The 72,089-nt window shown below is 36.5% G+C and overlaps 1 protein-coding gene, 2 long non-coding RNA genes and 1 pseudogene across 5 annotated transcripts; 3 read left to right on the top strand and 1 right to left on the bottom strand.

Moving 5' to 3' along the window:
• The first annotated feature begins 7,472 nt into the window (after positions 1 to 7,472).
• On the top strand, positions 7,473 to 29,382 carry LOC149828539 (uncharacterized). Of its 3 annotated transcripts, XR_016434044.1 has the most exons (8): positions 7,473 to 7,534; positions 8,350 to 8,427; positions 8,858 to 9,188; positions 9,787 to 9,857; positions 10,049 to 10,150; positions 27,360 to 27,432; positions 28,096 to 28,221; positions 28,784 to 29,382. It is a non-coding gene; the product is annotated as an uncharacterized LOC149828539 (long non-coding RNA). The 3 variants fall into 3 exon arrangements; XR_016434042.1 differs by lacking the exons at positions 7,473 to 7,534; positions 8,350 to 8,427; positions 27,360 to 27,432; positions 28,096 to 28,221; positions 28,784 to 29,382 and adding exons at positions 10,252 to 10,323; positions 10,411 to 10,440 and having other exon boundaries at positions 9,056 to 9,188; XR_016434043.1 differs by lacking the exons at positions 7,473 to 7,534; positions 8,350 to 8,427; positions 27,360 to 27,432; positions 28,096 to 28,221; positions 28,784 to 29,382 and adding an exon at positions 10,252 to 10,449 and having other exon boundaries at positions 9,056 to 9,188.
• Positions 10,732 to 23,207, bottom strand: LOC149828540 (uncharacterized). The gene is made up of 3 exons (XR_016434046.1): positions 22,852 to 23,207; positions 22,548 to 22,704; positions 10,732 to 11,618 (listed from the first exon to the last, which is right to left on the bottom strand). It is a non-coding gene; the product is annotated as an uncharacterized LOC149828540 (long non-coding RNA).
• A 185-nt stretch (positions 29,383 to 29,567) lies between the features above and the next one.
• LOC149828541 (uncharacterized) lies at positions 29,568 to 37,681 on the top strand. The gene is made up of 4 exons (XM_090017077.1): positions 29,568 to 29,624; positions 30,647 to 30,980; positions 36,314 to 36,466; positions 37,441 to 37,681. The coding sequence occupies exons 1-4, from the start codon at positions 29,568 to 29,570 to the stop codon at positions 37,647 to 37,649; spliced, it is 753 nt and encodes a 250-aa protein (XP_089873203.1). The 3' UTR covers positions 37,650 to 37,681.
• A 1,864-nt stretch (positions 37,682 to 39,545) lies between these two features.
• On the top strand, positions 39,546 to 39,848 carry LOC149828542 (5-methyltetrahydropteroyltriglutamate--homocysteine methyltransferase 1 pseudogene; annotated as a pseudogene).
• The last annotated feature ends 32,241 nt before the right edge of the window (positions 39,849 to 72,089 follow it).

The raw sequence follows: 72,089 nt of genomic DNA on the forward strand, positions 1-72,089 counted from the left end.
CATGTACCATGGATGACAAGTCGATGTTATAGTTGCCTTAACACCAGTATTTAAGTTCAAAGAGAAAGATCATGGGGTGATCTTTTTTCGGTCCTTCATTGTGCACAAGATTGCTATGTTAATTGCAAAAAGATGATTGGGTGTTTGCCAAACAAAACCAAACTGACAGACCACTCGGCTGGTCACTTGGCACACAACTTCATTCATGTTGTGCAACAAAATGTCCCTCCTCGAGATGTCCTTCGCTTGCACAATCTTGTTTTATATAATTCTAAAGATCCATCACTTTTGGTCTTAACTTTAAATCTATCAGACAACAATCTGGTTTGCGGTCCCACCTAGGATGTCACTCCTCTTTATCGTCCCACTCCTGGATGACCCAACTGCTTTGTCATCTGATCTCGTCGAATGAATGGATAGGCCTTCGAAGAGGTATGTTCCAGTTGGACTGAACCTCCTCCTAGGAATTTTCGTGTGAGACTCTTCTGAATGAGCCTTATCCCCATTGAGGATAAGTTTGGATTCATTTGGGTTGGATTTTTATCCAGAAAACTCTCGATCCATATTTTATCTAGGACTTCTATAAATAAGGATTGACCCCTAGAATTAGGGGGTTAGGAGATTTGGATTTGGAAATCATATACATGAGTGTCTGCCTTAGAGAAGAAGCCTACCCCCTATAGTTTGCAAGCAGTCCCTCCATAAAGAGGGCCATTGAGGAGGAGGAACTTGGGGCTAGGAGTTCGAAGCATGTAAGGAATGAAAATGGAGTGGATGACCAGTTGTCTCATGCATTGGCTGAAAACCATATATTGAATGTGCTGCTTCAAGCAAAGGAATCCATTACACGGACTCAAGTTAACCTTATCACTAACAAGGACCGGCTCATTGAGGCCCTATGATCATATAACAATGATTCATTGTAAATTGATGTAATTATAAATATTTGAATATAATAGCGATTTATTTGTAAATCAATATAATTATAAACATTTGAATGTAACAATGATTCATTGTAAATCAAAGTAATTATAAATTTGACAATTTTTTTTATGTTTTTTAAGTTATTGATGTTCTTTCAATATTCTATATTTTGTACATTACGTTTTGTAAATTATGTTACTTACATTATGTTTTGTAAGTTCTTGATGTTCTTTAAACATGATTGTATGTTTAACCTTATTTAAGGTTTAATGTTCTATAACAAAGACATGCACAAAATATATTAGTCATTGTAAAATATTAGTCATTGAATTGTGTATCTACTATAAATTAAATTTGAATTAAGTAGGTGAACTTTAATATAACAGTTGAATTATGTAAATATTGTAAATTTGAATTGAGCAGGTGAATTTGAATGCAATAGGTAAATTATGTAAACGTCATAAATTTGAATAAAGCAAATAAATTTGAATGCAATAGGTGAATTATGTATATATTGTAAATTTGAATTGAGTAGGTAAAACTGCCAATTTGCGAGCATGAGGTACTTTATAAAAAAAATGAAAAAAATGACTAATTCTTGCAAGGATTAGGAAGTCCGCAAAAAATAATTTATGAACAGTAGGGCCAAGATTTGTGATGATGAGGAAATTCACAAAAAAGATTAGCAAAAAACGATCAATATTTGTGCGGATGAGGAAGTTCACAGATAATGAATGTGCAAATCTCACAAATATGGGTCATTTTTTTGCAAACCTTTTTTGTGGACTTTCTTATCCTTACAAATCTTGGCCCTACTGTTTACAAATTATTTTTTGTTGACTCCCTTATAGTAACAAGAATTGGTCATTTTTCAATTTTTTTTTACTAAGTAATAGGTTTGCACGTTCTTTATTTGCGGACTTCTTCATCCTTACAAATATTGGTTATTTTTTCGTAAATTCTTTTTGCAGACCTCTGCATCCTCACAAATATTGGTTATTTTTTGTAAATATTTTTTGTAGACTTCTTTATCCTTATTGGCCCTACTGTTTGTAAATTATATTTTACTGACTCCCTCTTCCTCACAAGAATTGGTCATTTTTTGCAAAATTTATATGCGGACTTCCTTATCCGTGCAAATTGAGAGTTTTACCTACTTAATTTAAATTTATAATATTTACGTAATTCACCTATTGCATTCAAATCCACAAAACATCTAGAACTTACAAAACATAATGTATAAAACATCAAATATTAAAAGAACGTCAATAATTTAAAAACATCAAAAAATCAATCAAATTTATATTTAATAATCTATCAAATTTACATTCAATGTTTTATAATAGTAATCAATGTATAATTCCTAGAATTTCCATACCTCAACTTTCAAAATCTCGGTGTTAAGCACCTCATTGTTTGATGTTTCGTCCTCTGGCACCTGATTGTTCGATGTCTCATTATCTGCCTTTTGGACAAATATATTGTCTCACCTATGCTCCTTTTTGGGTTTTTGTCTCTTCTTTAACTTTTTTTTGCATCTTCTGAAGTCTTTTCACTCATGAGTTTATAGAATTGAATTATACGCTATCTGTACTTTGTTACATCATTCTGAAAAAAAGTTATTAGCAAACAACTGACTATAATTTACATTATAAAAATATAATAAAACATAATATATAAACACCTATTTGCATGAAGTTCAATTCATTGTTTTTGCCCAAGTGTTGCATGTATAGCATGACAAATATACCACAATCATATACCAAGTCAAGCACATGTACACGTACATATATAAATTGAGTTAACAAATATATGCAAAGTAATTACCTATTTGCTTATTGAGAAATATCGTTCATATGACATGTCATCCAATCAGTGTAACAATCATAACCAAACTACTTTACAAAAAAATAAACCTATAACATCAATATTAAACCTACCGAGTACAAAAGAGTAATAAATACATTATTGAATAAGTAATGTTATTGTACTATGTTTTTGATGTTCTTATTTGTGTTAATTGTATTGCTCATGAAATTGTACAGCTTGAACTCCTTCACATTTATATTCACTTATCAAAGAACCCAATGTTGGTTGCCTCAGTTGACAAAAATTAAAGTTTGCAATATAAATTGAGTTTAAAGTTGTGCATGCTTAAATTTATGTTTTGTAAGTATGCAAAGTTGTCCAATAGATACCTTGTCAGATTCAAAGAACTAATACGACATTTTGGCGGTCTCCAAGCATCCACGAGCCTCATCTTGCATCCCTTTAGTTTCGATCATTTGTTGTGAACAATTAATGTTTACTAGTTAATTTCTATTAGTTGGTAGAAAAACATCAGAAACCTCGCTTTCAGGACTTATAGAGAAATATGGGGTAAGGTAAATGGTCTTTAGCAGTTCTTTTTTGTGTGCCATGTCCTTCTTGTGGGACGCAACAAGTCTTTCTATAAATCTTGTAAGATGCTACATAAGAGCAATGTGATACATTTTTGTTATATTCAAATGAGTGTTCATACAAGCATAACAAAGGAACAAACAAATAAACGTCCAAACCTAACACTTACCGTACTTGCCAACAAAGTTTATTCGTAAAGTTCATGCTCTTTTTGCTCTGATAGACTTTTGTTCTCTGTGTCAATAATATGTTCCCATCACCTATTGAAAAATGAATATAAACATATACATAAAATTGTATTGATTATATACACACATGACTAGGAACATTGAGTATACCTCATGCAACACAACTATATCATTGCTTAGGGGTGACGATGGGGGGTTTAGATCCCTTTCTGGTGTTATGTTTTCTTTTATATTTATAAGTATTCATCGCAAACTACCTAAGATATACATAGAAGACATAAGACATTGGAGCAATTCATTAAAAAACATTAGATAAAATATATGAAAACATCTAATATACATTTTGGAGCAGTTCTTAACAAATATACATTTTGCAAAGCATCTAACATACTATAAAAAACCTAGACATAGTTAATACTAAACAATAAATCTGATGGCAAATATTAAATAAAATACAGAAAAACATAAAAAAAAAACATCCATAGCAACAACCAAATACAAATATGCAAGGGGCTATTAAATGCTATATCTACAAACAAAATAAAAAGTTCAGAATGAAATAACACAAATACGCAAGGGGCTATGGAACTCACCTTTCGATCTAACATGGGAAGTCAATGTGAAGGATGCCGCAACCTCGTCTGAATGCAACAAATTTTTTTTACAAAAATCGTTGCAAGGGATGGGGGAAAATGTTGAGGGTTCTAGAAGAAAAATGATTAGAATTCTTTTTAGAAATAAGAGAAAAAAGCCGCAAAATAAATAAAATTGACTTTATATATGATTCAATGAACAATGTGAATTTTATGAAACTTTACAACGTATTATATACGCAGTTCGGTACTTTTTTGCATATTTTATCAGTTACTTAAATGAAATCTGCACGACCATATACGAACTTTGTAATATCTATGCAAATTTAGTGAAATATTTGTGAAGTTTTTAGGTTTGAATTTAACAAGAGGTTCACAAATTTAGTTATGCAAACTTCATGAGGTCCACAAAATAAAATTGTGTGAATCTACATTTAAGTGGGTGTTTGTGATACCTAGGGACCAATATATCGCGTGAACCTAAGAAGGTTTGCTATGCAAAGATTAAAATGATCATTTTAAAGCCGGACATTTGTGATTTTTGACATCGAGTGGATTTTGAAAAATTGTAGAAAGCACATTATTTTTTGCATATAGTACGATCATTTAAAAAAAAAAAAGTTGTCACGGGAAAACACCATTTGCTAGTGTATCCCTAGTGATACAAGTGGAGATGCTCGGACATGATGAGATGGATGGATATCAATTGAATAGTTTATTATTTTTTACTATTTTAGATAATATATTAAAATACCAAAATTAATTTTTATTTACTGAATTTTTCAAAAGTTTACTCATGTCCTTTTTTTTAGAAAAAAAGGAAATTGAGTTTTGTACTTGCATTGTGTGTTGGGTCATGCCGATATCTTTTATGATGAGGAACCTTGCTTACATATGTTTTTTTTATGACGAGGAACCGAAAATCTCGGGTGGGCCCCACTACCACGACCAACTTGCTTGCATATGTTGATCTTTTGATTTTTTATCTTCACTGGTTCATACCCACACGTGATGGTGTCGTTTGCCAGAAGGGCAAAGCTGGTGTAGTTCTTGTTGGCAAGAGGGACCTGGGTATGACGATGAACTTGGTGAGCAAGGCAGTTTTTCCTTGGTTATTCCAAAGAAAACTCTCGGCTACTCTTAAGAATCCAAAAATCGACAGTCCATCGCTGAGAACTAAATAGTCTTAACCCCAATTTTTTGCTCCACTTATTGAGAACTTGATGGAATATGGGGTGTTCGTGGGGAACAAATGTATCGTGTTTGGACAGACTTCCAACTCAAATTTGATGTCTTAGTCTCAAATGTGGATCTTAAATTAACATCCTAACGTGCAACCAAACTCTGATTCACCACTTATGAGGTCACACATTTTGGATTTGGATTCTGATTTTGAGTACCCCTTAGATTCAGTAGCAAAAAATTAAGGCCTTGTTTGTTTCATGAAATTTACATGATATATAGTGCTGAGCTGACAACCGTGGCTTAATCTTTTTCCACCAAGAATGAAAAAGTGTTATGCCGGCACAAGTGGCCCCACTTTTTCCGGTCACCCACCACTTTTCATGTGTAAATCCATTCATACCTCCTCCATGCGACATGGGCTGAGCTGGCAGATCTTTTTAAAAATCAGTGCCATTCCCTATATAATTTCACATGGAAAGCTTTCACCCAATTATAATTGTATATAATTTTGGCTTACCAATCCCGCTAAACAGAGTGAGTTGGATATTAGATAAAATCTAATCCTATAAATCACATGTTTGTAAATGCATGTGAAAATTTTTCTGTTATGGAATTCTTAAGATTATGAGAATCCAGTACACATTTGGGGCCAAGAAAATGTTCCCCAACCGTGACTCTCTAACAGACTTCTAAAGGCAAAGCCACCAATTTTTTTTTTTCATGGGCAAGCTGGGGTTAGGCAGACCCTTACCAGATATCTCTTACGCCCCCATGTGACACAGGGATTCAAACCTGGGCCTTCAGCTTGGCACAGGACCCCGCTTGAGAAAATTATTTACTGGATTCAGTTTAGAGGTCTGACCATCTCTGATCCATTTGCACCCCATCAGTGCAACCATGCCTGGATCCTCAACATTCTACAATGGTTTAAGTGGATCAGGATACGATTCTAGCTTATATGTGAAAACAAGCTAACTGGATCTACTACTTCCAGGCCGGGAACCATATTAAGGTTGGAATACCCGTTCTCAGATCTAAATCCAATTGGCTCCTCATCTTCATATCCACCGGCTTGTAGAAACTTAAGCGGTTGGATTCCACTTGGCTCTAGCAAATACCAGACCCCATAAATCAGATATTGGCTAAATCCGAGTTGGATTCAAATTGGGAAAGTCTAATGTTGACTCCAATTAAATACATGTAATTCGATTCAGATATCTGTTGAAATCGAATATCTATCGGATTCTGTTATGAAGTTTTAAACTGAATCTACATCTGATTATTAATTGGATTCTGTTTTCTTAACTGAATCCAACTAATCAAAGTTGGATCCGGGTCTGATGTCAGACAACATCCGACATTCTGTCATCCCTACCAGTACCAGCTTGTTCATCCAAAAGACAAAACAGAGGAAAGAGTAAAAGGAGGAGATTTGTATCGGATTCTGATCTCTATCTGGTTTGGAAATTTTTGAGTATTTATCCATCTATGGTTTCGAATAGCCTACCGGTTCGGATCATTTAACCGACCCGAAATTCAGATACCAACTACCAAGTACCAAGCCCCGAGTCAAACTGTAACGGTTGGAAATTCCTCACGAAGCCGGAGGGTGTTTTCGCGATAAATCTGATTGTGGCGCAAGTGTGAACACTTCTGAAAAATCCTCGCAGTTCAAAATCTTCTATGACACGGACACGGATAAACGACACTGAACACGCTGTTTTCATGCAATTTTCCATCGGAATCGTTACATAAAAGGAGACGACACGAGAACACTTTGGGAACGTCCCTTTTGCGTGAGTCTCCAAACAGAAGATCTGAAGACGAGAGACGTGGATCAAGACGGGACCTTTTCTTCGCTCTTCCCTCCTCGATCGATCTCAAAACCCTAACCCTAGATTGGGTTTCCTGGAGGGTTCTTCTTCTCAATCGTCGGTCCGAAGAGGAATTTCTTGGGCTTTGCTGATCCCTCCGACTTGAGTTGGCCATGGAGATGCAGGCGGGAGTCGGGCTCTCGAAGATTCTCATCCTCGTCGGAGCCGATAAATTTTCAGACCCTCTTCCTCTTTGCTTTCAGTGTGTTTCGTTTTTCTTTTTTTGTTGATTTTGTGTAAAGTAAGACACAGGATTGAGCTGAACATCGAACTATTGAGTTTTTGTTTTTCTTTTGCTATGGTTTTAGGGTATACTGGAGCGATCGTTATGAGGAACGGTAGGTTGTCGGATGTACTTTGGGATCTTCAGGTTAGATCTGAGTTTTTGTGTGTGATCTATTTGAAAATTTTGGTTTGGTTAATGATTCTACTTCTTGCGGCCAAGTGCAATTTTTGTGTATTTGGATGAAAGAGATTTATGATTGATTTTAACTTTTTAGATTATACACTCATGTATAGAATTTCGTCGTTGGAAGCTGGTTTTTCGTCTCCAATGGAATTACTGTGAATTGACTTTCTTTTGATAAAGTGGAAGTATCAGTGGGGAAACTCAAGATATATTCACATTACCAGGAAAATGTGCTTTTTACTATGCGTTTTCTAGTTTTGGGTAAAAGTAAAGAGTCATCTATGCTGAATTTTATGCCTTACTGCTTTTATATGTTGTGCCCGAAACATTCCTGGTTCTACCTTTTTTTAATATTTTCATTATTTCATGGGATTTTCAGTGAGAAACCTACTGAGTGCAACATTTCCTAAACTTGCTGTCAGATTTGATCCTTGTCTTTTCGTTTATTTTTTGCTTGGAGAGCATGTAACTTCACAATGTGTTTTTCCTCCATTGATTATCTGCAGTGAAGACCATCCATTCTATAGAAATTATTTATTGCTATTTTGTCATACGAAAACTTGCTTCGAGGATTTTGTTTTCTTTTTCCTGCTCATTTGGAACCTAGATGCGTGAATTCCTTCTTGTAAATATGAAAATTTGTTACTTAATGGTAAAACATGGTTTGTTTTGAAATTTGTTCATACCTTTTTTAGGTGTAGATACATATATAACTGTTTTTCCTGTGTTGTTTCTTTTGCTGTATCCTTTTTTTTTCATTCCTTTTGTTGTCACAGTCATTACTGAAGGGGTTGAATAAATCTGGTGAGCCATCCAATACCGAATCTGACTACTCAGAAGCCCTTTCTGCCCAGGTAACTGGGCCTTTTATTTTGTGTTTTAGAACATAATTTATTATCTTAGACAGAAAACCTAAAAGGTTGCTGAATTCTCTTCTTTTTTTTTGGAAAATGTTAGGTTTGAATCCGTAACTAAATTATGTACGATGCATGAATTCTAAGCCATCTTATTTTATTCTGTTTTTGTTAATTGGATTTTGAATGACCATGGTCAACTGGTCCTAAGTTGGATTAAGCATTTAGAAGTGATATTTTATGAGGGTTAGGTGGGTGATTTATGGGCTTTGGGCCATGCTCACAAGTGTTTGATGGGCTGGATGAAGGGCCGGGCTTGGCCCCTTTCTTAATTATGTGTGTGCATGCGGACATGCACATCACATACAAGGAAAGCTGAAGCCTGGGCCAATTTTTAATTACTCATGCATGTATACATGCATTCTTTCAGGGTTGCAAGCTCAGTCAAAGCATACGTGGGACCAGTTTTATAGGGCTTCTACCCAAAATATGTCCAAGCTTGGAGCGTAATAGGCCTGTCATCTGATCCTATTGTGCTGGATATTATTGGATGTCTTACTGACATCCTGTAATTATGTTTTTCCTTGCTAAGTTCTCAAAGTCTATACATGTGATTTTATTTAGCAGTGGTGAATGTTTTTCTGGCAGCAGTTACATACCTTTATTTGTGTTTATTTAGGTTCGACGGTTAGCAATGGAGGTTCAACAACTAGCCTCTACACGACAGATAACTGTTGTCAATGGAGATTCTGGTCAAACTGGTATCCCTCAGGCTCTGTCATGAAAGATCATGTTGTATTCCTATAGTAGGAGAACAAGTCTCTTTTTTGCCTATTTTCTATCAAATCTATGTGTTTTGCCTCTTCAATTATGGTCTCAGGGTTCTTTTCATGAAAAGCAGGCAGTTTTCAGATTACATTTTTTATGTGGCTTTCCTTTCAGCGGGATTTGTTTTTGGTGCATTCACTATGAAGCAATGTTGTCAGTATCAGAATCGGACCTGTATCGTTTGGCCAACGATTTAGGTGAATCGGCCAATACCAATTCTCAAGTGAATCGTTCTGAATCGGCCAAAAAACAATTAAAAAATATTACGTGTCAATTAGAACGTGACACATGTTAAAGCCATTAAAATAATATTAAAAAATTAATTTTAAGCTATTATTTACATTTATTAAAGAATAGCTGATTCAGATCAGTGTCGTATCGATTTTCTGGCGATATGGTGTATCAGCCGATTCAGGCCGATACGCTCCGATACTGACAACACTGCTATGAAGGGCTAGTAAGCCCGCTGAGAGACTTTTGTTTTTACTTGAGTGGATTGAATTTTAAGAATTTGCTGATTTTTTTCTCCAGGTAATATTACATCTTTTCTTGTGCCAGCTGCTGCCTTAGGGGCTTTGGGATATAGCTACATATGGTGGAAGGTATCAGTATTTAAGTAGTTTATATATCTTTCATCTCTATCTCTTTCTGCTTCAGTGGTACTACAGTTATATAATGTCCTGTTTTTCATTCTCTTATCATCCATTATACATTGATGAATTGGTATATTGTTTTTTACCTCAGAGCTATATTTGTAAACTATGATGAGTGACTGTTTCTCAAAACCATCCAGGGGTTGTCATTTTCTGATCTCATGTATGTAACCAAGCACAACATGGCAAATGCTGTTACAAGTATGACAAAACATTTAGAGCAAGTTTCTGCAGCTCTTGTGGTATGTGTTCTTCAACAAGCTCTATATGTTGGTTTTGTTTCGTTTTATAGGGATGTTTTTGGTCTGTATGGACTAGCTGCTGATTAAGTAGAAATTTCCAGTGGTACAAATAACAAGGGCTCTTGATTCCCATATTCTGTGAATTCTTGTTCATGTGCGATTGGAAAAGTAGTGTAAGTAATGTGGTGATTTTGATATTTTTACTTGTAATTCAGCTTTTCACATATTTAATAGTTTGAGATTCTATGGTCCTGTAACAGGAAACATGTAACTGAAGTTCATTTTCTCTACCAAGAAGTGTTTCCTTTGTATTAGAGTTAAAAATAACTCATGGAATATCATGCTTGTGATACTTTTTTTTCGGCTGTGTACAGGCCAGTGTTAGAGATACTGCAAATTCAACAGTTAAATTGAACTTCTGTTCATTATAATGCATATGGACTATTTTAGTGATTTAGTATGTTATAATTAAAGTTGGAGTTTTGATTGCATTGAGAAGCTCCTGTTCATTTCTGTAGGAGTTTCATAGTAGTGAAGTTTTATAGGTGAAAAACAGATGGATGATGGTGTTGGTTTTCTCTTTGTTTCATGTTATGTAAGTTTGAAAATCAAATGGCAACACATTCATGTTGCTACTAGTTGGATATGTTTTTGATGTTTAGAAAGTGCGTGTACAAAAATTGGTGAATTTGGGTACTGTGAGGAAATGCATAGGATAATCCAAAATCTGTGAGGAGAAATTAGACATTTTTATTTTTTTATATAGTGGCATACATCTTGTCATTTAGAGAATAGGTTGAGTCAACTCCTTTTGTATTTGATGGCTTACATTAAAAAGAGTTCCTTTTGTATTGGCACAAGGTGTTGGTAAAGCAGGGGCAGTATTGCTATGGGGCGAAGAGAGGTCAGGAACTGTTTATATGTCAAGAAGAAGACGATTCTCTTCTTGGAGTTGGGTTATGCACATCTTTGTTGAAAGTTGATCTGATCAAGGTGTTCTTATGTTTAAAATAAAATAAAATAATTGTTCAATTCAATATGTAAATTTTATTAATATTCTCCAAAATCAACGATGAAGAGAATTAAAATTGTAACGCCCCAAAATCCACTGCTTATAACTTTTAGCAGAATTTAGAAAGTTTTTGAAATCATTCGTTTATCAGAGTTTTTAAATAATAATTCAGCGGAAAACGGTGTTTGAAATAACAAGTCAATGGACCTTGGGCGCATTACAGCGCAAACTTTCGTTTACAAACAGATTTGCAACTCAATATATTTATAAGTTGAAGAATAAGAGCTTTGGTAACACAGTTTTAATAATTCAGAGTTTAATCAAAAAAGAGATTTTCATAGAAACTTTGTACCAAATTTACCAGAATGTTCTCACAAGCGAAACGTCAGGGAAAAAGTCTCATCTTGATCTCATCACGCCATCGTGCCATCGCAGCTGCATTTACTTGTACGTCACCTGCATATGAAATGGGTTAATTTCACAAAAAATGGTAGGTGCACAAGTGAGACAATATGGAACTGAAATAAGCAATTATAACAAGTAAAGAGTTATATCTAGCATGTGTAATAGAATATGCAAATAAACAAGTATTTCTAACATGAATAATTGAGTATATAAACAAATAAAGGTTTTCAATCTGAATAATTAATTATAAAGTCGAGTGAGCTATCGACTATCACAAGGTAAGCGTTCATTCAACACAACACATATACGATTTCACGGCAGGTAGATACATTAATCATAAAGTGCAAGCAATTGCACAATGAATAGTTCTATAAGTCAAAAAGCATAAGCAATTCGTAAAACACAAGTTATAAGCAATTGCACCACAAATAGATCATTTAATCATAAGATGTAAGCAACTTATTAGACAAACAATTACATTAGTCCTAGTTGTAAACTAGTTCGTAGATTACGAGCTGTAAGCAATTTGCACAGGAAGCAATTCTATCAATCATAAGAGATTTGAGCCAACAAGTGCTACATAAGCACGAATAATTTAAGCAAGTAGTAAAGCAAGTCACATGTATCATATTGCAACTAGCATAATGCTGTTATCATAAGTATTTAACTAGTATGAGCAGTTAGTTATTACTAGCAAAGAACTAGTGTAACACTACAACAGGCATGCATAGCTCAACGAGTAGTATACTGAACTATTGAGCAAACAAGCAAGTCATGTCACAATACGCACATCTCAAATAATGTTAATATGTTAACTTATGTTTTGATATTAGCTTGTCTTGCGGGCACGCACAAGGCACGAAACGTAGAAACAACCGAGATCGATTCCCGGGTTTATTATGCTATGTATTTTATAATACCCCGAATGACTGACTGAGTTCGCTCCTAAGGGGACGGTCAGTGACCAAGAGAGTAAATCCCCAAAGGCTACTTGTTCATACGATGCATCCAACTTCTGCAGAAGTGTTGAGCTAACTTTGTAGCCCCTTTCTCCTAACTCTGATGACTGAGAAAGCCGGGTCTTTTGCCTGTAATAGCCATTAATGGCCAGCCTATCGGAGTTTTTATACCATCCATCATTTCTCTTAATGAACCATGTCGAACGGGCACGACGAGGGTTTCTTAACCGCCGCCCCATTCTACATGCTCTGGTCCATTAGACCGACTCGAGCATCTTGCCTGTGAAGGCACATAGTTATCATTTAGTGAATTTTAACGGTTGTGCTCATTGCACACCATGAGGTTCATCAACCTCCTATGCTACTCATCGTAGTGTGCAGCATACCTGTTTAAAAGTACAACTACGATGAGGGGTATGGATTTTTCACAGAAAATTCCCAAAACAATGCTTTGCCAAAAATACATGGTGTAACCATTCAAGTTCAAACTTGCCATGCTCTGGCCCTTTAGACCATCACGAGCCTCTTACCTATTAGGCAATTAATAACATTACATGATTACAATAATGTGCCAAAAGCATATTTCGAGGTTACCAGAGACCTCTCATCCTATTCCTCATAGTCCAAACATATCGTACATATCTAAAAGTATAATTACGAAGAGAGGGGCATGGATTCTTTAAAAGAAATCCATCAACATCAACTCGCAAAAGAAGAGACAGGACGACCTAACAAAGTCTCGCAACAGAAGTGATGTAGCAACGATCTAGTGATGGTGCAAGTTTCTCAATAGAACCCTCGCCCAACCCATGCACATGCCGCCAAACAGGGTTATCCGAGTTGCATCGAATAGATGAATCTAAAACACTTCTCCCAAATATATCGATTTGGGAGATCCAGCCGCTATCTCACAAAAGACTTTCAAAATCTGCTTTACAAAACTATGCATTTCGAAAATATGTTTACGCCTAAGAATCATCCTTCTTGGAGAACCGAAGTACATGAGTGTGCGTCATGTCTTTTTAAAACAAATGAACGAAACGAAATACGCTCAAAGCTGCACTTAAGTGCAAGTCAACAAAAATCGAGCTCGTGCACAATACAGTGCGATGATAAGGTGTGATCGATCCCCAAAGTGCAAAACTGCGTGTCGAGCGCATAAACCTTATAAGCAGTGCACAAAGTACAAAATCGTACCTCGACTAAATAACCATGCTATCAAGTGAATACGCAAGACAGTGCACGAGGTACAAAACCGCACATCGGCTAAACAAATGTGCAAGCAAATAAATGCATAGGGCAGTGCACGAGGTACTAAACCGCGCCCCGACTAAACAAACATGCAAGTAAACATATAAGACAATGCACGAGGAGCATTGGCAAGGTAAAAATAGGAAAAAGACGACATAAAGAAAAGTGAAAGTAAAAGCCTAGGCACATAAAGCACAATGGCAAAATAAAGACAAGAAAGTAAAGACAGAAATGAAAGCGAAAGTAAAAGCCTAGGCACATAAAGCGTGACGACAAAATAAAGACAAGAAAGTAAAGACAAAGTAAATGCGGAAATAAAAGCCTAGGCACATAAAACGCGGCGGCAACAGAAAGTAAATGCAAGAAAAGTAAGCCTTGGCATATAGAACTAGACGACAATGAAAAGTAATAAAAAACGGAAAGAAAAAGGACAAGGATCGTGAAACCGCGTCCTTGAGTTAAATGTGTATATATATAGATATATGTATACATATGGTCCTTAGTTCTTTCTTTTTTCATTTAAGTTTTAATTGCTTAATTTAGGCTCGTTCATTGTCCTTTGTGCAACTTTCCTCTACCTTGGAGGGGTTGCGGTTCTGCATACGCTTGCGAGCGTAAGAGCTGATAGTCTCGACCCGCGGGGGCGCGTGCGGCTTCGTCGTGCAACCTGCGATGCGTAAAAAGGTTAGTATGCCAAAATCAAAACAAGAAGCGGGTCCGGTAAGACCTGCAGTGGTACCAGACCCCGATACGAGGGTAGGCGGGGAGCTCAACTCCCCGCAGAAGAGTAGCAGAGGCAGCAAAGGCAGGGAACCCTGGATTCCCTGCCTGCTGAAACAGCAAAGGCCCTTTGCCAGGGCCTTGCTGGCTACAGACGACAGACATAGGCAGAGGCAAGGAGCCTTGCTCCCTGCATGCCTGAGCAGCAAAGAGGGGTAGGGGCTCGCCCCCCTGCCAGCCCTGTGGAAGGTCGCATAGGCAAAAACAAGAGGGCAGAGGCAGGGGTGTAGCCCCTGCCTGCCTTTCTGCCAAAAGGAAAGGAAAAGAGGACACAGGGAGGTTCTCGCCCTCCACTGCCGAAACAGGGAAGGGTTGTGCCTAGGGGTGGCAAAACCTGACACGACCCACCAACCCGCTTCTTAGGCGGATTCGGGTTTGGCTTAAACGGGTTTGTGTCATAAACGGGTCGACCCGCCTAACCCGTTTATTAAACGGGTCGGGTTCGTGTCAGGGGCATGCCAACATGCAACTGGGCTGACCCGTTTAATAAACGGGTTAGGCGGGCGGGTCAACCTGTTTACCCGAACCCGACCCGTTTACTCGACCCGCCCGCCAACCCGACCCGCCCCACCTGCCCGCTAACCCGTTTACCCGACCTAACCCGTTTATTAAACGGGTTAACCGGGTCGTTTCGGGTTACCAGTTTAATAAATGGGTCGGGTTCGTGTTTGCCACAACCGACCCGTTTAATAAATGGGTCAGGTTCATGTTGAGGTATGCTGACCTGCCGACATGACCCGCCAACCCGACCCGATTGCCACCCCTAGTTGTGCCCCTCCCCTGTTGAAAGGGGAAGCAGGGAGGGCTTCACCCCCTATGTGGCTCCTTTGCTTTCTTATAAATAGGGGATTCCCCCTCTTGTATTCCTATGGCTTTGAGTCAAAGCCCAAGTGCTCAATAAAGTGATTCCAATATTTTTTATGCCGTTGTGCATTTGTGAGATTTTGTGAGTTGTGCTTTTGTGCACAAGTGTTCTAAAGTGTTCTTATTATGCATGTGTGCCAAGTTTATTATCAAGAATATTAAGGTCTTGATCTTAGTATCTTGTTGGAGATACTTTTACAGGCAGTAGTTGCCATTGCTCTATATTCCGCTTCTGTAGATGATAGTGACACCTTTTGTTGTTTCTTGCATTTCCATGAAATCAATGATTCACCAAGAAACACACAAAAACCAGTTGTTGAGTGCCTATTATTTGAATCTCTTCCCCAATCAGCATCAGAGTATGCAATAAGATCTAAGTAGGAAGAAGAAAATAGAAAAACTCCCTTATTTATTGTACTTCTGACATATTTAATGATTCTCTTGACTGCACTCATATGAGCTGATGTTGGAGCATGTTGAAATTGACTGACTATATGTACAACATGAGCTATGTCAGGTCTTGTAATACTTAGATACATAAGAGATCCCACGAGCTGTCTGAAAGGGGTTGGGTTGTCTAAGAGAACTCCATCATCGGCTCGTATCTTCATTCCAAGAGTCTCTGGGGTGTCAACAACTTTATCATCTGATAGTCCTGACTTGTCAATAATATCTAAAACCAACTTTGTTTATGACAATATGTATCCTCTGTTAGAGTAGGATACTTCTATACCAAGAAAGTATGTTAGAAACCCAAGATCTGTCATTTCAAAGAATTTTTTCAAAAAATGTTTTACTTTCTTGATTCCTTCTTTGTCACTACCTGTAATCAACATATCATCAACATATAAAATTAAAATTATAATACCTGTAGAAGAATTCTTGATAAATAAAGTTGTATCAGTATAGCATGGTTTAAAACCATATCTTGTAATAACATTGTTAAAAGTATCAAACCAAGCTATAGGTGCTTGTTTGAGGCCATACAATGCCTTTTTTAATTTAAGCACTTAAAGGGATTATCAATCCCGGTGGAACATCCATGTATATTTCCTCATTAAGATTCCCATTGAAAAAAGCATTTTTAGCATCCATTTGAAATATATTCAAAATTTTAATAGCTGAAATAGCTACAAGCTTCCGAACTGTGGTCATCCTAGCAACATGAGCAAAAGTTTCTTCGTAATTAACTCTGTATTCTTGAGAATATCCTTTGACAACTAGCCTGACTTTATGTCTTTCAAAGGATCCATCACTTTTGGTTTTTACCTTAAAAACCTATCTACAACCTATGGTCTTTTTTTCGATGGGTAAATTTAGAATTTTCCAAGTATTAGCTTCTTTAAGAGCATCTAATTCTATATGCATAGCTTTTATCCACTCGGGTAAATTTTTGGCTTCATTGTAACATGAGGGTTCAAAGTAAGAATGAATAGCTATAAGACAAGCTCTATGTTTAGGGGAGAATGAGTCATAAGGCTCAAATTTATTTGGGATCCTTGATGTTCGTTCAGATCTACGAATAATCGTTTGTTCTGACGATATTTCTAATGTTTCATGATTACTTTGATTTCCATCTTCATTGGTTGTATTTCGATTCCTTCTAGTGTATACTATTTGTAACGCCTCAAAATTTAACCCAAATTTTTAGAGGATTTTTTTTGTTTTTTTATAACAACGAAAACAACCATTTTATTGGGTTAAGCATTCAGGCGCATTACAGGAGTGATCAAGCAACAACATTTATTTTATTCCAAATAAATAATGACATCAGAGTTCCAAATGACATGAATACTAATAAATTGAAATTTAATCTGAGATGTCCCGAAAACACAATAAATCAATATCTCGATCAATGCCTTATCCCACAGTCGCTCATTATACCCTATACCTTACCTGCAAAACAGTAAGATAATTGGAATTATACTACAACTGTCTAAGTAGGAAAATACTGTGAATTTGACAAATATACTAAGTAACAAGTATGCAAAAGATTTGTTTAATTACAGGTAATAAGGCATGATACTAAGCATAGCATGAAAATCTAAACATGACTAAACTACTGCACATTGTCAATTTACGTTTCTAACTAGTATATATGAGCACTAACAGGATCAAATCAACAATCACAGAAGTAAAGAATTTAATTCATGCTAAGTTAACTAATGACAGATGAAAACGCAATGTAAATAATATGAACTGAAGTACTACATCAACAAATTCTAAGAATCTAACTAACATATGTGAACAATAGCAGGCTCAAATCAAACTAACAGATATACTGAATTTATTTTATATTAATTTAAATAATCACATGCTAAAAGTAACTATTAATATGTTAAAGAGCAAACTTGTCAACTCCCTACTCAACTGATCTACACAAGATATTTTTAAGTTAGTGTTTTTCTTTAATTATCCTGCGGGTACACGCGGGCCAAGGCAACCATTTCAGAAGAGATCATTCGGAGGGTTTATTATGCATTGATGTTTTATTAATCCAAATATTCTAACTGAAACTGTAAATCCTAAGGAAGTGGTCAGTGACCGAGAGAACCTCTCAAAGGCCCAACACAAACAGGATGCATCCCTAACTTCTGCAGAATAACGTGGAGCTACCGCTTAGGACAAATTTGGTAGTCCGGGTCTCCTAACTCTGATAACTGGGGACCAACGAGCCGCTGTTGCTTGAAGCCAGAAACACATGTCCTCGGAGTTTTGTACCACCTACCCTCTTCAAGGTAAGCCCGAATTTGAGTGAGTTGCTCTCTTATTAATTTGTATTTCTCGATATGTTAGGGTTTTCCCTGATTTGAACCCAGTACTCAAAGATACTAGAGTTCCCCAAAGCTTTGAATCATACCACATTAAGAGTAGATCTCCAATCATTCATACCTCAATTAGGTATGTTAACCAAACTTTGTTCATTTAATTGTGCAGACCCACTCAGAGTGCTCCAGTACATTTAAACTGTCAAGCACGAGTGCCCCGGTACCTTTAAACCAATCAGACTCGATTACCAGATCATCATTCATCATCATTATATTTTTTTTTCAATAGCAAACTGCCACAACCTACCATTAGGTTTTAAACTTACAACGTCCCAACACAGGGTGACGTGCACTGACAACTCTTGCCAAATAAACAAAGACCCGTTTGTTTCCTTTAGAGAGTATGCAATGTAATCTCAAAGATTTGGTAACACATTCTCATTTGAACATTCCACAAGGTATACAACTTAGTTGGCATTTGATAATTTCATAAAATATGTGGTTTATTAGGCATTTGCACTTCAAAAAAATATGCAACTTGACATGCATTTGAACAATAGAGAATAAGCAGCTTAGTAGGCATTTGATCCCCAACAAATATGCATCTAAATCACAACTGTAAGTCATAGTACATGCGTCTTGCATTCAATCGCAAGAAGTATGGTGCAAAGATGAAGATCATGTGTAATATCATGGTGATGTTCTAAAGAAAATACCAAACTCATTTTCAGTATAACACACAGAGTTCATGCAACAGCCTAACACCACTCACATTTTGCATAGATGAAGTGCATATGAACAACCATTCTTCACAATTCAAGTTATATAAACCCACCATAAAACAACCACCAATCTATGTAGAATCACAATATTTGTTGTTCATATTCATTTGTAAGAGTGAATCATGGCACATGCAACTTCCTTGCTTTTACAGAAGCTGAAACTAAGAGCTACGATTAAAGATCATTCATATAGTAGTAAACTGACTTTTCTCTTCCTTTCACATTCATATAGATGCTTGAGACTCATGACAACAACAACAACAACAACAACTACTACTACGCCTTCATCCCAAAACAATTGGGGTCGGCGATATGAACCAAAAAAGAAAATCATTCTGGGTCTTCCACATGAATCCTTCTCCTCCAATCATTTCTATCCAATGCCATGTCCTCGGTGAGGTTCAAAGCATTCATATCCTTTTCTATCATCTCCATCCAAGTCTTCTTAGGCCTACCCCAACCTCTTTTAACTAATATATTTTCTCATTTCTTCATCCTTCTAACTGGAGCATCATTAGGCCTTCACTGAATATGTCCAAACCACCGTAAACGATTCTCTCTCATCTTATTTTCAATGGATGCAACGCCTACCTTCTTACGTATCTCCTCGTTTCGAATCTTGTCTTTTATTGTATTTTCGCACATCCGTCTAAGCATACACATCTCAGCTACACTCATTTTTTGAATATGATGTCTCTTGGCAGCCCAACATTCTGTACCATATAGTAAAGCGGGCCTAATAGTCATCCTATAAAACTTTTCCTTCAACCGCAATGGCATTCTACGATCACACAACACTCCAGTTGCACTTTTTCATTTCATCCACCCAACCTTTATCCTATGATTTACATCTCCATCAATTTCTCCATACTTTTGAATGATAGATCCCAAATATTTGAAACAGTCATCCACCGGTATTTCTTGCTCACCAAGCTTCACTAGACTCCCATCACTAATTCGTTGTGTACTAAACCGACATTCCATATATTTTGTCTTACTCTTACTCAATTTAAAACCTCTTGCTTCCAATGTCTGTCTCCATAATTCTAACTTAGCATTAACTCCAGCTCTAGACTCATCACTCAAAACAATATCATCAATAAACAACATACACCACGACACATTTTCTTGAATTGATCTCGTAAGCTCATCCATCATTATAGCAAATAGGAAAGGGCTTAATGCAAATCCTTGATGTAACCCAACCGTTATAGGAAAATTGGTTGTCACCCCTCCACAAGTGTGGACGTTGGTTACTACTCCTTCGTACATATCTTTAATTATACTAATGCACTTGAGAGAAACACCTTTCTTCATCATTGTCCACCAGAGAACATCCCTAGGTACCCAATCTTTGTTCCTCTCTCTATATCTCTCAATAAGTTGTCTAAGAAGATGTATAGCTTCCATAGTCGATCTTTCAGGCATAAAACCAAATTGATTCTCTGATATCATGACAACCTTCCTCAACCTATACTTAATCACCCTCTCTCAAAGTTTCATAGTATGACTCATGAGTTTTATACCACGATAGTTTGTGCAATCTTGTATATCACCCTTATTCTTATATAGAAGCACCAAAGTACTCTTCCTCCACTCATTAGGCGTCTTATTTGTCCGCAAATCTTGTTAAAAAGATTTGCCAACCATTCTAAACCTTTCTCACCCAAGCATTTCCAAGCCTCGATAGGTATACCATCTGGGCCAACTGCCCTTCTTGATTTCATTTTCTTCAAGGCCTCTGCAATTTCTTTCTTTTGAATCTTGCACATGAAGTCACGATTCATCTCATGAAAAGGAATGGAGAAGTCTCCAAGATCCTGAGCATGACTTCCATTAAATAGTTTATCAAAATAATCTTTCCATCTCTGCTTGAGACTCATGACTGATCTTTTAATATTAAAATTGTCGATTTTCCAGTTGAGCACATAGTTGGGTTGGAAATATAGATAGGCAAACACATACTCTGGTATTTTTACATTATAGAAAATGCACAGATTCATATATGTGTTAAAATGCAGAAAATGCACAGGTTTATAGGTTTGTCATGGACTTTAATACACAAAAATGTAATTTCTATCATGGATCCTCACAGAAATTTAATTTCTATTAACAAACTTACTCCCTATGATCATTCAACCATTGTATTTAACCCATAAATGTCTAATGGAATTACATAGGGCACTACACCAAAGTTTAAAACCATTATTAAGATTAAAACAACAAAATACTGTCATTAAAATTAACCTATATCAATTTCAGTCAACCCCTATCACAGACAATCAACGTTGTTGTTGTGCTACCTCAACTAAGAGACTTTAATATTAGTTCCTACATAGTCAGAAGTATGTATGTATTATTGATTATTTATCTAATAGAATATGTCAAAAGGTTTTATGACACAACTCAGGAATATTTCTAAAAAGTCAGAACATGCTCATGAGAAATATTGAATAGTCCATGTTCACACATATTGGCATTAAAATTAACAATGAGATGTCAATTGAAAACCTATAACTATCGACTTTCAGTCATGGAACCAAAAGAAAACAGAATGTCCGACCTCTATTCCTGTAATCTATTTAACATAGCATAATGTGGACAATGTAAATGCACAACCTTTTTATCCCATACAGTTTCAGAACTCAGAATACCTCTATGAGAGTTTTGGATCAGTTTAAGTTGTGTATATTGATCATTTAGTTTAATGCTGAGTATCACATGGCATTACATCCAGTGCCACTACAAATTTTTCAGTTAGCTATCTCAGGAAATATCACATGCACCACAGGTTTTATTCATAAAACAACATATTGTTTTCCAAAATTAAGCAGTCATGCAGAATAGATTGAGTAAAAAAAAACATACAGATTCATTGCTGCAAAACACATACATTTTCAGGTTTAGGTTAAGATACACATACGCAGATTCATTAATGCAAACATGCAGTCATACATATCAGAAATCTTTCTGTGTATGTTACCCTGCTAAAACACGTATCACAACTACAGGCTAGGGTTTCGGTCCACAGACCTCACACCCAAATACGCGACAATCTCACAACTTGGAATCTAATCTCTCCTTGATTTCTCACATCGGATTTAGTATTTTATGTGAGTACACTGTTTATTGATATGGTAAACAGGGGATCAAACGAAGGGCTCCCATGTGTGCAACTCAAGTCAATCCATGTGCAAATACCAAAACTCATACCAACCGGAAATTCACATGATAGTACATCGGGTTCAAGGACTTATGCTAATGCTGAAAGAAAACAAGAACAGTGTTGAATCCCAGTGCAAACCCTTTAACCATTTTTTTTTCAATTTGGGGTTCACGGCCACCTATCCCCAAATTTTTCGATTTGGGGTTTACAGCAACTCTAAAACCCCTTTCTCTTCGATTTGGGATTTACAACCACCCTAAGTCCCCAAATTTGTTTCGATTTGGGACTTACGGTAGACCAAAATCCCAAATTCCTGATTTAGGTTTCACGGTATATGCTAAAATCACCGTAAAAACCTACATTGCATGCTTGAAACGTGGTACACTTGCCAAAACACAGTAAAATCCTACCTGTTTTGAGCTTTTTCCCCTCTTTCTTCGATTTACTCTTTCGACCGCCGTGAATCCAAGTGGTCCCCTTGCTGCCGTGCTCGTGTGAGCCCCTTTTTTTTTCTCTACGTTTTTCTTTCCTCCCTTGTAATGGCAGCATATTGATACGAGAGTTCTTCTGGTTGAACCGCGCAACAAGGGGAGAGAAGAAGATGAGGAAGAAGACAGAGGGCATGAGAGGGAGGAAGGTCTCAACAGGGGCCAACAACTAGAGGAAAAAGGAGAGGAAGAGGAAGACAGGGGGGAAGAGGTCGTGGAGGCTTACTTGCGAGGGAGCTGATGTCGATGGGTGACCGATGGCGTCGACTCAGTCACACGCAGGGAGGTGAGAGCGTGGAGGAGCTTGTAGGGGAGAGGGTCGGTTATCGTGCGAGGTCGCCGGCGGCATCGGCCGACGTCGGGCGGTCGTCGAGGTGCGCCGGACGGGAGGAAGCGAGGGAGAGGAGAGCGCCTGGCTCGCTGGGGTTTGCAGAGGGGAGGCCACCGAGAGTGGGAGCAAGGAGGGCACAACCGAGAGGGAGGCGAGAGGGGAGGAGCGCAAGGTCAAGAGGAGAGGAGGACCGGATAAATAGAGGGAGATGGGGAGAGGAGACGATTACGAAAACCGTGAGAGGAAGGGGATAAGCCTGATCGGCTATAGCGTGAAGGAGGGCTTCATGCAACCGCCCCTCTTCTCATAAGGGCAAACAAAAACCTTATTTAGTTTTTTTTTAACACACATACGGGTGTGGGTCTGGGTCGACCGGACTCGTGACCCGCGACCCCCCCTTCGTTGGGTCCACTTTTGCTCCTATCCGGATCCATCCGCGGATCCGTATCTCCTAAGATATTTATTTTTATGTATTAATATTGATTTTTTTTTTATATAAACCCAACTAAAACCATCCAGATCTAAGGATCCAAATCTTTTGATTTGGACCATGCCCTAATGGATGCTATGGTTCCAGGACCCCATGCATTTATGGGTCCAATAAGCAAAGGTGGGTACGCCCAAGGATCCGAAACATTATAAAATTTCTGGTACGATTTCAAATAAAGTATCATGGATCCACAAGTAAATTTTTATTTGGGCCTTATGGTTTCCAATGTGAAATCTCCATAATTTCAAAATATCTAATACTCAAGATCCAATTAAAGCAAAGTGGATCCAAACATAAAAATTTCACTTGGATCCTTGTCAAATCTAATCTCCGATGTTCGGGATCCAAAAAGAAATATTGTGGATCCAAACTTCGCATAAGCTACTATGGATCCCATGAAAGTGTTATAGATCCGATATAGAAATTTTCCTCATAAAAATCCGGTTTCAACATCGTGGATCAACTCCATTCATCCTGGATCCAATATCCAATATAACCCTGATATTGAGGATCCAATATCAGAGATTCGATCCATTTGCCTAAAATCCCTTATTGGTTATCCAATTAAAATATTCGTGATCCGTTATCTAAGATTCAAATGGAATATTGAAGATCCAAATAGGATATTCGAGATCCAAGTACGAATAAACAATTAAAACAATAAAATATCCTTGTATAAGCTTAATGACTTAAATTTTAAGTTTATTTATATGGTAAAATTCATGGGTATTACACTATTGGTTCAGCTGTTATATCCATCTGGAAATCTTGCTTTAAACTCTTCGCACCCAAATACGAGATGCTCCTTCTTTGCATTTATTGAGATGCTTTCTACACGAGCATCATAATTGGAATAGCCTTATTACTCCAAAGAAATCCATTTCCCAATAAGAGGTTCTACACAAATATTTTCATCATTAGACAACAATTTAAACAAGAATGAGTAATCAGAATTTATGTCTTGCGACATGTTTTCTTCAAATCCACTTTCATTTTCAACAAAATTAACATTCCTTGAGACGAGAAGTTTATCATTTTTTATATCATAACATTTAAATCATTTTTGTGTTTCAGAATAACCAATGAACACATAGGGAATAGCCTTAGAGGACAGTTTATCTCCTTTATCATTTAAAACATAACATTTGCAACCAAAGATTCTCAGTCTTTGATAGTCAGGTTCATATTTAAATAAATTTTTAAAGGGAATTTCATTGAACAATGTTTTTGAAGGCATCCTATTTATAAGATACACTGAAGTTAACGCAACTTCGGCCTAAAGATTTTTTGGAACATTTTTAGCAATAAGGAGAGTCCTTGTAGTTTCCATAATGTGTCTGTGTTTTCTTTCTGAAATTTCGTTTTGTTGTGGAGGTTTAGGACACGATCTTTGATATAAAATTCCTTCATTTTCTAAAAATTGTTTAAATTCATTTGACAAATATTCTCCTCGAGAGTCAGTTCAGAGGATTTTGAGTTTACTTTCAAATTGATTTTTAATCATGTTATGGAATGTAAGATTGCGAATATATCAGATTTAAATTTAAGAAAGTAAATCCAACAATATTTAGTGAAATAATCGATAAACACAACATAGTAGGAGAATCCTCCTTTAGATGCAGCGGGTGCAAGACCTTACACATTTGAATGAACTAATTTAAAAGGCATTGAAGAATAAAAAGTTCTTTGACCATAAGGAAATGCTGTCATTTTACCAAATAAACATTCTTTACATTCAAAATTTTCTTTACAAATATTCTTGGTAACAGGTACAAAATTTAATTTCTTTATATTTGGATGCCCAAGTCTTTTCTCGGACTGACGATCTTGTACCCAACATTTATTTGATGAGAAAATAACATCACATCCATGATCCGAGATTTGCGAAACTGAAAATAGGTTAAGAGGAAGTTTATGTATAAATATTATTTTTGAAATATAAAATTTGTTATGTTTTGACAAATCATTTTTAAAAGTTCTAATACCTTCTATTTCTAAGGCAGTACCATCAACAGTGGAAACAAATGATGTTTTTGAATTAGATTGACATTCAGATAATATAGACTTAAGGAGTCATATGAAAAGAAGCTCCTGAATCAAGGAACCAAGAGCACATGCCAGGAGTGAAAGATGATGCAATGACCGCTCCTGAGGTAGATCCTTTAAGCAATGGTTGTAATGCCTCCGTCAGTTGAGATAAGGATTTGGTGTGGTCCTTGAGATTTAAAGTCTCCTCATCTTGTTTTGATGGTACAACGAAAACACGTTTTTCTTGAGGCCTAATGTGACCGGGCTCATTATAGTTATGGCAAGTGATTTTTGATTCTCTTCTATTTCTATTAAAGTGAGGCGGTTTGTATGGCTTAATGTAATGTCCTGGTTTTGATGCGGCAAAAGCACATTCCTCTTCTTGACCATTGCTAGAGGTAGCAAGAACACTAACATTTTTACTCATGTTTAGCTTAGTTTCTTCTCCACTAAGTTTAGTGAGAATCTCATGAATAGAAGGAGGCGATGAAGATGATAGCAAAGAGGCCCTTGCTTGTTTAAATTTGGGTCTCAAACCATAGAGGAAAGCGAAGAGTCTATCTTCTTCAACTTGAATTCTTCGCATTTTTATACACTTACCTTCCCATTTGGGTTCAAATTGGGCAAGTTGGGTCCAAATGGAAGATAATTCCATAAAGTAGTCTTACATTTTTATCTCCTTGTTTGATATTTCTAACATTTTCTTAGAGATAATATTTGTGAGCCATATCTTTTTTAGTAAACATACCTTTAAGATATTTCCATGCTTCATTTGCCTTTTTGTAGCATAATAGATTTGAGGCAATTTTTGTCTCAACTCTACTTAGCATCCATGAAAGAATTTTTGCGTTTCTCATTTTTCATTCATTCAATTTCTTATAATATTCTTTCATGGCTTTGTTTCTTTCTTCAAGACTAGTCTCAACCCCATTTTCACCTAATGAAATTTTGGGAGTGGGTTCAAGAATAGTACTTTTTACGAATCCCCACAAACCTTGACCTTTGATGAACGTCTCCAAGTGTCCCGCTCAAATGTTATAGTTGCTTCCTTCAAGTTTGAATGACGGAATAAAATTAGAATTGCTTGTATTGTGTGGAAAAGACTCACCCATGATGAATTAGAGGAGAAAGAGAAATCACCACCACGAAGTAGAGTAAGCATGCTTTATGAGGTAGCCCACCAATGTACCGTTGATCATACATCACGCTCTGATACCATGTGAGGAGACTAACATCCAATCAAGTTTCCAACTAACTTGATATTTCAAATATTAACAAGCATATGCTAGTACAAAGTAGCATTCACGTATTCACACCACAAACGTGAGAAAAGTGCTTCAAATGCACTGTTTTATTAATGAACATAAGGGAGTAAAAACTCTTTTAAAAGACTACTTTTACAATGGGCTGAAGCCCTTATTTATAGCGGTAAACCAAAGAGAAAGAGACGCCCAACGACTCTTATAGTTTAGGCAGACTGTGTTAGCTGTACACAGTCTGTGTGTTAGCTGTACACAGTCTGTCATTATCAGACTGTGTCAGCTGCACAGTCTGTCATTAACTGAGAAATAAAAAGAACCAAAAAATAAAGTAAAAAGTAAAAACTACAAAAAAGAAAAAGATTACAAATATATATGTATGTATTTTAAATATGTATTTATATATATATATACTTATACATATAGCATTAAGAAGAATATATATATATATATATATATATATATATATATTCAATTATATACATATATGTATTATTTTCTAAACTTCCAATTGGGTCACCCAAGTGTGGTGGACTTTGTGCATTTGCGCACTAAGTTACCAATTACAGAATTCTTTTTTGTGTCATTTTTTTTTCCTGTAATCTGATTTTCTCTTCACCACTCAGATCTGAGACTTGCTATCAGATTGCCTTGGCGATTAAGAATGAGGTTTAAGATTTGGAAGCTGTGGGAATCCAGGTCAGTGTTCAATATATTTAGTATGTTACCATTAATTTCATTAGCACGTTTTGGGAACAACTTTACCTGGGCAGTGCTCCTGTGAAGTTACTGGTACATCTGGTCTTTTAGCTGGTGCGGGTTGGCCCCTTATTACTTAGCCAACTCTCATGAAAAGGCTGAATTGTCTCAGCTGAGGCAATGGCACATAGGTACTCAATTTTACTCCCCATGGAACACATAAAAGTAGTTTCACCGTGTCTTACAGGTGTATCCATATGACGTAGGCCTTAGCTCAGTGTTAGAGGGTCCATCTGGCATTTCCTGACTTACTCTTGAGGGGAATTCACATTCTCTTTTTATTTGCACTCAGGTAATCCATGTTGGGTAGAACATCTTGGCTGAGCTATTTGCCTATTTGACTCAGAAATATAGAATACATGTTTCAGTGTATATTGCTGTGAAATTGCGACCCAAACAGCTGGTTTCTTCTACAACTTTTTTTGGCTTTGACTGAGCCCTTTTAAGGATGGAGATCAAACAGAGTTAGCCAGTCACTCGTGCACTTGTCCATTTGAAGACTGAGTCAAGCCATTAGATTCAGACATTTAGTTTTAAAATTGGGCATTGCACATGGAGAATTTTATGTCATCTGATTCTTGGAAGTTTCTGTTGGACATGCAGGTGATCCAAATTGATGAAGCTGCACTAAGAGGACTACCACTGCAAAAGTCGGACCAGGCCTTTTATCTTGACTGGGCAGTCCACTCATTCCGAATAACAAACTGTGGTGTCAAGGATACCACACAGGTCCTCTCTTTCATCTCCCACATTACTTTTTCCTTTTGGTTTATGCGCTCATTTTAGCCTGTCTCCCTCTTATCACCACCCTTTATCCAAACGAATGGCAAGGGTTATGGCATGGCTTGCAGGGAGGGGCAACCATTTGTGGATGGTCCCACTGCTGGACAAGACACAAACTCCTGGTTTTATATTCTGTGCCGTAAAAAATTTAACCGGATTCTTGCACTATGAGAACTGTGGCTTAAAAGGAGATTACTTTCAAAGAGTAAAGAGAATGATAGGCTCTCTTATGCCATAGAAGGAAACATTTTTTTGTGCATGGTTTGAGGTCCCAGGGAGTGTGTTTCTGCCTGCATTAAAACTCAGAAGAAAATAGCTATGTTGATCACAAGTACATTAGGGGTTGTTTTTCTTCTTACTTTCATCTATATGATACATGTGCTGGCCTTCAGGCCCAGGCCAGGGCATTATTAGATGAGGAAATCTATAGGCTATATTTAACTCTCATGTGCCTGTTATACGTTTAACTCTTATGTGCCTACTATCTTCTTGCCATGTTGAACTGCAGATTCATACATGTGCTATTCCAATTTCAACGACATAATCCATTCCATCATTGACATGGATGCGGATGTGATTACAATTGAGAACTCCAGGTCTGATGAGAAGCTTATATCAGTATTCCGTGAAGGTGTTAAATACGGTGCTGGAATTGGTCCTGGTGTCTATGACATTCATTCACCAAGGATAGCTGCTGCAGATGAGATTGCAGAGCAGATAAAAAAGATGCTGGCTGTACTGGAGAATAACATACTGTGGGTCAACCCCGACTGTGGGCTGAAAGACCAGGAAGTACGGTGAAGTTGTTCCAGCACTGACCAACATGGTAGCAGCAGCCAAGCTTCTAAGATCCCAGTTGGGCAGCTCAAAGTGAGATCTTGAATTGAGTTGAAATGGTGAATTTTGTTCATTATTTCCTCTGCAATGTTTTATAAATTTTAGATGGTTGATCGTAAATTTAGTTCTGTATTTACTATGCCGTCTCTGGTCACTTTGTTATAAAATTGCTTAAAGAACAGATCACCTAATTGACTAGTGTCACCAACGTGGAGTACTTAAATCCCCCATCAGCAAAGGCGCTGCTATAATGTGAGTCCTATTCTTAAACACTGTTGTTATGCTGTCGTGGTCCACAGGGCTTTTTCAGTGATAGCCGGATGGCATCATCTTGGCGGGAAACTTCGAAAACAGAGTGGCCGCCAAAAGAAATTCAAAAAGACAAAAGACCCGCCAAAACTGACGTTATATTTAGCCCATTTCTCTCTCTCTCTCTCTCTCTCTCTCTTGTCGCTATGGCGAGTGGGCCCCCTTTCATAGCTGTGCAGTGCTACCAATGCTCCACCATGCAGGTAAATTCTCAACCTTGCCCTTACTCAACCTATCGCTTTGAATATACCAAACTACTGACATGAAATGACGAATATACCCATGCTTCAAAAATTGGGAATGTTTTGATGGCTTCCTGATCTTTAATGATGATTTCTCATAATCATCTCTGTTTGTTCTTGGACTCGGGTTTGCATAAGACCCGAATCCAATTAATAACCTACCACTATTGGTAAATTGACCCAAATGGGTCCGATTTCTTTGCCTTGACCTGGATACCCAATTCCAAACTTCACCAATTATTCAATTGGATACAAAAAGGGCCTAAAGAACCCTTGCCAACTGGGTTTGGTTAGTTTTAATTAGCATTAGATAGGGATGCTAATAGTTTGGATTTGGGTTAGATATCCAACTGAATTTTTATCAATTTAATCCGATTCAATAAAAAAAAGTAAAAGCAAAAGTTTTACATCTGAATCTGAAATTCAATCCAACTAACATCCAAATCCAGTTGTGTATGAGGGATATCCCAAATTCTGAATAGCTAATTGGATCTGGATTTGGTAGTAGCTTTTTCATCTGAACCAAGTCTAGATCTGAGAGTGAGGATTTTCAGTGATGTGGATCCGAATCCTGACTGTTAACGTCCCTACAATAGAATCTCTTTCTCGTGAAAAACTCGGCAAGGAAAAAAGTCCTATATACTAAAAGATAGGTGTTTCTCTATAAGAAAAATATCAAACAAGAATGCCAGAGATTTACGTAATCATATAGAGGGAAGTATAAACAATAAAAAAAAAATATCGGAAAGGTGCTTTTATCACATTATAAAGGCGGCATTTTCTGAACTAGGGCTATTTTAAAAATATTATGCTTTTCGCGATATAACTTTCCCGAAAATATCGCCACGTGAATTTTTAACACTCAAGAAAATGAAGGTCGGATCCCTGTTCGTTGAAGGCATTAGGGATGTAGAAGTCATATTGTATATGTAAAGGGTATTTTGGACATGTTATCTTTTCCGGCAATCGGCGTCCGGACTTAGGCACCAAATTTCGGCGAGTCCATTTTTATTCAGGTGAAGCAAGAGAAGAAGAACAGCAACAAGTGGAGGTGCGTGATCTGCAACGGGAGGCAGTCTGTCCGGAAGGTCTTCGCTCGGTCGTTGCTCGCGAGGGACGTCCGAGGGTTCGTGCAGAAGGCCAACGCGGCCAGGCAGCGTGCGGAAGCCGGCCCATTCTCGCCGGAGAATGCTTTCCAGGCAGCGTGCGGCGGCAGCGGGCTCTCTCCGGAGGGGAATATCCCGCCGGGTTCGAAGAAGCAGAGCGATTGGTCTGAATACCTGCAGGCCGAGGACGACGACGCCGGTGGCAGCCAAGGTTAATCCCGATTCCCTAACTTCCAAACCCACAATTCTCGGCGATAGAAAATATCGCGATCAATTAAGCTTTTTATTTTGTTTATGAAGCCCACGGGAAAATTATCGCCAAAAATATATAAACTAAATTAAAGAATTCTAAAAATAAAACGAATTTGAAAAGTTTTTTTTTTCTATCTTGTAAACATCAGGTCTCAAAACAGGCGATTTTGGAAATATCACGATATTTTCTGAATTATATTGGTATCAGGAAATGTTGCGCATTTGTCGAACTGGTTAGGGTAGTTCCAGTGGACGATGTCAACGGCTCGGATGTAATCCCACATCCGACCTGAATCTGGATCTGATAAGTCAGATTCGGTAGCCAAATTTGGATCCTATCGATAATCGGATCCATATTTGGTATTATCCTAGTCTGAATGCAAATCTGAATCGATTATTTATAAAGATTGGATTTTAAGCTAGTCATATCCTGATTCACTTTTGTCTAATCCCATCCAACTTCGAGTCCAATTATGTCAGACCCGACTGGGTCAGATTTGTTGATGGCTAAATCTGACCGGTCTAATTCCCTACCTGTCGTGGGCCAATGAGTATACATTTGCTTTGGAAGAGTTTAGGCACAACTGAGTTGGAATTCCACTGGGTTCTTGGTACTGAATGTGCGATTTCAGTGACATGGCTGCATTACAAATTCTTGGGTGGTAACTAATTGCACAAAAATTTATGCATTAAGCACCCATCACCCTGCATCATGTCTTGGGTCCCGCACCCTGTTCCCAAGATGGAGGGTGTTCATGTGCTTAATGCACAAATATTTGTGCAATCATATTGCACCTGATCTTTTTTGTTGGGACTTATATGCTTGAACGTAGAATTGCAGTAGAGTGAAGATATCACTGTTATGCTCGAAAACATCAGGGAGTCTATACTCTCAACTCTTTCACATTGTTGAATGACCTCCCACCTTATGGCCACATGGCCTTACATCTCTCACTTAGCTATAAGGGATTTTCTATGTTTTATATGCTTGTTCTCAACCAAACCTTTCATACACACTTTTCGAGTAATCTTTACTCACCCTGTGTTTATATGCTTGTTCTCAATCGAAACCTGACATACTAACTTTTTGAGTAATCTTTACTCACTTACTATTTAGATGTATTTGAGTTTCATTTGACTCACAAGTCTAGTGAAAACATTCTCAGTGACTACCTTGGTTAGCAGATCTATTATCATGTTACTTGAAGAAATATAATTTAATGTTATTTTATTTTTTATAAGCATATCATGAATATATTGGTATTTAACTTCAATATGCTTACTTTTAGAGTTATCAACTCCTGTTTGTATTAGTTTTATAATAGCTTTATTGTCACAATAAAATTGAACTGAATATTTTAGAATATCCAATTTCAATATATTTAAGAAATGATTTATCTATACACCTAATGTGGTTGTCATGTTACAGGCAATATACTCAGCTTCTTGAGTATGTTGTGCCACACACCCTTGTTTCTTACATGACCATGCAATTGCCTCACCTCCAAACATAAACACACAACCAGAGGTAGACTTTGCTTCATCTCTATCACTAGCAAAGTCAACATCTGAGTAGCCTATAAGCTTTAAATTATCTGACTGATAGCATAACTTGAGTTTCTTAATTTCCTTTAGATATTAAAAAATTCTTTTCAGTGCTTCTCAGTGAGAAAACCTAGGATTATTTTGATATCTACTCACTAGACTTACAACAAAACTCAAATCAGGTATAATGCAAAGCATTGCACACATCAGGCTTCCAATTGCCTGAGCATAGGGAACATTCAACTTTTTTTATCCATCTTTTGGACAGTCATTCTTATTTAGCTTTTGACCTTTTACTAAAAGAGTACCCTTTGCCTTGGTATTTTTTATTATAAATTTCTTTAAAATGTGGTCAAGATATTTTTCTTAACTTAAACATAATAATCTCGATTTTCTATTTCTCTGGATTTTAATTTCAAGGATACATGAAGCTTCACCCATATCCTTCATTTCAAATCGAGAACTTAATCATGATTTAATCATATTTATCATGTCTATGTCATTACTTATAATTAATATATCATCAACATAGAGAGATAATATAATAAACTTATTCTCACTATTCTTGGTATATACACAATGGTTCAGATTATTTGCTTCATAACCCAATTTAGTTATAACATTTTGAAAAGTCAAATACCACTGTCTTGGTGACTGCTTAAGTTCATACAAATATTTATTTAACTTGTATACTTTATCCTCTTAACTTTCAATTTCAAAACCTTTTAATTGTTGCATGAAAATTAATTTATTTAGTTTCTCATTTAAGAATGTCGTTTTTACATTCATTTGATATAGGTCAATATTAAAATAAGCTACCAATGCCAAAATGATACAAATAGATGTCAATTTGAATACAAAAGAGTAAGTTTCTTCATAATCAATCCTTTCTAGTTGAGAATAGCCTTTTGCTATTAATCTTGCCTTTAATCTAATAATAGATTTACTTGCTTTGAGTTTTTTCTTGAGAACTCACTTACTACCAATTACCCTATATCCACTCGGCAAAATGGCTAGTTCTCAAACTCCATTCTTTTCTATGGAGTCCAACTCATCTTTCATTTCTTTCTTCCATAGTTTAGACTCATTAAAAGCAATTTCATCTTCAAAATTCAAGTTGTCAAAAATTTCATCTAAATCCATGGAATAACATAATTCTTCACTCAATAATGTAAAATAATCATTCAAATAGGATGGAGAAGTTTTTTTTTTCTGTCCAATTAATGATTATGAATTTTTTCCATTATTCATAATTGGATCATTATGCTCTAACTTTTGACTTGGTACCCCAAGATCATTTATGATATCAAGAAAGACATCATCATCTTCAGGATCAAAATTGTTTTCTTGAGTTTCCAAGAATTTTACCTCTCTACTTTTTATAAATCCCTTTTCAAGATTATATAGTCGATATCCCTTTGATCCCTTTGGGTATCTTATGAAAATACATTTGATAGTTTTGCTATCTAACTTATTTTTTATTTGACTAGGAATCAACACATGACTAGGTGACCCTTACTTTCGCAAATGACTCAAGTCTGACTTTCTATCAGTCTATAATTCATATGGTGTAAGCTCTATAGCTTTAGAAAAAACCTTATTTAGGATATACATGATAGTAAAAATTATTTTTTTCCAGAATTTTTTGAGAAGATTTGCATGTGCCAATATGGACCTTGTCATATCCATTAAGGTTTTATTCCTTCGTTCTGCTACACCATTCTGTTGTGGTGTATAAGGCATAGTTGTATAAGGAGTTATATTATTATCAATGCAGAAGGTCTTAAATTCATCAAAGTTATATTCATTTTATCAGATCTAATAATTTGGATTTTTCTTCCTAGTAATCCTTCAATTTCATGTTTATATGACTTAAACTTTTTTAGAGCTTCAGATTTCTTAGAGATTAGGTATATGTAGCAATATCTTGAGTAATTATCTATAAATGTGATGAAATATATTTTTCTTTCATGTGTTTTTACTGCTAAAGGCCCACAAATATCTGTGTGTACCAAAACTAATAGGTCACATGACCTACTTTCTTTAGAAAAATATTTTCTAGCCATTTTACTTGATACACATGGTTCACATTTTTCAAACTCTACATTTTTAATAGAAAGTAATAATCTCATGTGAATTATCCTTTTCATTTTATTGACATTTACATGCTCTAACCTTAAATGCCATAAATGCATCAACATTAAATGCACAATCAATATAACAAAAAATATTCATTGTATTATTTATAAAAAGAGTTACATTAAAGATGAAAGAGACCATAGTCAACATCCTAGCGATCCCTGAGCTTCACTTTTTCATCTTTCCTAATAGTGACCTTATTATTTCGAAAGTGAATTTCGAAGCCCTTTTTAGCAAAATCTCACATTGCTAAAAGATTCTTTCTCATAAAAAGTACATAAAATACATTTGTTAGTAGGAGACTGATTCCTCCTACCTGTAAGTCCCTATCTCGACCACATCACTATAGGTGTTATTTCTCATATACACCTTATGGCATGAAGACATGATTGCGCTGACTCAGCCTACTATATCTATAGTCATTGTGCTGGCACCGTAAAACTTTGAGGCTAGGGCCCCTGCCCTCGAGGCCTATGCTAGGCATTGGCTTGGGCAGATGGGTGATGCAGACGAGAATCAAAGGGATATCACGAGTTTGAAACCCACAAAAGTGTGGGTTCTTTTTTGTGATCACAAAGTTGGGTGAACAGAACTTCATGGTGAGCAAGAGAACCTAAAGTTTTCTGCTAATAAACTTGGTTAGCGAGGCAATTTTTCCCTTGTTATAAAAAAAACAATTCCAAAATATTCACTTGAAATCACCCTAGCTAGCTCAAAAACAAAACTTACACACAAGCCTGTTTATTCTTGAACTAATTCAGTTAACACCCAATTTACAAGAGTATCCATACATGAATATGAGACAGATCAATTAGTGTGATATTTTAAATTTGAATGGAATTCTAGTTAACCAGACGTCTGAATGCATGGGCAAATAGTCACCCCAAGGAGTATGGTGCAGTGAAAGCAGCCTTGGCCACTAGACGGCTGGTGGAGGTTTCATTCCCACAAGTGCCAAACCCCTTACATTAATGAGAGCTAGGGATAATAGTTAAAGGGTAAACCCTTGCTTATCCTTTGCTGAGCGTGACTTCCTGAAGGAAAAGGGGTGCCTGAGCCAGCACTAGGTCTTTGAACTTGAGGGTGATTTCCCTGTCCTTCATGGCATGGACAAATAGTCTCTTGAAACAATTAGCCACCATGACAGATTGTTTGGAGGCAAAAATTCTAGGATAAATAGTTGAACCAGTTGGGTTCTGTATTTAAACTCTGTTTTTGAGATATTTTGTCCTAAAAAGCAGAGAAAATTTACAGTGTTTGCCATTACTGAGGCAAATAGTACCGGGCGGCTATTTGTCACCACAAGGTTTGACATGGTTCCGTTTTTGGGGCCGAAACACTTTGTAAGGGTGCACTGGAGCCTCCCCTTTTTTATATAGGAGGCAGCCATTGTGCGGCTCCCCTTGGTTGGGCAGTATTCTGCCCCAACATTGGATCTACTCCCCCAATCTAACTCATGTTTGTCTTCTATCCTAGGAATAATAAATGATATTTGCTAGAGTTTAAGACAACATAAGATTTGGTATGCTTTCAAATAATTGAAGCATAGTTATTGTCACTTGTCAGCTTAGACAATGGAGATCATCTCTCAATCTCTTTCATTTGCAGGAAGCATGTTGGAACCAGGGCTTGTAACTGAGCTTCCAAAGGAGATGATGAAGAAGCCCAAGAGGAAATTCTCTTCACCATTTTATGGAGCAAAAGAAAACACTCCTCCTTCCTCTTCCTGCAAAAGGATACAAAGGCCTACAAATCACCGTGGTAGGCATGCTCATAATCACTACATTGGTAATTTTATACTTCATAAATAGTATTGTTTGATTGGATCACAAAGATGGCTGTCATTTCTCTTTTTCACCCTTCATTGGTAATTTTATACTTCATAAATAGTATTGTTTGATTGGATCAGAAAGACTCAAAGGGGAGCGTTCGTTTGGCAGGACACAATTATCAGCCAGGATGATTGTGTCTCGTCCTGAATGGGCCTCACATCCAACATCGAACGCGGCACATTTGTGTCCTTGCAAAAATGTGGTGCAAGTGTTGCTTCCTATTTTAGTGGGACAAATTGTCAGACACCAAGGGGTTCAACAATTTGTCTGGGACAAACTTGTCCAGTATGAGTTGTCCTGGGCATCAAACGGACCCTGATAGAACTTATGACCATAAGAAAAAGGACCCAACTAAATTAAAATCAAAATGGTGTGTCAAGGTTCATCGAAAAAAAAGTGGTATGTTAAGGTGTCACAAAAAAAAAATCTTCAATTTGCCAATGTTGGAATTCCTAAAGCAGTTTGGCTTGTAAAACTGAAAGCTGATCCCATAGAATTGATACTTTTTGCGAACCATTTGCTTATAAGTTATAATAAATGAGACAAAGGAGAAAAGGAAAGGCTACCTCAGAATCTTCCTCGTTGAGGATATTATAAGTCTTACATTCACAAAACAAAAAAAATTCATTCAATGAGCCTTCAATTTTGACGCAAACGTGCTACATGAGAACCTTATGCTGAATATTCAAAAAAAATTTCCTGAATTTTTTTAAAATCTGAGTCTACTAAATAGTAGTTGGTGATATCAATTTAGGATTATTTTTCCAAGTAGCCAAACTGATTCTAAGACGAGCAACTGGTCTTTGCAACTTGCAAGATATAGAAGGGGCTGCTCTACGATTCTTGGCACTCTATGATTTTTGACATCTTGATTTTGTAAGTTTAATTCATGTAATGTTGCAGGTGGAGATGATCCAAAATCTGGATGTGGCTTGAGCAGGCCTGAAGGTATGTCTAAATGGAACGAATATTTAGAGATTGAAGATGCAGATGATGATGGTGTTTCAGGCAGATCGCTGCCAAACAATCCTGAGTGCACCTTTCAAGGGGTACTTGAGACGCACTTTGACGACCAAAAGGTGGAGGAAGACATCCACCCTGACTTTATGTGACTCTATAGCTTCCCCTCTTTGGGTAACCATTTGCAGGAACATACTTCTCACCTTAATCAAACATTTAATCTCTCTCTCTCTGTGTGTGTGTGTGTGTGTTTTCTTTTTTGTTTCTCTTGTTTTTTTATGATGAGGAACCCTCTCCGAGGACCGGTCCACTTAGTGGACCTACCCCCACCAAGGCAAACCCGAGGTGGGGCCTATGACCACCCTGCCTTATGTAGCCAAAGCTACGAACACACCCGTGCGCTTGTGGGGTTTGATCTAGCACCTTGATTTCGGTTGGCCTGGGTGGTCATATCCTCAATTTGGAGTTTTACCTTTCAGAGAAGCCAACCCATTAAGGGACCCAGTTATCAGTTAGGTTTTCCTTTTCATGAAAAATCTAGCCCCTTCATTTCAATGCCTTCACAACCACCCCGCTTGCTACATGAGCAACCCCTACTAAGAGACAAAACTGGTATAGTTAATCCATTCCCATACCAGTGACAAGGTTACTTAATGAGTAGCATAAGGTGTGCTAACTTGGATAATCCAGATCCACTTTTGTGGGCATGGACCTCATAGTTGGATAAAGAATCGATCAGGATCCAACAGCTCGATGCCGGTTCTGCAAAATGGTACTGAATCACAGCCAGGCAGGCATTTGAAGGGGTTAGATTCACATTGTATATGCGCTTCCCAAATTACATTGAAGGTGGTTACTGTGTTGCAGGATGTTGCAGTCGGGCGAGGTTGGAGGATTCATTAACGGATATGAATCTGGTTAAATCCAATAGTTATATATGAATTTCTAATTGGTCCAATCAGATACTGAAATGTTTTGATTTTTTTAGTTTTTTTCAAAATGATTTGATAAATCATCTAATTGGAGAAGGCAAGAACTTACCATGTTTTTTTAGATGGATTTGGCTTTCCTTGGAGATCCATTCTAAAGGGCGTGTTTCGATTAGGAGAATCCACTGTTGGAAAATTATTTCACTCAGTGGGTCAGGCACTGAGCTTGAACCAAGTGTGCTTGGAGGCATGCGTTATACGTGATATTTGCTTCATTTAGGATCAAGTCCTCAGTTTATTGAGTACTCCTACAACTATGCTTTTAGGATACAACCGACTTTTCACCTTCTTGTGAAGATTGAACTACACTCTGCATTGGGTGAGACCATTGAATAACCTCTTGACTAGATTAGGTTGATCCAAATTTGACTACGGGTTAGACCCTAGGCTCAAATTGTGTATGGATCTTAGGCTTGTATTTGGATAGGAATCCTAGATCTGGACTCAAGTAGGGACCCTAGGCTTGATCTAGGCAAAGCCTTGAGAGGGAGAAGAGAATGAGAAAGGGCCGGAGTTCATATAGTGCACCAACTCTCAGTTTCCCGCAAAGGTCATAAAAGCCTTAAATGGAGCCCAAATGACTAGCCATTATGGCTTTGGGTTGACTAAACTGTCAACCATAAAGGTCTTTATGGCTAGGCATGAAGGGGCGCCAAGCATGAACAAAAAGGGTATGGTCTGGGTCTAAAATAACCCTTTCATGATCAAGATTGTTGAGAATGCAGGTTAAAAATCAACGGTCAAAGGAGAAGGAAAACACAAGAACTGTTTGACCGTAACACGGGACAATTTTTTGATAACTACATTGGTAATACAAGTGCACTGGGACTTTGTCTGTTAATTTCATCTATTTGATCCAAGTGCTGGCCCCCTAACTCAGGCCGGCCAATTATTTGCTAAGCAATCTATAAGCTGCATTTAACTCTCATGTGCCTATTTATACAGAACATGCTACATTTTACTCTGGTGTGCTTATTTTCTTCTTGCTATGTTGAACCGCAGATTCATACGCATATGTGATATTCCAATTTCAACGACATAATCTACTCCATCATTGACATGGATGCTGACGTGATCACACTTGAGAACTCCAGGTCCGATGAGAAGCTGCTGCCAGTATTCCGCGAAGGTGTTAAATACGGTGCTGGAATTGGTCCTGGTGTCTCTGTCCTTCATTCGCCAAGGATACCAGCTACAGATGAGATTGGGGAGCGGATCAACAGGATGCTGGCTGTACTGGATAACAACATACTTTGGGTCAACCCCGACTGTGGGGTGAAGTACAGTGAAGTTATTCCAGTACTGACCAACATGGTAGCAGCAGCCAAGCTTCTAACATCGAAGTTGGGCAGCTCGAAGTGAAATCTTGAATGGTGCTGAAATGATGATTTTTGTTCATTATTTCCTTTGAAGTATTTTGTAAGATTTGGATGATTTATGATTGATTATAAAAACTACTGTTTACCCAATGAATTTTTCTCTGTTGTGCCATATATACTCACTGTTATAGAATTGCTTAAAGAATCAGGAAATGCAATTCACCTGATCCGTTTGCAACTCGAGAATTACAAAGAATAACTTAAAATGACCCCAAAACCTAGGTTGGTGTTGACATTTGATCTCTTGATTTTTTTCCTATCAAGATTAGGCAACTTAAGTGGACAAAGGCGGTCATTTTACCTAATCGACCTGTTTTTTGGATCAACTTCCTGGTGATGTTGGTTCATGAAGCCCATGAAACTTTGGTTCGTTGGAGTGAAAAAAAGATGACAAATTGCTCTTTGGAACAGGTCAACTGTTTTTCTATCAAATCTTTCCCACCTGTTTCTCTAGTGTGACCAACATGGAGGACTTGAAATTCACCAGCAACTAAAGTTTTATCAGACATGCTTGTTCTGTTAACAAAGTAGGTTCAGAAAAAAATTCCAGATGGGGGTGTCTTGTCCAATGCAGTCATTAACATCTGATTTAACCTTACATTCTTACCACAAGGACAAGCTAGATTGCTCAGAAGACAAAGTGTTTCCATTCATAGTGTTTGCCTGACCTTTCTTATCCATCTCCAAATCCTTTTTGTTCTCATGGTCTTTTTTTTTTTCTAAATGTTTCTTGTCTTCACAATGAATTCTGAGTTTGTAAAATGAGCTGAGAAACGGAAAATAACACTGTACACAAAAAATGACATGTTTTCGGAAATGCTCATAATTTGTGAAATTTGCCTGCTGTCCACAATTGCAAATACCCAGCTTTTTTAGGACCTTTTTATCCTTCACACAAGTGAACCTCTTGAGGTTCACCTGATATATAGGTACGTCACAACCTCTCGCTAAAGGTACATTCACACGATATTTTCATGAACCTCACAAAGTTTGCATAACCAAATTTGCGAACATCCTGTAATTGAAACCTGCATAACTTTTCAAATACTGTACAAAATTCACAAATATAGTATGACATTCGCAAGATACTGTGCAAATTTCCTTTAAGTAACTGATCCTCAAGGAGGTCCACAAATATATGACGACATTCACATATTAGTGTTGCGAATGTCCTTGACCTTCACACTCTGATTGCATATAACGCACCACTATCGCATATATAGTACATCATTCATGAGCTACCTGTCTCCTTTAAGTAAATGGTCCTCAAGGAAGTTCACAAATGTGTGGTGACATTCACACAAATGTCCTCACCTTCTCACTGTCATACAAAGATTACAAATAAGATGATACTTTCGCAAATAATGTACGGCCTTTATGAAGAGTGTTTGTGAATTTCCCTGGACGAATTTCTTTTCAATGAGATCCGTAAATATGTGCTGCCATGCACAAATTTTGAGCATGCAAATTTTTGTACATTTGCATGCTTGCTGATTGTACATAAAGTCGTTTTTGTTTCTTTTTTTGATTGTTTCTAGAAAGAACACTAACCCTTTTCCCTTTCCCCTTGTTGCGATTCTCGTAAAATCTTTTTGCTCCATTCCGACGAGGTTGCAGTATCATTCTCATTAACTTTCTCGGTTAGGTTGAAATGTGCTTCATACAAACAATATATATATATATATATATATATATATATATATATATATATATATATAATATCCTTTATGTAATATCCAATAATTTTGTGTTGGGGTAATGGGGTTAGGGTGGATTGTGCAAAAGCATTCAATTAGTGTGATGGGGTTGGGGTTAACTATGCACAAAACATTAAATACGGGTTAGGGTTATTGTAGGTAGGTTTTCAGAGTGGTTGTTCTTATGTCCTTTATTAATTGAATGAATGAAAGATATAAGGATGACCTTTCTATCACATGCTATTTTCATTAGATGAATGATGTCTTGTGTGGTTGGTGTAGGGAGTTAATGATGGCCTTTGAAATAATTAAAGTACACTACCGTATCACTAATAACCCTAATTGGAGATCTATAATAATATTAAAAAATAGTAGCTTTAAGCAATTTAATTCTCGTGAAATCGAATATGTGAAAAAGTTATTGAACCTCCGATATAGTTATTCTCTAAAATAGATAACCAATAAATATGGATATATGTTTTGGATGATTATGATGAAGATGGATGTTGGACATGCAGGCAATGAAGAACTTTGGTGATGTTGATTTAGTTCCTCACAAAGAAACAAGGAGCATGTACACCATCTATTGAGCTTAGTCCTTTGGTGAATATCTAAATGTCCCAAACAATAGCCAATATTGATGTTCTTAACATGCACACAGAGGATATGTTGTTGCCCAAACCAATTAGAGACATATGTTGGACATGTAGGCAATGAAGAACTTTCACGAACAATCGATATTGTATATGATCAGAGGATTATTGTAGATAATGTGGAACTACATCAACAAACCAGTGCTAATAATTTTCATCTCAATAATTTGGATGACATACAATATTTCATGGCAGATAACATAACTAAGTACAATTTGCTGGACTTTGTAATTTATGCTTGAGATGTAGGTGTGATGATGTATGTGTTATTTTTATGGTTAATCTTGAAAGCTGAAAATGCAAAAATGTTGCATGCATGGAAGCAAATAAAATTATAAATACGATGAATTTTGATTTAGTTTGCATATTCGAATAATCAATTAGTGATAAAAACAATCACTTTGACAATGAAGAATTAGATGATGATGATAATGACTATATCATGTAGGCTGAGGATGACTAAAAAATGAGAGGAAAGGACCAAGACATTGATGACATGAGAAAAATAATGGCAAATGAAAATGATGCACAAATGATAATTGAGAAGTTGAACCCTTGGTATATTGTATAAGCTATATGAGCATTTATTGGGCATTAGAACTGTTTTATGTTTCTACACTAATGATACATGGTTGAATAGATTCTTGTTCAATGGATTCTCATACAATGAAGAACAATATGAAATGATTGAAGTAGACTCATCTCAACTATATGAGGAGTTGCATAACAAAAAACTTAATGATTGAGAAACTTTATAGTGGCTAACAATATGCTCAAATGATCGAGACATTGCTATCGACCAAAACTTTTATGATCTTTAGTACTATCATGAGTTTTTGAAAGAATATGTTATCAAGAATAATTATAAATCAAAATCTGTGAAGAGTTGCAGTAACAAAGTTACTATCGTATGCATAAGAAAGAACCCACAGACTATGGACAATTATTCCTAAAAGATCCATTACAAAAAGGTGCATAAAGCATTCTTTTAATTAAAGAAGTATAAAACAAATCATAGCTGTGGTGGATCAGACAACCTTCAAGTAGAAAAAGTGCATTCAAAGTGGATTTCATATATTATTCGTAAATTCCTGCACGATAACCCATAGATGACTCCAAGATAAATCATGAATGACATCAGTCGAGAGAATGGTGTAGAGATTAATTACAAACAAATATGACATGGACAAGAATGCATGAATAGAGAGCTATATGGTTTATTCGAACAATCATTCAATATGTTTTCTGCCTATTTGGATCATTTGATGAAGGCAAACCGAGGAACACTAGGGTATATTCAGACCAATAAGAAAGATCAATTTAAGTACATGTTCTTATCCTTTCATCCATGCATCAATGGATTTTTGAAAGGATGCTCTTCAGTTCTTATGGTAAATGGGATATTCCTAAAAAGAAAATATATGAGTATATTATTGTCGGCCATAATATTAATCCTTGTGATGAGATATTTTTGATAGTATTTACAGTTGTAGATAATGAGTTAAAAGATTCATGGATGTAATTTTTGAAGCATGTGAAGGAAGAATTTACACACTTTAATGACTATAAAAAGAGATGCGAGTTGACAGTTATATCAGATAGGCACCTAAGGCTAAAGTATGGTGTCTCCCATACATGACCTAGATGTCATGTTGGATATTGAATGAAATACTTAACTGATAACTTTGTTAAGAAATTTGATTAACTACTCAGTGCACTTTGGTGGAAGGCATCTTGAGTAACCACAAAATGGCAATGCAATTACTTTCTTAAAAAAATCTGAGAGCAAGACTTAGTTGCATACAATTATATTATCACTAACGTAAAAACAAAAACATTGGGCTATAACAATCACTTTTCAGCAAAAAAATATGGGTGCTTAACATCTAATATAATGGAGAGCTTTAATGTATGTATTCTCTCTATACATGACATGCCCCTAGTGCCTCTTATTGAAAGGTTTTGTCTCATGCTGATAAAATTTTTGAGAAAAAAAAATATTGGGTAACAAATGTCATGTGTTGTGGTACTTAAGGTAAAAAAAAGCTAGAGAAATTGAAGAGAAAGACACAACTACTTGTGCAAGTAGTGCATTGCCACCGACGTAAATATGAAACCCACAACTGATCTTAAAGTTACAGTGTTGATCTTGAAGAGATGATCTTGTGAAGAGTAGCATGTCGGTGCGATTCCTTGCAAACATGTAATCACATGCATTTTGTATAAGGGAAGACTATCAGAGAATTTCTGTGACAAGTTCTTCATAGTTCAATCACATAAGGTTGCATATTATATATATCTAATCCTTTCGATGGTGGATAATGTCTCACACAATGCTCCACTAACTCTTATTCTTGTCTATTTACCAAAAATAGCTCGTAAGCCAGGGTGACCTAAGGTGAAAAGACAAAGAACAAAATACAAGGATGTTATACCATACAAGTGCAGTGCATATGGTGAGGTTGACCATAACAGGCAGAAATACAAATAACAATATGTTTGAGTATCTTTTATTGCAAAATATATATTGGTTAAGAGTTGTTGAATGAATTGATTTTATGTATTAATTTAGTGTTTTATAATGAATTGCTCCTATATCTTATATATTATATGTATATATTTAGGTAGTTTGCAATATATACACGTAGAGAAAAATATGGTAGCAGAAAAAGAACCAAACCCTCACCCTCACCCTCACTCCAAAGCAATGATTCAATTGTAGTAAGATATATAATGAAACAAGTTATATGTGTATACAACTAATGGTGCTGACATGTATGAGTCTATATTTATTTTTAATTGATCATAAAAACAAGTTGATGAGAACTAGGAAGATGGGTAGCAAAAAGAAGAGTCAGATGTTTTTACATGAAAATTATGTTGAGCAATGATGTAAGTATTAGTTTTGCATATTTTTTTGTTTATTACGTTTGCATGTAGACTCATATAAATCTAACATGAATGTATCACATATTTTGATTATGTAGCATCTACATAAATTCATAGAAAGACTCCAACACACTACAAGAAAAAGGGGTTTTACTGGCGCAACATTTGTGCCAGTAAAAACCTTTACTGGTGCATTCACTATGCCAGTGAAAAGTTCGTCAGTGAAGCTTTGACTGAAGAATTTTGCATTCAATAGTGAAAGAGTTTTCACTAGCGCAAAACTGCGCCAATGATAATATTTTCAGTGTCTATCTTATTTTGCTAGTGAAACCATTTTCACTGGCACAAACCAAAGCCAATAAAAAGTTTTTTGCTGGCACAACAACTGCTGGCACAACTGCTAGTGATACACTTTCACTGGCATTAATTTATGGCAGTGAAAAGCTTTTCATTGGCATAAAATTGCGCTAGTGATGATATTTTAACTGGCATAAAAACTACGCCAGCGAAACATTTAATTTTTTTTTAAATTATATTTCCTGTCACAAATATATAGCAAATACAAAAAATAATATTTCATGCAGCAAATAAAATAAATGAAAAACAAATATTACCAAAAGAAACCTGCAAATGTTTGTCATTAAATTTCTTACTCAATACTGGCATATTGACTACTATGGCTCACACATTCTTCACAAAAGTGATATACAACTAGAAATCCTCCCTCTACCTTGATGAGTAAGGTTCACCACACATTCAAAATCTGACAGGAAGTCTCTATCTTTTTCGTTAAAGTTGCAACTGCCAACACAATATAATGATCCATTTTGCGACGGATTATCAACACCCTAAAAAATGACGAGGGATTTTGGCGGACCTGAAAAATTTGGACCTGAAAAATAATTCCAAAGTGGCCATTTAGAGTGTAAAGTCCAAATTTAACAAAAGAACTTGTTCAATCTAAAATGTAAATGACCTGAAAGGGATGATACCTCGAGGAGTGAGGTTCAAGCTTAACCCTTAACCTGAAAGGGACAACCATACGAAATCTTTGAACAAAAAAACAATGATGGGACCTTCAGAGTTTGAACAAACAAATCCAAAAAGGGGTTGCGAAAGGAGAAAAATGGGGTTCCCTAAAGCTTGGAAAAGGGATGTTCTTGGGCGCCTCATTATTGAGGCTAAATCAGCTTTTTAAAGATAGACGACCTCTCACAGACAGTTCAGGTTTGATTCCTAACCTGAGCGGGTGATACCTCAAGGAGCGAGGTAACATGTTTAATCCTTATCCTGAATGGATACAGAATCCTCGAGGAGCGAGAAAACTGTGATGGGACCTCTAGACTCCGCACAAAAAGTCCAAGGGGGGTTTGCAAAAGGAGAAAAAATGGGGTTCCCTAAAACTTAAAAAAGGGATGATCTTGGGCGCCTCATTGTTGAGACTAAATCAGCTTTTAAAAAGAGAAGACCTCTTGCAGAAAGTTCAGGTTTAACCCTTATCATGAGCGAGAACTGTCTATGGCAGAACAGTGGGGAACACAAAGAAGTGTGCAGATCCGAGAAGCTCAGATCAAACAGAAGGGAAGAACTTTTCAGTCCTAATGAGGGACAACGTCAGAATATGTCAAAATGAACATCAAGTTCTTGCTTCATGTTGGGATAGCTAGAAAATATTGCCAATAAGATGTCAAAAATTGTAGTTGATTCAAAATGATTGAACTGTGCATATAAGTGTGAAAACATTGCCTCTTTCTACCTAGAGTATTGACTTCAATTGGGCTAACTCTGTAGAATCATGAATCAAATTCAAATTTGTTGTTGTTGAGTTTCTTCAAGGAAGATATCAATTTCCTTGATATGAAAAGAGAAGAAACATTCTTAGCTTTATAAAAGCAATTGAATGAAAATATATTAATAGAAGAGTTTCATATAGATAAAGATAATTCCTGGCGGCTTTGGCAGTTTGATATCTTAGGGCTATTCCCACAATGATCTTTCTGCACTCTTTTGAGTCATGGAGCTTTCTTGGGTTTTGGGAGAAGCTTATTACATCATCCTTCATTTTGGAGATGTCCTGACTTTTTTTTTTTGGGAAGGGTACGTCACAAACTCCTTCATCTTGGAGATGCTCTGATCCTTCTTTTTCTCAGGAATTATATCGATGATAATGTTTCTTGGGTTGAGAATCTTTAGATGATAGCAGAAATCAAATATCCTTTAGGGTTTGTCGGGAGATTCATTGCAGTCGCCTTCATCTTGACGGTGATCTGAACTTTCCCTGGAAGGATCCGTCACAAACTCCTTCATCTTGAACATGATCCAAATCTTCTTTGGCCCCGAGGGTCTAGCTCGCATATTCGTCTTCATCTTGACGACAATTGAGAGATCCCTTTTGCATATATTTGATTGCAACTTAAATGACTGAGGAGATATGGATTGGGTAGGTTCTTTTACTGCCCAGGATATTTCCACTGCCTTACTGCCAAAAGAACGATCTTTAAGAGTGTGCCATAGCTATGATCAATATCAATTCACTTATGGCTTTTCAACATCATTGAATTTTCCTTTGCCGGTCATATCGAAGATTTTTCTTTATTCTCTTGGTTGACCAACAGAAAAAGCTTGAATTCTGTTCTTTCTTCGCAAAAGTCTTGTCCTTTTGAAAATAATACTAGAAGTGGTTTGAGGTAATTCTTTTTGTAATAAAAAGCTTTGAGATCAACAATGGTTTTTGATAGCAAATTGACAGAATATTCTTGAAATCCTTGATGAAAGTAATTTTTTGACATCAAATTGACACATCCATGACAAAATTTTCCTCTCTTTTTTCCTCAAAAGAGAGACTCAAGCTTAGCCCTTACCTGAATGGGAAATAGGAAATACTCCTCTTTTTCCTGAAGAGGAGGTGTTTGCAAAACAGAACTTTCGAAGAGAAATTAAGTTTTCGTCAAAACTCCCTATCTCTAGGCTTCTCTTATGGAAAGACGGCCAAAAATAAGGTTGAAAAAGTATCACGGAGGAACGAGTCCATCACACTCTCCTTAAAAGAGGGTCCTCTGTGAAGGGGGTGGCCAAGAATGAGAAAATCGGGGTCCACAAAAGGAAACAGGCTTCCGTCGAAGCTCTCCCTAGAAAAAGGGTTCCTTTGTGTAAAAACAAATGGGTTGTTATTTTGCAAACAGTTCGCGAAGAAACGAGTCCCTTCAAACTCTCCCTGAAAAAGGGTTCTTGTGAATGAAAAAGATGGTTGCATAAGAAAAGAATGAGCTCCCTCGAACTCTCCCTGGAAGAGGGTCCTTCGCAAGAGAATAAGATTGTTTTTTGACAAAATGGTAACCCGAAGGTTGAATTTGAGATTTAGAGCATGAATTATTGATGAGCGGTTAGATCAAAGACTGAACTTGAAGGGCTAACTGATCAGTCAGCCAGACACTAGCACGAGGGCTAGATGTACTAGCACGAGCACTGGGTGTTAAAAATACATCAGTACGGGCATTGAATTTTGAAAAACACACCAGTATGAGCACTGGGTTTTGAAAATATACCAGCACGAGCACTAGATTTTGAAAATACACCAGTACGAGCGCTAGATTTTTAAAAACGCACCAGTACGAGCACTGAATTTCGAAAATGCACCAGTACGAGCACTGGGTTTCGAAAATGCACTAGTTCGAGCACTGTATTTCAAAAAACACACCAGTACGAGCACTGAGTTTTGAAAATATACCAGTACGAGCACTGGATTTTGAAAATGCACCAGTCTGAGCACTGGGTTTCAAAAATGCACCAGTACGAGCACTGGATTTCGAAAATGCACCAGTACGAGCACTGAATTTCGAAAAACACACCAGTACGAGCACTGGGTTTTTGAAAATATACCAATACGAGCACTAGGTTTTGAAAGATGCACCAGTATGAGCACTGGATTTTGGAAATGCACCAGTACGAGCACCGATTTTTTGAAAATGTACCAGTATAAGCACTGGGTTTTGAAAAATAAACCAGTACAAGCATTGGGTTTTTGAAAATGTACCAGTACGAGCATTGGGTTTTGAAAGATGCACCAGTACGAGCACTGGATTTTGGAAATGCACCAGTACGAGCACCAGATTTTTGAAAATATACCAGTACGAGCACTGAGTTTTAAAAAATGCGCCAGTACGAGTACTGGGTTTTGAAAAATGCACCAGTACGAGTGCTGGGTTTTTGAAAATGTACCAGTACGAGCACTGGGTTTTGAAGAAGAGACCGACACTCCTAAGACATTTGGAAATCGAAGCGGAAATGATTGCCGGTGTTTCAGGATTATCCCTTTTCCTGAAGGGGAGAGTTTAGGTTTGTCCCTTAACCTGAGAGGAAAGAGAAATAAAAAACTTTGGTCCAATACGAGCATTGGATCAAAAGGGGAAATTCGAGTCGGAACCCAAAATCACGGAAATGGAAGATAAAAGGGAAAACCCGAGTCAAAACCCAGATCTTCAAACGAAAATATAAAAGGAAAAACCCGAGTCATAACCCGAATCTTAAAACAAAGATAAAATGGAAAACCCAAGTTTGAAAACTCGAATCTTCAAAGCAACGATTGATTCCAACACGAGCGTTGAATCCAATAGAAAGTCCGAGTCGGAACTTGGAACTTCAAAAAAAATATAAAAAGGAAAAACCCAAGTCGGAACCCAGATCTTAAAATAAAAATAAAATGAAAAACCTGAGTTTGAAAACTCGAATCTTCAAAGCAACGATTGGTTCCAACACGAGCGTTGAACCCAATAGGAAGTCTGAGTCGGAACTCGGAACTTCAAACAAAATATAAAAAGGAAAAACCTGAGTCGGAACCCGAATCTTAAAATAAAGATAAAATAGAAAACCCGAGTTTGAAAACTCGAATCTTCAAAGCAACGATTGGTTCCAATACGAGCGTTGAACCCAATAGGAAGTCCGAGTTGAAACTCGAAACTTCAAACGAAAATATATATAAAAAAGGAAAAACCCGAGTCAGAACCCGGATCTTTCAAAATAAGGATAAAAAAAAACCTGATTCGGAACTCAGATGGGAAGAAAGTAATTCTAACCCGGGAGTCAGATTCTGGAAGGATTGACAAAAGGTATGAATAGATTCTGACAATTATGAAGAAGATGAGAGATTCATTCAAGATTCTTGACCAAAGATGGCCTAAGATTTCTAATTTATTTATGATGGTTTCAGGATTATCCCTTATCCTGAAGAAGAATACAATAAAAATTCGATAAAATCGACCAAATTGATAGAGATTGATAAAGGATAAAAGAAATTGATAAAAAGAAAAGAATCAATAATATTGATAAAATTGACAATAAAAATTGAAAAAGATTGGTGAGAAATTGGTAGAAATTTGAGGAAAAATTGATGATGGAAGACTTCAGGACTATCCCTTATCCTGAAAGAAAAAGGACCTCGCGGGATGAGGTTTAGGTTTATCCTTTAACCTGAAAGGGAAGAAAAGAAATACCTCATTGGAAAGAGACATCAAATTCATCCCTTAACCTGAAAGGGTAAAGAATAAAATTGATAAAATTGATAAAATTGATGAAAAATTGATAAAACTTGATAAAACTTGATAAAATTGATAGTAAATTGATGAAAATTTGATCAAATTGAAAAAAATGAATAAAAATGGATGAAACTAATAAAGATAACAAGATTAACTGAAAATCGCTAAGATTTGAGGAAAAAGAGTTTGTCTGATCCTGCTTGCATATGATGAAGGAAAGATAGATGTATATAAAATAAAAATGCCCCAGTATTATGGAGAAGAATGTGAGAATGGCAGAAGATCATTGTTTTATTGAAAAGGCTCTTTGAAGAGTACAAAAGGCTAAAATGAACATTTTAAGTATAAAACCTCTTCAAGTGCAGAGCATTGATTGGATCTGGCAGTTCTACCCCATCTGCGTTGATCAGACGATACGAGTTGCGAGGCAATGCTTCTTTAACTACATAGGGGCCTTCCCAATTGGGTGACCACTTGCCCCGTGGTCGATGCTTGAGATGAGTCGTCGATCTGAGCACCAGATCATTAACTCAAAATTTTCTCTCAACGACTGACTTGGCATAGTGTCGAGCTATCCTTTGACGATAAGCTTGAGCACGCTCTGCTGCCTTGAGTCTCTTCTCGTCTAGCAGATCTAGCTGTATGAATCTCTGCTGCTGATACTGATCAAGCGGGAGTTCAATGAGCGATGCAAATTTGAATGCGGGCTTCTGAACATGGAGATGTAATACTACCTTGGTCCCGTAAACAAGTTATGAAGGAGTAGCAATTGTTGGAGTCCGAATGGTGGTTCGGTATGCCCAAAGTGCATCGTGCATCTTCTCGTGCCAGTCATGACCTGTTTCCATAGTTCTTTCCAGAATGCAGATCATAATCTTGTTGGTGGCCTCTGCCTGGCCATTCCCTTGAGGATAATAGGGAGCTAAGAAGTGATGATGAATCCTAAACTTCGAACATAAGGTCTTCATCCGCTCATTCTTAAAGTGACTGCCATTATTTAACATAATATCATGTGGTACACCGAAATGGCAAAAAAGATTCTTATGAATAAAAGAAACCACATGTCGGCCTTCTACCGTTCGCAGAATCACAACCTCGACCCATTTGGTGAAGTATTATGTAGTTGCGAGGAAATATCTGTGGCCATTAGAATGCAAAGGAGTGATCGAGCCTACCACATCGAAGGCCCACATTGAAAAAGGCCAAGGAGAAACCACAGACTGCAAGTATGCGGCTGTGTGAACACCCCAATTTTTTCAAAATTTTATAAATATTCCCTTTTTGCCCTTGATCCCCATTTTTTGAGTAAATTGAGTCAGTTTTAATCAAAATTCCAGTTTATTTCTCAGATTTTATTGGAATTAAATCCATTTTCTATATTTGACTCGATTTGGGATCCAGATTCAGTGTCAGAATCCGATTCTGAGCCCCGTTATCCAATTTTCAAGATTTGAATTTGCAAAAATACCAAAATAATTTTTGAAAGGCTCAGACAATCCATTCGGTGTCCATTTGGATCCACTGTTCTATATTCCTTGATTTGAGATCCAAAACTCGAATATTTCCTCAAAACTTGGATCCAAACCCGTTTTCTGAAGAAATTTCCAAAATTCAAACCCGAATTCTCATAAAACCCTTCTTTTGTAAATATTTCTCAAAAATTACAAAATGGTTTTTAAATCCCTTATTTTCCCTTAGTTTCATAGTTTTTATTTCAAAAATGCCAAAAAAATGGAAAATGCAAAGAAAAAGAATAAAAAAATAATAGAAACAAAAAATGTTTTTTTGAAAACCCCTTTTGGAATTTTGTTTTGTTAAAAACCACGTTATAACAAAAACTTTTGGAAAATGATATTGTTTTTTAAAACTTTCAGAATTCGGAAGGACCAAAACTGTAAAATACCTAACGACCTCTCATTATAAAGGGAGGGTTTAGGGCATCCATTTTCACCTCAGCCCCCCCCCCCCCTCTTGATCGCGTTTTTCACCCCATCATCATCTTCTTCTTCCTCACCCTCATTCCCCCTTCCCCTTCACTCTCTCATTAGAATTTTTGTTTTGATCGATCGAAGGATCTTCAGCTCCAGCAACACAAGCAAGCCAGATCCGTCTCCCCCACCATCGAACCTCTCAATCCCCTTTTTCTCTTCTTCTCCTTCATCGGAAAAGAAGTCGAAGGAGAGGGAGAAAAGGGAAGCTCCTTCCTATTCTTGCAATGCAAGGCCATCCGTTCTTGTAAGCAAGAGGATCTACTATCTAGCGAGCATCAATCTTTCAATCGAGCCATTAGCATTGCAATCAACTGTTGTCCGATCCCCTCTTGGTCTTCTGCACAAAAAAAAGAGGCTGAAGAAAAGAATAGAAAGGAAGATCCTTCAGAACTCCAGTAGATACAGGTAAGTAACCACTTCCTCCCTCGATTTCTAGTAAAAATCTCTTTCCCGTTTTGTTGTATTTCTCATTTTCTTTTGGTGCCTTGTTTTAATTTTCCTTTAGCTTTCTTTAAACATAACGCATCAGTGGTAGGGTCGACCCTGCATATAGCAGGGTCGACTCACCCCTTTGCAACAATAAGGGAATACTCCTATTCCGACATCTTCTCTCTGACTTTATAATTTATTTTGAATTTTCTCTAGTTTACGTAAATCTTTGTTTATGCTAGTTGGATTAAATGGTCCCTTGTGGTTTATCTGAGTTCAGATTTATGTCCTGTTTTGTTCTGATTTCTTTTGTTATTTCTATTGCTCTTTCGCATCGGATTTACAATTTTCTCTTTAATAATCAATTTGTATTTCGATCACCTATTGATGTTCAAGTTCCTGTTTTGTTGATTTTTAAATTTCTGCTTTCATTTTGATGGCCTGTTAATCTTGATTGTCATGATGTGTTTAAGCTCCTATCAGATTCCTTATTTTTTTTGTTATATCTTGTGAATGCAGTTTTGAACACATTCACAATGCTCCCCTTTATTTCTTGTTCTCAACTACATTTCAATCGCTCTTCTAATGGCGTTTTTCATGCTACTTCTAATACATCTCGATTCATTGTGTTTTCATGCATCCAAATGTTCCTTTCAGTATTTTATTATTTTCAGTTGATTTAAATTTCCTGCACCCACATCAATCACTTCCTAGTTGGTGCTAGAATTTCCTCTGTAAGCAGCTAAACCAGATGCAATGTGATAATACCCTAATCAAACTGAGGTTATCCACGAATGTTGATGAAAGCCTTGGCTAAAGCCCTTCTAAACAGGCAAGCTGCAATGTAGAACATGTTCTGTTGTTAAAACACCCTTGTGCAATCCTGAGGATTTTACATCTGTTCTAACTTCGTCTGGAGCTGCAAGACATGGCAAAATATACCTTGAGTGATCATGCATATAGGCATTGGATTCATCGTGCTGGGAGCTGGTATGGAGTCTCTGTCAGACTCTCCAATCAGCATCATCATTCTCCTGTTGCATCTGATATCATTTTACCATTCTCCCCAATTTATTGTACAGGTTACATTTACTAATCCTACTATGTTTTCTTTTGATCTGGCAATAGATCGGTGACTCCATATCACATTTCTTTCTTTTATCTCTGAAATGAAGAACCTGTCATGATGTCTTTTGCCCAATAGGATTAGGCTCACATTCTATTCATTAATAACTGTCTTACTCTGATTTACCATGAATCCTAACTTGATTCATCATGAAATCAGCTGGTAGTCTGCTATGTTGTAATCATTCTCTCATATGTTCATCATTTTTTTTCTTTTCTCTTGTTCTTTTCTTGCTTTAGTTACATTTGCAGAATCAATTATTCAATATATAGATTCGTTGTGCATCTGTTTCACTGTACATTTCCTTGTGAAATTCATTGTGTAAGATTGATTACTCTCTGAATATCTGTCTTGGCGTCTCCTTGCTTCGGTATGTCAAACACACGATATGGGTTATGGCAACCTGGGCATAAATCCTTCCTACGTCTTCAATGATGTATCCAGTAAAATGCCAACACAGTCTGATCCTGGCATTCTAGGAGCATTACCTCTAAGTGATGTATACGATGGCAGATATTCCTTTGGCAAAATATGCTTCTATAATGCTCAAGGTTCATGACAATGATAGAGGAGACACCATGATCGGCTTTTGGAGGTTGTGCATTGTGCATAACAAGTGACTCATCAAGTTGCTGTGTTGAAATGAATCGACCTGAGGACTTGAGTGGCTTTGATTATTTGCAGCTTACTTGTTTGTTGCATTTGCTGTGTAAGGTTTACATACTGTATAGTTTTTATTTTATTTTATTTTATTATTATCCATACTTGCATATTATCTCTGTCATAACACCCTGCCGTTTCACTTTACTATTCATTGCTGTGATTTTTTCTTCTTTTTTTGCACAATACTTACACTTTCACTAGCATACAACATTTGTATATCACTGTTCCCCATTTCTGCACATTATCTCATATGGTTCATGGCTATGCGTCAACAAAACCATGAAATAAATATCTGCTATCCTCATCCTCCAATTGGGCCTAATTATGGCCATTCATTGCCAACCACTGTTGGTATGAAAGTTGGTTGTGTGGCATCACCTACGAGCCACTTGTGAAGTCATTTCAAGGTGCTACCCGAAATCATCTGTGCTGAAACCACTGCTATTACATGATGCACTGATCATCCAGTTCAAGACCCAACCTCTGATTTAACGTGGAGTGTTTGCTCATTTACTCAAAGTTAGGTTTCTGAATTGATGAGTTAAAAGTCAAGAGCCCGGTTAATACAAAACCAGATATTAACATGCTGTGGAACCCATACTTCACAACTTCTTGGTAAGTTAGGAGGTCAAAACAAACACTCCCTTAAAGAGTCATTTGCATCGAAAGTGCCAGAAGGACCCCAAGCATGGCCGTTTGCTCGGTGTTCATTTTAAGTTACCAATTCCTTCCTTAATACCTTTAGATCATTACATTTATTTCACTGCACAATATTTTGCTTCCTGCATTTATATTTCTTCACCTTTTACACATTGCCACTGTCATAGCAAACATCCCTTCAATCCATTTCACTACCTACAACACCCTATCCAACACCTACTTCATTTCATCAGCCACTTCCAACATTATCTACCCGCTGTACACCAATGCAATGCATATCCCCATTTCATTACTATTGTTTTTGCTGCCCCTTCATTTTCCCCTGCATACAGTAGCTGCACCCTCCAACACTTACACAACATCCTGTGCTTCACACATTGCTGCATCTATACAATATTGGCACTCCCACTCACTTCCTGTACCTTCATCCTTCATTTATAACCACACTTTCACACTCACATGTGCTTGCTGCATTGCATTTCCTCATGGTGCACGCCCACAGCACCTTCGCCTATCCCTTGACTGCTGCCACGAATATCAGTTTGAAAAAACTGATTTATTGTTGGTAGTCTACCTGAATTGCCACTTCATCAACAAACCTGATTCACATCTTGCTATAAGGTTAGAAGAATTTGCCGTAAGACTCTGATTCATCGGTTTATAAGTCAGTTTTCAGATATGGCATGAAGCAGTTGGTATGCTAATTCAAAAATTGGTATTTAATTTGCTGCAAAATGTAGTTTTGATTCAATATTTTACATATATCCTATCTATGGCATGATATCATTGCATATGCCTCCTCAGGTAGATTTTTATTAGCCTAAGGAGTAATATGCATATACATTCATATATAGATTTTCTCATTAGCTTAGTATATCATACATATATTATAATATCTATTTTCTCATTAGTTTAGGATATTACACATGCATTTTAGTATCCATTTCCTCGTTAGTTTAGAGCATCACTTATGCACTCAAATATATGATTTCTCATTAGCATGATGCATCACATTTTCATTAGCATGAGGCATATGCATGAACATTTTGTCGTTTGTATTCTAAATTCAATATGATATTTGCAATATCTTTCTATAGTTGTTTGTTGCCTTGTGCTAACTTAGTCTTTGCAGGCAAACCTGGAAAACTTAGATTTACTTTCTTAGATTAAGGATTTTATCATTTCAATTTCAATTTCAATTTCAATTTAAAGATTATAATAAGTTGACATTAATGAGAATTTTATATTTTTTCAGCTTAGAATAGAATGAGCATATAGATCTCATAATTGCATGTGACATCTCATTTTATTCTTATTTTATTTCAAAAATCCACCATGGGGAAACACGAATGACACGTGCACCATTCTAATAAAAGGTGATTAAATCCTAAGTTGATGATTTGCATCAATAGCCATAGTCAAGATGTGAACAAAACTTAGGATTTTCATCTTTTATGGAATAACATTAGATCCACACTAGATCTTTTTCAAAAATCATCATATTTTTCTAAATATCTTCTTCCTTTATTAGAGTTTAACTTAAAATTAACTCAAAATATATATCAATGGCCATAGTCAGGATATATTGAGAGTTAATTTCATTTTAAACTCTATAGAGGCACCAAAAATGTGTTTTATTCTTCATTTGAATTTAAATACGATTATTATATAATACATTTTATGACCATAGTCAGAAATGTATTATATTTTCAATCTTATTTCAATTCATTTAAAGAATAAAATATGCTTTTCAAAAATCAAATTTCAAATTCTTTTAATTCATTCATCATTTAGGATAGAATTACATTATATTTTCAAAAATTCTTTTCATATTACTTCAAAATCCAAGTGATTTTGAGATAATTCTTCAAATACCTTCTTCATTTCTCAAATCAATTTTTATTCAAACTCATCGTCTCAATTCTATCTCATCTCAAACTTCAATTTCAAAGTCTAATTTGACTTTGAAATTTCAAATTCATTCTTATATTCAAAATCCAATTTCCAATTCAAATCAATTTTCAAAGTTTAAATTCAACTTTGAAATTCCAAATTCATTTTTAGGATTCAATTTTAAATTCAATTCAATATCCCAGATCAAATTTCAAAGTTCAATCCTAACTTTGGAATTTTCAGATTCATCTTCTGATTTCAAGATTCAGGTTTAAAATTAAGTTTATCCTTTATTCTTCAAAAATCCATAAAGTTCTATCTAAAGATTGAGTCTTGATTCTCAATTCAAAATCTAGGTTTTTGAGATTGATTCTGAATCTCAAAATTCGATTTTTGATAAGTTTAAAGTTCACTTTCAAATTCAATATGGGTTTTCAAAATCCAGATCCATCTTCAAAGTCCCATTTGGATTTTCAAAAATTCAATTTCATTTTGGATTCTAGATTTAGAACCCAATTCCACCTTGGATTCAGATTTTCAAAACCAATCTCATCTTAGTTTCCAGATTACAAAATCCATTTCATATTGGATTTTAGATTTAAAATCTAATTTCATCTTGGATTCTAGATTTCAGGATCCAATTCCGTCTAGGGCTCCAGATTTCGGATTCAACTCCATCTTGGATTCCAGACTGCAAATCCAATTCCATTTAGGATTCCAGATTTTGGATTCAATTCCATCTTGAATTCCAGACTTCAGATCTAATTCTATTTTAGGATTCCAGATTTCAGATTCAACTCCATCTTGGATTTCAGACTCCAGATCTAATTCCATCTACGATTCCAGATTTTGGATAAAATTCCATCTAGGATTCCAGATTTTGGATAAAATTTCATCTAGGATTCCAGATTTCAAATCTAGTTCCATTTTTAATTCCTACCTTCAAAAACCATTTTCAAATCTATTTCTTAAGTCTAAAACTAAATTCAATTCCTGCTTCAGGTTCTGAAATTAAGATTTTCTTTTTCAGAATCGATTCATTCAAATTCAAAGTCCATTTTTTACTTTGAAACTTCATTTTTTTTCTTTCTTTTTCTCAAAAAAAAAATAAATCTATCTCAAGTTCCAAAAATCTCCTTTTCTCCTTATTTCTTCAAATCAAAAACCCATTTTCCGAACTCTGATTATTCCAAGACTTGGAATTTCAAGTCTCTTCTTCCAAATCTATTTCAAATTCTGAGTTAGATTCAAAATCTATTTTTTTTCAAACCAATTTCAAACCTTTAAATCATTTCTTCACTCTATTATCAAATTTATTTAAGAATCACTTGGAAAATCCCAAATTTCTAAACAATTTTCTCAAAAGCATACATTTATGCATTTGCATCGCACAAGCATAATTCTTTGTGCATTTTTAGACTTAGAATAAATTCTTAGATAATATTTAGGCAAAGCAAAATGGCATAAATTCGATCCTTGGTTTGATTACCCCTGGTGAAGGTGCCAGAAACTGTCGAACCTCATACCGATGAGCGAGTCCTGTCTCTCCATTTTCTCGTAAAATTTTAAAACAGAGGCGAGTAATTTCAGAACATTTTCAAAATTAAGGTCAAGTGAGACCTTTGCAAAAGAATTCTTCTCTCTTTCCTTTCTTTTCTTTTCTTTCTTCTTTTGTCTTTTATTTCTCATTCAAAAAGGGAAATAGAGGTTAGAAAGGAAAAAGAAGAGGAAGAGAAGAATACGAGAGGAAAAATTTTGTAATGATCACAGGCTGATGCATGAATGGAAGGTGCATGCATTTGACATTTGACACACTTCCTCACAAAATGATGGCAGTTCTGCTGCATGGTTTTCCAGTAATATCCTGCTCAGATGATCTGCTTGACGAGTGTTTGGTAGCCTATGTGACCACCACAAATTCCTTCGTGTGCCGCTTGGACAACTTCCATGGCTTCATCCTTATCTAAGCATCTGGCGTACTCAGAACTGAAACCACGACGATAGAGAGTATTGGTAAGGATGAAATAGCGGGGTGACATACGCTGGATCACACGTCGCTCCCTTCTTGACATCTTCGATGGAAATTCATCGGTTTCAATAAAATCTTTGATGTCTTGGTACCAAGGCTTCTCTTTCTGAGTGGCTTGGTTTACCTGCTCAGCTGGAACGAAGGCAGGTTGATCAAGTCTGCCAATCTCGAAGGAACAACAGGATTCACTGTCTTTGAAAGACAAAATGGACCCCAGATAGGCCAAACCATCGGCTATATGGTTGTATTCTCTCTTGACGTGATTAAGCTGAAATTCTTTAAAGTTGCCTATGAGAGCTTGTGAACACCCCAAATTTTTGAAAAAAATCCAAAAATTCCATTTTTGCCCCTTATTCCATTTTCTGAGTAATTGAGTCACTTTTTAAATCTAAAATTTTACTGAAATTAAATTCATTTTATATATCTGATTCGATTTCGGATCCGAATCCGATATCAGAATCCAAATCTGAGCTTTGTCATCCAATTCTTAATTTAAATTCTCAAAATTACCTTTTGAGAGGCTCAGACAGTATGTCCGGTATCCGTTTGGATCCATCACATTATATTCCTCAAACCGAGGTTCAAAAACTCCAATATTTTTTCAAAACTTGGATCCAAACCCATTTTTTTGAAGAAATTTCCCTAAAATAGCCTCAAATTTTCAGAAAACCCTTCTTTTGTAAATATTTCTCAAAAATTATAAAATAAATTTTAAAATCCCTTATTTCTCCCCAGTTTCATGATTTTATTTAAAAAAAAGTACCAAAAAAATGGAAAATACAAAGAAAGAGAAAAAATTATATATATAAGGAACAAAAATCGGTTTTTGAAAAACTCTTTTTGAAAAACAATCTTTTTAACTAAAACCAGTTTTTGCAAAAAACTTTTTGAAAAGGACCGGCCTTTGAATTTTTTTTATCACCTTTGATAAAAAACCTTCTTAACGAAAAATTCGTTTTTCTCTTGGGTTACGGAGGCTCTCTCTCCTTCTCGAAACATCCTGCATCGCCCCTCTCTCAGCCTTCACAAACCCCCCCTGGAAAAACCTCTTCCCACTCCCGATCTCCCTCCATCTGCCTTTGCCCTCTTCCTCCTCCGCCCATCTCCAACCGATCTCTTCTCCCTCTCAAACCTTCCTCTCCTTCCTTAAAAGGAGGCACGAAGGGCTCCTGATCTTCACTTTTATCACCCCAACACCCCTCTTTCACGATCTGTTCTCCATCCTTCTCCCCTTCTCCTTCATTCTCTTCTTCTCCTTTATCTCTTCTGCTTATATCTTCTTCCGTTGTCGGAGGTTCCCTCTGATCGAGATAATGAAATCAAATCCCCAGCCACAACGAAGCTCCACCAAGAAGGAAGATCCATCCCAACCTCTACACTCTTTCTCTTCCATTCTGTAAAGAAATCTGACCCTGCAGCAGCAACATCCGGAGAAGGCGCCACTCTCATTTCAGAGTTTCGGCAGAATCGCAGGCGGCTGCCATCTATCCCTCTTCACGGTGCCTCCTCGACAGGTAAGTGATCATATCTCGTTCCTTGCAACTTTCTATTTCCTGTATCACATTTATCTTCTCCTTGAATGTTCAGATTTTCCTCTTTTTCTTCTCATTTCTTATAAGGATTATTGCTTTGTTGTATTCTTGCCTTAAGAATTTTGTTCTTCTTTATTTTTTTTTTTTATCGTAAAGCACCAAAGGGATGATTGACCTGCCTATGGTAGGTTCGATCTACCTTTTGCTACATCAATGGATCCATTGGACTCCAACACTTGTTTCGTTCTTTTCTTTTCAAAATTTTCTTTAAACTAGTCTGAATATTCATCAATTCAACATTCTTTTTATCTTGTGATCTTAACTTTCTGTTGATATCATTGACCTGGCATCCCCTTTTCTTATTTTGATTCTGGTTTCCTATTTTCTTTAATTTCTTGTTTATACTTAATTTTTGGTTTTAATGATATCCGATGACATTTCATTCATCGTAGCTTTGTTTCTTTATCTTTCTTTTCTTTTCTTCTATATTTTTGTTTTCTTTTTTTTCTTTTGCTCTTGATTCTCTGTTCAGTCCTGAATGTTTGTTACGGTATATAAGCGTATCTGACTGTTATACTTCTCTCTCACAAATGGTGTTAAGAGCCATTTCTGCTGATCATTTCGTTAGAAATAAAAGCCATTACTCCTTTGGCCAAATATTGTTACCCGAAAATATTGCATTGTGAGAAAATTAGATCGCTACCCAGGTGAGGTTGTTTACAAGCTTGCTAAGGGAGTTTTAAATGGTTTAGCATCTGCTACTTCAAGGATTCCAGGTCATTTCTGGGTAATCCATTCTAATCCCCCTTCCCTCCAGCATATCACAGGTTATTTTCTATCTTTTATTTTCATGTTTAACCTACACTTTATTCCCAATTTATGTTTGATTCCTATTTGTTTTAATTACCCGTTGATTGTGAATTTCCCCTATCGTTTGGGTGACCAGTTGATCTGGATGGTCACAAAAGTCTTAATGCCCTACTTTAACTCCCATTCAATATCCCAAGTTCCAATTTATGTTTGGTTTCTAATTTAGTTTATATTTGATTATCTTTCAAATTATGTTTTTCTTTATTTTCACTCTTGCTCATTATATTGTGCCATTCTTGGTTGCATTTGATCACTCGCTATATTTCAAATTCCTCCCTTTTTATGTTTCCATTTGAGTATCCAATGGGTGTTTTGATTTCAAATCCCATGTTGCTCGTCCATAGCATCTCATCTGTGAAATTTCTGTTTCAGCACCAATTTTTTGTAGGATGGCTTTGCGCTAAGTCATTGGTTAGCACAAGTGTATCACAGTCGATTCCCATGCCCCTTTTACATCTCATCTTTGTCTTGTTGTTACACTTAATCTGAAGCCATGTCTTGTGTTTTGCGTTCTATACTTCACCTGCTACATCCTCACATTTTAGCATTTCATATCCTGCATTGTGCATTTCAACCTGTTACTTAGTTTATTAATTTATCAAGTAATTTACATTGTATATTCTTTTTGACCATGCCCCTCACTTTGTAATTTGTGTATTGAATGGATGCTTACATGGGCGCTCATTCCGGCAACCTCATCGAGCCACCAATGTTATCTGTTAATTAACTCCATCTGCAAGTTATGGTCAATAGTACCTGGCAATGGTTATTGTAATTGGCTATCAAATTGATCCATTAGCATAAGTTTCATTTTGTAAAGGTTTGTGATAAAATAGACTAACCGATCATATGAGAACTATTGTTAAAGTCTCAATCGAAGATTTTAGCAACATCCACTTGTCATGAATAATAAGTTGCTAAGTTTAATATATCTGAGCTCCATTGCTGAATTACTATTTTTTTTTAGTTTTTTGCAGACCATTACAAGTTAAACTTGCACCACAGAGAAACACCATAGGCTTTGTGTTTTATGGAATATCCAGGATATTTAAATCTCCACTCTGCTTGATCTAACCCATTTTCAAAGGAGATAGTTGCAGGAAAACATGATTGCAGCAAAACAAGGCTGAACGATACCTATATGGTCATCCCTTGACGATGTTCAATGCAACTATGCTGCAAGCCACAATGGATCAAAAACTGATTTTCCCCATGCGCATTTTACAGCAAACAGAGGGATTTTACTTCTTTTAGTAGAAGAATAAATTTCTTTGAAGTGCGCCAACACAGACCTCATGTCATCATCAGATTTAATATTATCCTGCGAACTCCCAGATCGGTTGAGGGATCTAAAATGTTTGGGGCTCTCATCCCCATCTTCGTTGAAAATTTCTGATTGATTCAACATCAAGGAACAAGTATGGGTGAAATACTTTCTTTATTAGAATATCAATATTAAGAATTTCTCATGAATATCCAATTGATTTTGCTGTTGCAGGTTTGATTTTCTTTCTCTCTTTTCTTCGTTCTTTTGATCTAATATGTTTTTCTTTATTGCATTTCACCAAGTTTCATGGTGTTACTGGTGTTTTCTACATACTTTGTGTTACTAACACTTTTAAAGAGTTGTTTTATCATTAGTACATAGATTCTTGGTTTCATTTCATTATATATCTTCCCTCATTTCCTTGTACAAATGCCATTTACCTATAGCATCACCTCTGTCATCACCACTACCCCTTAAGCACATACACCTCATACATGGCGTCACTTCCTGTATGTTACTCCACCAATACCTGGGCCCTTCTACACTCCCACCATGTCATTATCATAATCCAACCACCTGCGCACTGCTGAAGAGATGTCAAAGAAAATAGTTGCTGAAGCAAAAAAATCATAAGTTAGAAAAGAAGGAATCTGAGGAGATGGAAACTCTTGAGAGGAAATCTGAGCAAGAATGAAGGAAACCTAAACTTTAAATATCTAAATTGGAGAAGAAATTGACTGCGGCAACACAGGAGGTGGGTGTTGCAGAGTCTATGTTAAACAATGAGGAATAATGAGTTAGGTACAAAATGGTTTTTGGAAAAAAAACTTAGAGAAATGAAAGGGGACATTGACAGAATGAATGCACAGTACCACCTTGCCACTTGCATCGGCTGTACATTATCTTAGTGACACACTGTTACTATGTTTTCCCTACAGCCACCCATTCACCATTATTTCAACCGTCACAAACAACACAACTCCACCATAGTGACTCCAAATTTTTTGCCAATCCTATTCATCCAACCTACATTCACAATCCTTCTTTTCTAAAAATTCTCTGTATTCTTCACTGCTGCTATTGTCATTGTTACTTCAGCATCCACCTTCACTTCCCAGCATTCGAAACACACTACAGCCAACCCTGCATTATCCATGCCCGTACTTCACCCGGTGTCAGCTGCTGCACTCTCCAGTTTCTACCTGCACTCACAGCAATGCAAAGCACAACTGTGGTTCATTTGAACTTATATTGATGTGAAACACTGATGTGTTTCTCCTGTCATTCGCAGCAGTGCAAAGCATTGTTATGACCTCATGTACCCATGACATTTCGTCATAAATACTCACAAATCACCTGCTATAACCTTCCATCCATACATATTTACCTTCATTACTCTGCAGTCCCTGCATATCTACCACGAGATCGTTACTACCTAGTTTCCCAGTATGACCATCCTATAGCATCATCGCCTATTCTTGCCTCTATCAACACTAAGCCCTTCCGCGGTCACTAAGCATGTTTTGTAGAAAATAAAACTTCTGCATACTCAAATCTTACCTTTCTTCTGAAGCTACAATAGTACTTTGTTTCAATTGACTTCATCTTACCACAGTCATATCATCTGTTGTAAGCTTATGCCTTCTTCCTCCCTCTCAATGCCAACCTGTATTCTGTCATGAACTCTTCAACTGTGGCTCATAGTTGCTGTAGTGCATAGCCATCCCCTATGTTAGCCCTACCTAAGTATCACACCCTTCATTCTCATTGTTGTAGTTCACACTCAGTATACAACACATTCCCTGCTACCATACCTGTGCTATAGGACCACTTACCATTATAACCTGGTTTCTAGCCCCTCCATATGCCACCAACACCTCATCATAGGTTGCTGAAGTCACCATCTCCCCTGTAACATTATCTCCTTTACCCATCATACAGTGATACCCTGCTGCCATAGTCTATTACATGCCTTCCCCTTTACCCACAACATCCTCTTTACATTTCAGACCAACTTATGTTGCTGGGACATACGTTGTTAAAGCAATGAAAAAGTTTGGTGAAGCCTATGTTAGGTTTCATAGTTTTCCTTTTTTTTCTTTCAAAGCTGTCAGTTCCTCTTGCCATTAGATTAATTCTTCTGTTGTCCTCAAGGTCCAGTTTCAATAGTGGTTTCTTGTGTATCTATGGGAGATGATACACTCTCAGTGTCAATGGTAAACTGTTTCCCAATTTGGCGGCACCACTGCAGCCCCTGTGTTCATGAAAAATCTCTCATTAACTGGCTTGTCTCAGTTGATGTAGCCAATTTTGCTATCAATACATTTCCAGTGGGTATAATGTCTGCAATCTATGGAATGTTACCACATGAACACTCCCAAAATTCATAACCTATATCCACCATTAGCCTCCTATTCCCTCATTATCAATACATGCATCTTTCATGACCTTCATCATTTGTTCACATACATTCTATCATCTCTTCAAACCGTCCTCGTCTTGCAACACCTTACAGCTATCTAACCCGCAAAACTTCTAGGCCTACCCTATGCCCTATCACGGGTTGCAGACTCATCCACATAACATTCCATCTACACATCATTTCCATATCATCTCACTATTACCCCTATACCTATACCATAACTCTCATTCACTTGTCCCACAACTCCCTAACTCACCAACAGCCACAACATTCATTTTCCTTTGTTACTATACCATCAATAGCCACTGTTTTCATATAGCACCTCACAACTTTCATATATATATATATATATGTGTGTGTGTGTGTGTGTGTATATATATATATATATACACACACACACACACACACACACACACACACATATATATATATATATATATATATATGTATGTAGGTATGTATATATCACTTCTCATACCCTAGATCATAAAAATCGTAGCATATGAGCATCTCACCATCTGCATTTTGAAGTCAATATAATATATGCAATTCTCTTTTGCTTTCATGCTAACTAAAGTGCTTGCAAGGAATATGTAAAAAAAATTACTTGGGAGTTGTAATTTCAATTTTAAATGTTGTAATAAGCTAAGTCTTAATAAGAATTTGCATTTCCAGCTTTTAGATTAGAATGAATGAGCATTGTAAATGTCATAAATTGCTTATTTTCATGCTTTTGCCTTTATTTTCCAAAAATCTCACAAATGGTGAAACACGAATGACACGTGCACCATTTCATAAAAGGTGATTAATCCTAAGTTGATGATTTACATTAATGGCCATAGTCAGGATGTAAAAAAAACTTAGGATTTTCATCTTTTATAGAATAACATTGGATCCACACTGGATCCTTTTTAAAAAAATCATCATATTTTCCTAAATATTTCCTCTTTTATCAGAGTTTAGTTTAAAATTAATTCAATACATATATCAATGGCCATAGTCAGGATATATTGAGAATTAATTTTATTTTAAACTCTATCAAAGCACCAAAATGTATTTTATTCTTCACTTGAATTTAAATATGATTATTATATAATACATTCAATGACCATAGTCAGGAATGTATTATATCTTTAATCTTATTTCTAATTCATGTAAAGAATGAAATATGCTTTTAAAATCCAATTTCAAATTCTTTTAATTCATTCATCATATAGGATATAACTGCATCATATTTTCAAAATTCCCTTTCAAAATTCCAAGTGATTTTTTTTCTTCATTTCTCAAATCATTTCTTATTTATAGATTCAGATTCAATTCTATCTCATTTCAAGATTCAAAAATTTTAATTTCAAAGTCCAATTTGACTTTGAAATTTCAAAATCATTTTGTATTCAAACTTTAAATTTCCAATTTAATTCAAAATTCAATTTCAAAGTTCTATTCAACTTTGAAGTTTCAGATCTATCTTCAAAAGTCCCATTTGGACTTTCAAAATCCAAATCCAAAGTTAGTTCCCAATCCCAACTTGGATCCAAATTTCCAAGTGCAATCTCTACTTTTGGATTTCAGACTTCCGATCCAAAACCCATTTTAGGATCCAGAATTCAATGTCATCTTGGATCTCAGACTTCAGATCCAAATTACATCTTGGATTCCAGATTTTGGATCCAATTCCATCTAGGATTCCAGAAATCAACTTCACCTTGGATCTCAGACTTTAGATCCAAATTCTATCATTAGATCTCAGATTTAGATCCAATTCCCATTTAGGATTCTAAATCCAGAATTCAATTTTGATCTCAATTCCAGTTAGGATCCATATTTTGGATTCAAATTCCATCTTGAATTTCAGATTTCAAATCAAATTCTATTCCCAATTCCAACCTTCAAATCCAATTCTATTTCATTCCAAATTTCAAAATCCAAGTCTATCTTGATTCCCAAAATTCTAAAAACCAACTTCCGTTTCTCAATTCTATTTTTGATTTCTCAAATCTCATATTTCAAAACTTCAAAACATAGAATTCAATTCCATTTCAAACATTCATCCAGGATCAAAATTTTAATTCGAAGACCATTTATGACTTTGAAATTTATTTTTCCTTTTATCTCAACTTCAAAAATCATTCCTTCTCGAAGTCCAGATTTATTTTTCCAAACTCTGATTATTCTCAGAAACACTTGGGGATTTCCAAATCATTTTTTTCCAAAAGAAGCATACATCCTTGCATTGCACAAACATGATTCTTTGTGCATTTAGACTTAGAATAAATTCTTAGATAATCTTTTAGCAAAGCAAAGAGACATAAATTCGACCTTGGTTCAATTACCCCTGGTAAAGGCACCAGGAACAGTCGAACCTCGTACCGACGAGCGAATCTCGTCTCCCAATTTTTTCCGCAAATATTTCAAAACAGAGGTGAATAATTTTCTTAAATATCTTCAAAATTAAGGTCAAGTGAGACCCCGCAAAAGAGTTCCTCCCTATCTCTTCTCTTCTTTTTCTTTTTTCTTCTCTCTTCTTTTCTGTCTTTTATTTTTCTCCCTTCAAAAAGGAGGAAATAGAGGTTAGAAAGGAAAAGAGAAGGAAAAGAGAGAGAAAACCACGAGAGGAAAAATTTTGTGATAATCACAGAAGTGGCGACCGTGATGGGACTCATCTTCGTCCGGTCGAATCTATGCCTTTGCTTTGCTTTGATGTTATCTAATTCTTTAATCTTCAAATGTCAGCTTCATTTCCATGCAAACCTTTGGAGCCTAGACTCTGTCCTAGCTGACATACTGCATATAGGATCTAAGTATGGTTTGATAGGACCATATTGAGGAGACTATTCCATGCTCACATTAGACTTAGGTCTGAAATACAACTCTCCTCAATTCTAGGGATTGAATGCAAACAATGTATGCAAGTGTATGCTTCTTTTCATTTTAAATCTATCTCTTTAGGACTTGCATTAGAGACATCTGATTTCTTGCATGTTGAACATGTTTTTGAAAACATCCCTACCTATATTGTCCCGGTCTTCACGTTGCTGGGCTGTCTCACTGAACCATAGTTTGGGATAAAGCCTCACAACTGGGCCACTTATTTGGGTTCGCGCTCCCTACCATGTACCTAAGGGCCATAGTCCGAGGTATATCAGTAGGTGCTCAAGGATGTTGGGAAGCCATTACCTTAGAACTGAAGAAATTTCTATGCCACGTACTTCGAGCTTCGGCTCAAGTATATCGGCGTATCTTGATTGAAATCAGATGATCTGAACCTTAGAGTTAGGATTATGGTCCTACCAGCCTTTTTCAAATGTGGCATTTAGAGTCAGCTTCTAGGGAGTGCTATTCTGTGCATCATTGCTTGTATAATTTGATTCTTTTTGTAGATATTATCTTATAAAATCCTATTACAAAACCCTGGATATTTGTTTCAAAATTTCTTCTATTTTCAAAATCCAGGATTGTATACTTCTCATTTTTATTCTTTCGTAAATTTTTAAAACCCTGGATATTTTTTTAAAGTCTTCCTCTATCTTTCAAAAGGTCCAGGTGCATTTTCCTCTTTTCTTTTCTGATTTATTCAATTTTCTTTGATCCTGCCTGTATTTTTTCAAAAATATTAAAGGTCTTGTCATCCATCTTCAAAAATACTCTTCCTTATATATTCCATCTTCTTCATATAAAATCCTTTTTATCAAGAGATCTCTTTTTCAAAATCTTTTAAAATTTTCTATCATTATCTCTCTTCCTTTCAAAAATTCTTTGATATGAACCCTTCATTTATTCTTCAGAAAACATCAACATTTCACCATGGTTCAAACAAGAGCAGGGAGAAGGGCAACTCAACAGCACGATGACAGTGAGGTGGAGGAAGTGAACTCTCCCCAACTATCCCGGAAACATGATTCAGATGAGGATGATGTCGATCCTGAAATATATAAGATATTTCAAAAGATGATGGCAAAAATGATGTCTGAGCAAACTAAGGCAAGTTAAAAGAAAACATACTCTAAAAACAAAATCAAGAGGAAGTCGGTAAAGAAACATGTCAGGATCAACAAAAAGAAAATTCAGCAGGACAACACCTCAGAGGGATCAAAATCAACAGGAGAGGATACCGAGGAAGAACAGTCCGTGTTCATCCCAAAACATCTGCGACAACCCAAGAAGGTGGCAGAAGATCCTGAGTCAGTCAACAAGCCTAAAGATGGGGTCCCGGTAGAAGATTCAATTCAAGTATTGACGAAGATGGTCAAGGATCTGCAGATTCGAGATAAGGGAAAGAAGGTATATATCGAACAAGATTTCTACCTCGGTCTAGATGGGGACAGCAGCTTGGAAGACCTCCCCCGAAAATTTATTAAGTTCGATGGGTCCAGCAACCCAAAGGCCCATCTCGCAATGTTCTTCGCCGAATGCGCCAGATTCAGTGAAGACAATCAGGCCCTCTTCTTGTGCTTTCCTCGCAGCCTAGTGTAAACACCCCAAATTTTCCTCATCCATTCTCAAACAACTCTTCTCGTGCAATGCCAACTCTGTCAGGTCAGTGTAGGAGTCAAACCCCGAGTTAGTTTAAAAAAATCACCATTTTACCCATTTTCATTAGGAAAAGTACCATTTTACCCCTAGGTCATCCCGAACCCTAGTCAGTCGGAGTCAACAAAGTTCACTGGTCAGTTCAGAACATTTAGTATATCAGTCATTTTAAGCTCATCTGAGCTCACAGTGAGAAGACCATTTCTATTTCTGACCATTCCTGCCAAAATGGGATTATTTCTTCAGAAATGAGCTCATTTCTCACTTAAATCCAAGTCAATTGTCTCAGAGTCAGTCATTCACAGTCAGTCTTATTCCCCAGAGTCTAACTTGAGTTCACTAGGAGTTCAAATGCTCCAGTTTCAGTTTAAAATCATTTCCAAGTGTCTAGGAGCCCATTTTAGCCCGTTCCAGCTCTTTCAGCTAAAATTAAGCTGAGTTCAGTCAGTTGAGCTAGTGTTCGAGCTTTGATTTTAGTTCATGTCAGTATAACTGATCTTTGTTTCTGCTCAAAGCCAACTCAAGTTCGTAATTCACTTCGCTCCAGTGATCATTCCGTACTATTTCTCTAAAAATGACAGTTTTTCTTGAAAATTTAGCCGGAAAGGTCAGTTGAGTCAATGTCTGGTTAGTTCACTTGAGTTCTGAAACTCTAAAACCCAGCTCAATCCAGCTCATTTCAGTTTAATTTAGCTCGAACCTCAATTTTCAGTGTCACTCTAACCCAGTAGAGTCCCAAAAACCATTTCTTAAGCTATTTTGCAAATTTTATCAATTTTAATGCTTTTTGAACTGGTACAAGTGTCAATCGGGGTCTAACATCCAAAATTCTTCATTTAGGGCCTGCATTTCGCAGGTAATTTCTCATCATTTCATATCATTTCTCAGCATTTCATGACATTTCATCACATTGCATTTCATTTTCGAAGTCTAGAACTCCAGTTTTATAAATTTCAATCTAGATTGAGTTTTAAAAGTTTTCAGAAATCAATTTCAAACTCCGGGTTTCCAAAAAATTGACATTTTTACCCCCAAGAGTCTAAATTTGGAAATATTTTCTCAAGAAAAATAATCTGGATTTATTTCAAACTCAAATTTTTGAATTCTACAGTGGATTTTCTTCGCAACGGAGTATTGAACTTCAAAATCCGAGCTCGTTTCAAAAATTGCCAAAAATAACTCGTTTCATCTGGAAATAAATTTGGAAGTGTTTACTTGAGAAAAACCATCTGGATTTCTTTCAAAATCAAAATTTTAAATTCTACACTGGATTTGCTTCGCAACGGGGTATTGAACTTCAAAATCCGAGCTCGTTTCAAAAACTGCAAAAAATAGCTCGTTTCGTGTGGAAATTTTCTGAAAAGACTATTTTACCCCTCTAATCGTCAAAATGAATTTCAAAAGTGGAATTTGGACCCACTCTGAGATGGCCCACTCATTTACATTTCTGTTTTATTAAAAAAAAAATTCTTTTATTCCTTTCAATTTTCTTTTATCATTTTTTATTTATTTATTTTGCATTTTAGAGAGGTGGGACCCACAAGGTGGTCGCCCAAGCCTCCAGTCCCACTTTTCATTTTTTTTCTCATTTTTCTTTCCCTTTTCCTTTTTCCCGCCTTTTCTTTCCTTTCTTTTCCCCCTTTTCTTTCCTTTTCTTCTTCCTTCTTTCTTCCCTTCCTTCTTTTTCCCCAGCCATAGCCATTCACGTATAGCTCTTTAGATAATAATAGAAACTTAGGTTTTGATGAAATCAAAACCTAAGTTTCATACAAAAAGAAAAGCTACGGCTGGCCCAACTCATTCAACGCCTCCCTCTCTCTCTCTCTCTCTCTCTCTCTTTTGGCTGCAGCTATCCTTGGCTGCAACTCCCAGCCATTGAAGCCACTTTGAAGCACCTCCAAGCTCCCTCCTTCAGCCGACACATCACCCTCCTTGTTGCAGTTGGCTCCTCCTCCCTTTGTAGCAGCTGCAGCCACCACAAGGGAATCCTTAACTCCAGCCTAAGCAGCCATTGCCACCACTAACTGCAGCAGCCGTTCAAA

Source organism: Nuphar pumila, chromosome 9 (assembly GCF_984573655.1).
Source record: "Nuphar pumila chromosome 9, dmNupPumi1.hap1.1, whole genome shotgun sequence".
NCBI classification, from domain to species: Eukaryota; Viridiplantae; Streptophyta; class Magnoliopsida; order Nymphaeales; family Nymphaeaceae; genus Nuphar; species Nuphar pumila.

Bases quoted from the DNA above. Each gene is read 5' to 3' on its own strand.
- LOC149828541 (XM_090017077.1), top strand. From the start codon at position 29,568: ATGGCGAGTGGGCCCCCTTTCATAGCTGTGCAGTGCTACCAATGCTCC. The intron at 30,981-36,313 runs GTTAATCCCGAT...TTTCATTTGCAG, and splicing joins CGACGCCGGTGGCAGCCAAG to GAAGCATGTTGGAACCAGGG. The intron at 36,467-37,440 runs GTAGGCATGCTC...GTAATGTTGCAG, and splicing joins AAGGCCTACAAATCACCGTG to GTGGAGATGATCCAAAATCT.